Raw genomic sequence first — 72,089 nt, forward strand, 5'->3', positions numbered from 1 at the left:
TGCCCTCTCTAATACCCACCACCTGGTTGCCCCAACCGCCCACACCCCCACCCCTTCAAACCCTCAGATTGATTTTCAAAGTTCATAGTCTCTCATGATTCACCTCACCTTCCAATTTCCCTCAACTCGCTTCTCCTCTCTAACTCCCCTTGTCCTCCATGATATTTGTTATGCTCCACACATAAGTGAAACCATATGATAATTGACCCTCTCTACTTGACTTATTTCACTCAGCAACATCTCTTCCAGCCCCGTCCATGTTGCTACAAAAGTTGGGGATTTATCCTTTCTGATGGAGGCATAATACTCCATAGTGTATATGGACCATATCTTCCTTATCCATTCATCCATTGAAGGGAACCTTGGTTCTTTCCACAGTTTGGTGACCGTGGCCATTGCTGCTATAAACATTGGGGTACAGAAGGCCCTTCTTTTCATGACATCTGTATCTTTAGGGTAAATACCCAGGAGTGCATTGGCAGGGTCATAGGGAAGTTCTATTTTTAATTTCTTGAGGAATCTCCACACTGTTCTCCAAAGAGACTTGACCAACTTGCATTCCCACCAACAGTGTAGGAGGGTTCCCCTTTCCCCACATACCCTCCAACACATGTTGTTTCATGTTTTGCTAATTTTGGCCATACTAACTGGTGTAAGGTAGTATCTCAATGTGGTTTTAATTTGAATCTCCCTGATGGCTAGTGATGATGAACATTTTTTCATGTGTCTGATAGCCATTTGTATGTCTCCACTGGAGAAGTGTCTGTTCATATCTTCTGCCCATTTTTTGATATGATTTTCTCTTTTGTGTGTGTTGAGTTTGATGTACAAAAATCAGTGGCTTTCTTATATACTAACAATGAAAATACATAAAGGGAAATTAGAGAATCGATTCCATTTACTTAGCACCAAGAACCATAAGATACCTGGGAATAAACCTAACCAAACAGGTAAATGATTTGTACTCGAGGAACTACAGAACACTCATAAAAGAAACTGAAGAAGACACAAAAAGTTTGAAGACCATTCCATGCTCTTGGATCGGAAGAATAAACATTGTTAAAATGTCTATATTGCCTAGAGCAATCTATACATTTAATGGCATTCTGATCAAAATTCCACCAGTATTTTTCAAAAACCTGGAGCAAATAATCTTAAATTTGTATGGAATCAGAAGAGACCCCGAAACAATAAGGAAATATTGAAAAACAAAAATAAAACTGGGGGCATCACATTACATGATTTCAAGCTTTACAAAAAAAAATGTGATCGCCAAGACAGCATGGTACTGGCATAAAACAGGCATAAAATAGGCACATAGACCAGTGGAACATGGTAGAGAGCCCAAATATGGACTCTCAACTCTAAGGGCAAATAATCTTCGACAAAACAGGAAAAAATATACAGTGGAAAAAAGACAGTCTCTTCAATAAATGGTGATGGGAAAACTGGACAGCTATATGTACAAGAATGAAACAAGACGATTCTCTTATACCATACACAAAGATAAACTCAAAATGGATAAAAGACCTCAAAATGAGACAGAAATCCATCAAAATCCTAGAGGAGAATATAGGCAGGAACCTCTTCGATATCAGCCACAGCAACTTCCTTCAAGATATGTCTCCAAAGGCAAAGGAAACAAAAGCAAAAATGCACTTTTGGGAATTCATCAAGATCAAAATCTTCTGCACAGCAAAGGAAACAGTCAAGAAAACAAAGAGGCAATCCACGAATTGGGAGAAGATATTTGCAAATGACAGTACAGACAAAAGGTTGATATCCAGGATCAATAATGAACTCCTCAAACTCAACACACACAAAACAGAAAATCATATCAAAAAATGGGCAGAAGATATGTACAGACACTTCTCCAATCAAGACATACAAATAGCTATCAGACACATGAAAAAATGTTCATCATCACTAGCCATCAGGGAGATTCAAATTAAAACCACACTGAGATATCACCTTATAACAGTTAGAATGGCCAAAATTAACAAGACAGGAAACAACATGGGTTGGAGAGGATGTGGAGAAAGGGGAACCCTCTTCCACTGTTGGTGGGAATGAAAGTTGGTGCAGCCTCTTTGGAGAACAGTGTGGAGATTCCTCAAGAAAATAAAAATAGAACTTTCCGATGACCCTGCCATTGCACTACTCAGTATTTACCCCAAGGATACAGATGTAATGAAAAGAAGGGCCATCTGTATCTCAATGTTTAGAGCACCAATGGCCCCGGTTGCCAAACTATGGAAAGAACCAAGATGCCCTTCAACGGACGAATGGATAAGGAAGATGTGGTCCATATACACTACGGAGTATTATGCCTCCATCAGATAGGATGAATCCCCAACTTTTGTAGCAACATAGACGGGACTGGAAGAGATTATGCTGAGTGAAATAAGTCAAGCATAGAGAATCAAATATCATATGGTTTCACTTATTCGTGGAGGATAAAAAATAGCATGGAGGAGAAGGGGTGTTAGAGAGGAGAAGGGATTTGGGGTAAATTGTAAGGGGAGGTGAATAATGAGAGACTAAGGACTCTGAAATACAATCTGAGGGGTCTGAAGTAGCGAGGGTGGGAGCTTGGGGTATCAGGTGGTAGGTACTATAGAGGGCACGGATTGCATGGAACACTGGGTGTGGTGAGAAAATAATCAATACTGTTTTTCTGAAAGTAAATAAATTAAAAAAAATTTAAAAAAAGAATGCTTGGATCAACTAGGAGATCAAAGATGAACTGAAACAACTCATGGAAACCAATGAGAATGAAGACACTTCGGTCCAAAGCCTATGGGATACAGCAAAGGCGGTCCTAAGGGGGAAATACATAGCCATCAAAGCCTCCCTCAAAAAAATTGAAAAATCCAAAACACACCAGCTGTCTCTACAACTTAAAGAAGTGGAGAATCAACAACAAATCAAACCAACTCCACACATAAGAAAGGAAATCATCAAGATTAGAGCTGAGATCAATGAGGTAGAAAGCAGAGATACAGTAGAACGTATCAATGAAACTGAAGCTGGTTTTTGAAAGAATCAATAAGATCTATAAATCATTGGCCACACTAATCTTAAAGAAAAGAGAGAAAACCCTAATTCATAAAATTATGAATGAAAAGGGAGAGATCAATGTGAACACCAAGGAAGTAGAAACAATAATCAGAAGTTATTATCAACTTATATGCCAATAAGCTTAGCAACCTAGATGAAATGGATGCATTCCTGGAAAACTATAATCTCCCAAAATTGAACCAGGAAGAAATCGACAATCTGAATAGACCTATATCTAGTAACGAGATTGAAGCCGTGATCAAAAACCTCCCAAAAAACAAGAGCCCAGGACCTGATGGATTCCCTGGGGAATTCTACCAAACCTTCAAAGAAGAAATAACACCTATTCTCCTGAAGCTGTTCAAAAAAAATTGAAGCAGAAGGAAAACTTCCAGACTCTTTCTATGAAGCCAACATTACCCTGATCCCCAAAACAGGCAAAGACCATACCAAAAAGGAGAATTTTAGACCAATACCACTGATGAATATGGATGCTAAGATTCTCAACAAGACGCTAACAAACAGGATCCAACAGCACATTAAAAAGATTATTCCCCATGACCAGGTCGGATTCATCTCTGGGCTACAAGGATGATTCAACATTCGCAAATCAATGTGATACAACAAATTAATATGAGAAGAGAGAAGAACTTCATCATCCTCTCAATCGATGCAGAAAAAGCATTTGACAAAATCCATCATCCATTCCTGATTAAAATGCTTCAAAGTATAGGGATAGAGGGGACATTCCTGAACTTCATCAAATCTATCTATGAAAGACCCACAGCAAATATCATCTTCAATGGGAAAAAGCTTGCAGCCTTCCCTTTGAGATCAGGAACACGACAAGGATGCCCACTCCCACCGCTCTTGTTCAACATAGTATTAGAAGACCTAGCAACAGCAATCAGACAACAAAAAGAAATAAAAGGTATCCAAATTGGTAATGAAGAAGTCAAACTCCCTCTATTTGCAGATGGCATGATTCTTTATATGGAAAATCCAAAACACTCTACCCACAAACTACTAAAACTCATATACCAATTCAGCAACGTGGCAGGATACAAAGTCAATGTGCAGAAATCAGTGGCTTTCTATACACTAACAATGAAAATACAGAAAGGCACATTAGAGAATCTATTCCATTTGCTATAGTACCAAGAACCATAGGATACCTGGGAATGAACCTAACCAAAGTGGTAAAGGATCTGTACTTGAAAAATTACAGAACACTCATGAAAGAAATTGAAGAAGACACAAAAACATGGAAGACCATTCCATGCCCTTGGATCGGAAGAATAATCATTGTTAAAATGTCTATACTGCCTAGAGAAATCAATACTTTTAATACCATTCCGATCAAAATTCCACCAGTATTCTTCAAAGAGCTGGAGCAAAGAATCCAAAAATTTGTATGGAATCAGAAGAGACCCCGAATCACTAAGGAAATATTGAAAAACAAAAATAAAACTAAGGGCATCATGTTATCTGATTTCAAGCTTTATTACAAACCTGTGATCCCCAAAGCACATGATACTGGCATAAAAACAGACACATAGACCTGTGGAACAGAGTAGAGAGCCTAGATATGGACGCTCAACTCTGTGGTCAAATATTCGTTGACAAAACAAAAGTATAGAGTGGAAAAAAAGAGAGTCTCTTCAATAAATGGTGCTGGGAAAACTGGACAGCTATATGTAGAAGAATGAAACTCAACCATTCTCTTACACCCTACACTAAGATAAACTCAAAATGGATAAAGGACCTCAATGTGAGACAGGATTCCATCAGAATCCTAGAGGAGAACATAGGCAGTAATCTCTTCGATATCAGCCACAGCAACTTCTTTCAAGATATGTCTCCAAAGGCAAAGGAAACAAAAGCGAAGATGAACTTTTGGGACTTCATCAAAATCAAAAGCTTCTGCACAGCAAAGGAAACAGTCAAGAAAACAAAGAGGCTGCACCAACTTGCATTACCACCAACAGTGTAAGAGGGTTCCCCTTTCTCCACATCCACTCCAACACCTTCCTCAAGAAATTAAAAATAGAACTTCCCTACCACTCTGCCATTGTACTCCTGGGTATTTACCCCAAAGATACAGATGTCGTGAAAAGAAGAGCCATCTGTAGCCCCATGTTTATAGCAGCAATGGCCACGGTCACCAAACTATGGAAAGAAACAAGATGCCCTTCAACGGATGAATGGATAAGGAAGATGTGGTCCATATACACTATGGAGTTATGCCTCCATCAGAAAGGATGAATACCCAACTTTTGTAGCAACATAGACGGGACTGGAAGAGATTATGCTGAGTGAAATAAGTTAAGCAGAGAGAGTCAGTTATCATATGGTTTCACTTATTTGTGGAGCATAACAAATAGCATGGAGGACATGGGGAGTGAGAGAGGAGAAGGGAGTTGGGGTAATTTGGAAGAGGGGGTGAGTCATGAGAGACTATGGACTCTGATAAACAATCTGAAGGTTTTGAAACAGCACGGTGGGTGGGAGGCTGGGGTACCAGGTGGTGGGTATAATGGAGGGCACGGATTGCATGGAGAACTGGGTGTGGTGAAAAAATAATATATACTGTTATGCTGAAAATAAATAAATTTAATTTTAAAACAAATCTTCTGCACAGCAAAGGTAACAGTCAACAAAACAAAAAGGCAACCCACAGAATGGGAGAAGATATTCGCAAATGACAGTACAGACAAAAGGCTGATACCCAGGATCTATAAAGATCTTTTCAAACTCAATACACATAAAACAGATAATCATGTCAAAAAACGGGCAGAAGACATGAACAGACACTTCTCCAATGAAGACATACAAATGGCTACCAGACACATGAAAAAATGTTCATCATCACTAGCCATCAGGGAGATTAAAATAAAAAGCACATTGAGATATCACCTTTCACCAATTAGAATGGCCAAAATTAGCAAGACAGAAAACAACATGTGTTGGAGGGGATGTGGAGAAAGGGGAACCCTCTTACACCGTTGGTGGGCATGCAAGTTGGTGCAGCCTCTTTGGAGAACAGTGTGGAGATTCCTTAAGAAATTAAAAATAGAACTTCTCTATGACCCTGCCATTGCACTCCTGGGTATTTTCCCCAAAGATACAGAAGTCGTGAAAAGAAGGGCCATCTGTACCCCCAATGTTTATAGCAGCAATGGCCACGGTCGCCAAACTATGGAAAGAACCAAGATGCCCTTCAACGGACGAATGGATAAGGAACATGTGGTCCATATACACTATGGAGTATTATGCCTCCAACAGAAAGGACGAATACCCAACTTTTGTAGCAGCATGGACAGGACTGGAAGAGATTATGCTGAGTGAAATCAGTCAAGCAGAGAGAGTCAATTATATGGTTTCACTTATTTGTGGAGCATAACAAAAAGCATGGAGGACATGGGGAGTTAGAGAGAATGGGGTTGGGGTAAATTGGAAGGGGAGTTGAATCATGAGAGACTATGGACTCTGAAAAACAATCTGAGGGGTTTGAAGTGGCGGGGGGTGAGGGGTGGGAGGTTGGGGTACCAGGTGGTGGGTATTATAGAGGGCATGGATTGCATGGAGCACTGGGTGTGGTGAAAAAATAATGATACTGTTGTGCTTAAAATAAATAAAAGAAAAAAAATTGGTTTACCTTTAGGGGTTGTATTGATGGGGGAAAGGGGATTAATTTGAAGTTTAACTCTATATGAATATTAGAAAATAAAAATAAAAAGGAATAAACTAGACTAAACTAAACTAAAACTAAAATAAATAAATTCAAGAAATAGAAATGCAAAAGAAAAACATAAATGTATGTATCAAAAAGTTCAGGTTAGAAGGTTATTATGGAATTTGATGTACTGTACAGCTCGCTGTGATGGTAAATAGGTTAAAAAATTATCTATATATTTTTTTAAAAATGAGCTAGAATAGTGGGAACGAATTAAAAATAAAAGTTGTCCTATGAAGTAGTGGTGGTGGTTCTCTTGTAGTCTTTTTTTTTTTTTTTCTTTCCTGGTTGGTTTTCTGGGGGAGGGGCCTGCCACGTGGGTTTTCAGTCATTGATTTTCTCTGAGTTAAGTCCTCCTGCCCCCCTCAAGGGGGGCGGGCTCTGAGGAAACCGGTTTTTTCAGGCTTTTGTTCTCCAGAGGTTTTTATGTTTGTTCACTCTTTTTTTTCTCTCTCTCTTTCCTTGACCGCTTTTGATGGTTTTTGTAGGTTTAGAGGAAAGCAAACTGCACCCTGACCTCCCTCTCAGAGAGAAGCCTCAGTCTGGCTGCAGAGCCCAAATAAATTCCCCCTTGGCCACTGGCAGAGCAGGTTCTGAGTCACAGTCCCTGGGGATGCGGGATTTTTTGCTTGTACCCAAAACCCGGCGGCTGACTGGGCAGCTCCAGACTGCCAGAGAGGTTCCAAGCAGTGATTGCTTGGAGATTTTCCCGCTGGTCCAGGGTGGGAGTGCCTGGTCTTTCCGGGTCCCAGAGCACTGGGCTGGCACTGATGTGCACCTCTCTCAAGGGAGGGCGCGGGTTGGGATTTGGACTCTGATAGCACAGCACAGTACTCACGTGGGGACTGCAAAAAGGCTGTGCTTCTGCCGGCCAGCGATGCTCCCAGCCTCTCATGGGAGCAGGACCCCACGTGCTCTCAGGCATGCTAGTGGCTCAGGGACCAAGACCTGGTTTCTCCACAGCACTCTCTCTGGCTGTCCTGGGTCAGGGGACTTAAGCCCCTATCCCTAATTGCCCTGATTCCCACAATCCCCCCCCCCACCGTGATCCTTTACTCTTTTGGAGTGCTTTCTACCAAACTCCAAGTTAATGCTGGTCCCCAGAAGCAGGGCACTCTCGTATTGGGATATTACTTTCCAATGGGTCACCTCTGGTGGCTCCCTCTCCCTTTTGTTTATCTTCCAATATCATTCTGACGTTCCCACTCTGCTTTACCTGCCCACTGGCGTCTTCTGCTCCTGCAGGGATCCAGACGTGTATAATTCTGATCTCGGGCTGATTTCGTGGGTGATCGGAGTTCTTTGGAAGGTAACCAGCTCACTTTAGGGTACAGGTTGAAAGGGCGCCTCCTCCTACTTCCCTGCCATCTTGTCTCTCCCCCTTGCACACAAATTTTTTTTAAAGATTTTATTTATATTTGACAGAGATCACAAGTAGGCAGAGAGGCAGGCAGATAGAGAGAGAAGTGGAAGCAGGCTCCCTGCTGAGCAGAAAGCCTGATGCGGAGCTGATCCCAGGACCCTGGGACCATGACCTGAGCCAAAAGCAGAGGCTTTAACCCACTGAGCCACCCAGGTGCCCCTTGTACATAAATTTTCATAAAGATTTATTTACAGTTATTTACAGTTTGTTCATCCACACCCTTGATGGACATCAGGCTTGTTTCCACATTGTAGCCAAAATGTGGAAACAAGCCTGATGTCCATCAAGGGTGTGGATGAACAAACTGTGGTGAACACATACAATGAAAGATCCTTCAGCCCCTAAAACCAATGAACTCTGGCACAGGATACATGGATGAACCTTGCCAAAATTAAACTAAGTGAAAGAAGCTAAACACAAAAGGACTAGTATTATATTATTACATCTATATGAGTTACCTACAGTACTCTGTTTTAGAGAGAGAAAGTAGGATGGTGGGATCCAGGATCTGGGCAGAGGAGCAATGGGGAGTTTGTGTTTCATGGGGACAAAGGTTCAATTTGAGATGTTGAGAAAGTTCTGGAGATAGATATAGACAGTGGTTGTGTAATGGGGAGAAAGTCCTTAATGCCACAAAACTGAATACATTACTTTGTTTTAAAGATTTTATTTATTTATTTATTTATTTATTTGACAGAGAGATCACAAGTTGGCAGAGAGGCAGGTGGCGGGGGGGGGCAGGTTTCCCACTGAGCAGAGAGCCTGATGCAGGGCTTGATTCCAGGACCCTGAGATCATGAACTGAGCTGAAGGCAGAAGCTTAACCCACTGAACCACCCAGACAACTGATACTTTAAAATTTTAAAATAATACATTTAATATATATCTTACCATGACCAAAAATGATGAAAAAATTCTCTAGAAGATTATCAGTGCCATAAATAACCTCATATGATATAGAAGAGGGAACCCACAGTTCAGGAGATAAGGCAAATGTAATGGTTTATCTTTTGGGGTTTATCAACCCCAAAGCATACCTAAAATAAGATTTCAGAGGACATAAAACTCAACATAAGGTCATTGAGAAATAACCTGGTGAGGCTGTAATATCTTCCTTGACAAGCTCTACAAAGTCATACAATCTTGTAAGACATGGTTACCATGAACAAGCTCAAACTGAAATGGATTTGTCCTAAGGTCAATGCATTTTGAACCAGCAGACAGACCATTTCAGCAGTTCACAACCATCTGAGATATTGGGTCCATAGTTCATGTAAAACTTCACCATTCTTATATAAACTGGGTGAACCACAGGATTTCTAAAAATGGAAAATTCTTCATGGCATCCCCATGAAACAAATGGATGGGCAGCTTACTAAGGACCCATTCAGTCTGAGTAACCAACAGAATAAAAATAAATAAATAAATAAAAACTCTGTAAGGATCGGTACTCCAGGAACTACAGAACACGTGTGAAAGAAATTGAAAAAGACACAAAAAGATCGAAGTCCATTCCATGCTCATGGATCAGAAGAATAAACATTGCTAAAATGTCTATACTGCCTAGAGCAACCTATACTTCCAATGCCATTCTGATCAAACTTCCACCAGCATTTTTCAAAGAGCTGGAGCAAACAATTCTAAAACTTGTATGGAATCAGAAGAGACCCCAAATGGCTAAGGAAATGTTCAAAAAGAAAAGCAAAACTGGGGGCATCATGTTGCCTGATTTCAAGTTTTACTACAGAGCTGTGATCACCAAGACAGCATGGTACTGGCATAAAAACAGACACATAGCCCACTGGAAGAGAGTAGAGAGCACAGATAGAGACCCTCAACTCTATGGTCAAATAATGTTGGACAGAGCAGGAAATAATATACAGTGGAAAAAAGACAGTCTCTTCAATAAATGGTGCTGGGAAAATTGGACAGATATATGTAGAAGAATGAAACTCGACCATTTTCTTACACCATACACAAAGATCAGCTCAAAATGGATAAAAGACCTCAACGTGAGACAGGAATCCATCAGAATCATAGAGAAGAACATAGGCAGTAACCTCTTCGATTTCAGCCACAGCAACTTCTTTTAAGATATGTCTCCAAAGGCAGAGGAAACGAAAGCGAAGATGAACATTTGGGACTTCATCAACATCAAAAGCTTCAGCACAGCAAAGGAAACAGTCAACAAAACAAAGAGGCCACCCACAGAATGGGAGAAGATATTCACAAATGACACTAAAAAAATATTTTAAAAAAATGAAAGAACAACTGTTGGAAATGATTTGGTGAAAAAGAAACTCTCTTTCAGTGTTGTTGGGAATGCAAACAGGTGAAGCCAATATGGAAAAAAGTATGAAAGTGTCTCAAAAGTTAAAAATAGAACTACTTTACGATCCAGTAAACACACTTCTGGGTGGGTAACTACCCACAAAATTCAAAAAAAATAATAATAATACAAAGGATTATATTTTTACAGCAGCATTATTTACAGTAGCTAAGACATAGAAGCAAACCAAGAATGCATAAATAGATGAATGTCTAAAGAAGATGTCATATAATTATTCATATAATAGAATATTACTCAGCCATAAAAATGAATGAAATCTTCCCATTTGCAATGCATGGACAGAGCTACAGAATGCAATGTTGCGTGAAATAATTCAGCCACAGAAAGACAAATACCACATGATTTCACTCATATGAAGAACTTAAGAAACCAAAAAATGAGCAAAGGAAAAAGAGAGAGAAAAACAAACCAGAAACAATCTCTTTACTCTAGAGAACAAACTGATGGATACTAAGGGGAAATGGTGGGCATGGGTGAAGTAGGTGGATGGGGATAAAGGAGTGCACTTCCCCTGACCAAAACTGGGTGACCTATGGAAGTATTGAAACACTATATTTTACACCTGAAACTAACAGAACACCATATGTTAACTACACCGGAATCAAAACTTAAAATAATTTAAAAAATAAAATTAATGGTGAAAAAAAAAAACAGGCAATGGACTCAAATAGATATTTCTCCAAAAAAATATGGAATTGATATTTAACACAAAAATGATGTGCAACATCATTAATTATTGGGGAAATGTAAACCAAAACCATAATGTAATACCACTTCACACACACAAAGAAATACTTCTACAAAGAAGATATAAGAGTCAGTACTTAGTACCTGAAAGATGGGTAATGTGACTATATTAAGGGAAATGCAAACCAAAACCATAACATAACACCACTTCACACACACTAGGATGGTTATTTTTCAAAGATAAACAGAAAATAAGAGTTGGTCAGGATGTGGGGAAACTTGAACCTGGTGATGTTTTGCTGATGAGAATTTTTAAAATGGCACAGCTTCCGTGGGAACCCATGTGCCTGTTCCTCAAAAACTGAAACACGAAATTATCATATGATCCAGTAGTTTCACCAGTGGGTATATGCCTACGTATATGCCCCCTAAGAATTTGTAGCAGTGACTAGAACAGATATTTGGACACACTTGTCATAAAGCTTTAGTTACAGTAGCCAAAATGTGGACACAACCCCAATCTCCATCAACAAAATCACAGATGAATAAAGCATGGTGACCACAGACAGTGGAATACCATTTGTCATTCATTCTATTCTGTAAAAAGAATAGAATTCTGGCACAGGCTATGACATGGATGAACCTCACCAAAGTTATGCTAAGTGAAAGCAGCCAAACACAAAAGGACAAATAGTATACAGTTCGATCTATATGAGGCACCTACAGGACCCACTTTTAGAGAGATAAGGTAAGATGGTGGGAGCCAGGGGCTGGTCAGAGGGGCAATGGAGAGTTAGTGTTCCATGGGAACAGAAGGTTCAGTTTGAGATGATGAGAAAGTTCTGGGGATGGATAGGGACTTTGGTTGCTCAATGGGGAGAAAATCTTTGATGCCACATAACTGAATGCTTCAAAATGTTCAAAATAATAAATTTTACATATTTTTTACCATGACAAAAAAGGAATGAAAAAATTGGCATACTCTAAGAATGTCAATGCCATAAATAGCTTTATATGACATAGAGGAAGACAAGGGTGTTGTGTTGTGATGAACTTATGTTATGTGATTCAACACCTCAATCCCAAAGTAGACCCAAAATAAGGGTTCAGAGGTCAGAAAATAAGGCCACTGAGAAATGACTTGGTGAGGCTGTAATGGCCTCTTTGACAAGCTCTCCAGAACTTCTCCCCTGCAGCATAGGTGCCATGAACATGCTCAAATTGAAATGGATTTGTCCTGTGGTCAGCCCATCCTGAACTGGGGGATGTCAACAGAAAATGTCAACAGCCCACAACCATCTGAGGTTTGATATTCATAGTTCATATAAGAATTCATCATTTTCATCTAAACTGTGAGAGCCACAGGGATTTCTCAAAATGGAATTTATTCATGATGTCTCCATAAAACAAAAACGATGGGCAGCTTACTAAGGGCTCATCCAATTTGTGTAACTAAGGAAAACAAAACAAAACAAAACAAAATCTCTTTAAAAATCATGAATAAAAGAGTGACCATATCACTGCTCTGATAGGTCATAATCTCTATTTCACTCTCCGACCTGAGACCAAACACTGACCCAGATCTTCTATTGATGCAACCAGTTTCCCCTGAGTGAAGATTGTAAAATAGCAATAAATGCAATTCTTTTACCTCCAAACCAGACCCAAAGGCTCTAAGGTGATGTTGCTGGCCAGGTTACTATGGCCCATTATGACTGTGATTGGAATTAAAATTGGTAGCTTAAATTGCTCAAGATAAGGAGCACCTGGAAGGCACAGTCTGATAGGCAACTGACTCTTGATTTTGGCCTAGGTCATCATCTGCAGGTGGTAACATCAAGCTCCACAACTGGCTCCACATTCAACCTGGAGTCTGGTTGAGATTTTCTCCCTCTCCCTCTACCCCACCCCCAACTCATGCTATTTCTATCTCTCTCTGAAATAAATAAATAAATAAATAAATCTTCTAAGAAAACTTATTTTAAAAAACAGCCCCCAATCAGACTCTAAAATACAGAGAACAAACTAAGGGTTGCTGAAGAGGATATGGGGCATGGATGTGCTAAATGGGAGATTAGGATGAGAAGGGCATTTGTTGTGATGAGCACTGGATGTTGTAAGTAAGTATTAAATTACTGAATTCTATTCCTGAACCTAATATTACACAATTTGTTAACTAACTGGATTTTTTAAAATCTTTTTTTTTTCAGCATAACAGTATTCATGATTTTTGCAACACACCCAGTGCTCCATGCTATCTGTGCCCTCTCCAATACCCACCACCTGGATCCCTCAACCTCCCACCCCCCGCCCTTTCAAAACCCTCAGATTCTTTTTCAGAGACCATAGTCTCTCATGGTTCACCTCCCCTTCCAATTTCCCTCAATTCCCCCTCTCCTCTCCATCTCCCCTTGTCCTCCATGCAATTTGTTTTGCTCCACAAATAAGTGAAACCATATGATAATTGACTTTCTCTGCTTGACTTATTTCACTCAGCATAATCTCTTCCTAACTGGAATTTTTTTTAAACTTCGAACTGAAAGAAAAATAAACAGATAGTTTCTTGTTATGTATGAAAAAATTAAAGACTGACTAGTGTAGAAAGATAAATTGTAGATCATCTTTTACGAACTGATACAAAAATTATGATCTGGGTCATCGAGGGTCTTGAGCCCTTTTACTCACATCTTTATTGTGAAACAAAGGACCTTTCTGTGCAGAGAATGTCTTCCTGCTCAAGAGCTTTCTTAGCGCCATCTTTATATCTCTGTTCCGCAGACCATAGATGAAGGGGTTCAGCATGGGTGTGACCACTGTGTACATCACTGAAGCTATGGAAGTTGTCCTCGAGTTTTGCAAAATAGCAGAACTAAGATACACCCCAAAGCCTGTACCATAGAATAAAGAGACAACCAGGAGGTGAGACCCACACGTGGAAAATGCTTTATACTTGCCCCCAGAAGACGGAATTTTCAAAATAGAGGTTACAATTCTAGAGTAAGAGAAAAGGATACCAATGAGTGAAACAAAAGCCAGTGGTATATTTGTAAGATAAATTGCCAGGCTATTGAAGAAGGTGTTAGAACAAGCAAGGTGGATCACTTGATTAAGTTCACAAAAAAAGTGAGGGATTTCTAACTGCGTACAAAAGGACAATTGCAAAACCAGTAAGTCATGTAATAGAGAGTCCAGAACACTCAACACCCAGCACGCCAGAAGAAGGCTAGCACAGAACATGGGGTTCATGATAACCACGTAGTGCAGTGGGTGACAGATGGCCGCAAACCGGTCATAGGCCATCACTGTCAAGAGAAAGTTGTCTAATCCAGCAAAAACCATGAAAAAGTATATCTGGCTGAGGCAGCCTGCATAGGTGATCACTTTGCTCTGTGTCTGGAGGTTCAGCAGCATCTTGGGGATGGTGGTGGAGGTGAAACAGATGTCTACAAAGGACAGGTTGGAGAGGAAGAAGTACATGGGTGTGTGGAGGCGGGAGTCTGTGACAATGGCCAGGATGATGAGCAGGTTCCCACTGAAGGTGAGCAGGTACATGGACAGGAACTGCCACAGGAGCAGTGGCTGCAGTTCTCCCTCCTCTGAAAGTCCCAGGAGGATAAATTCTGAAACAGCAGTTTGATTCCTTTGTTCCATGTAACTGCTGAAAACAGCTGGAACAGAGACAAGAGCATAACAAAGTCACAAACAGTGAGCACAGAATTAAAAGAAATGCTGTGACTGGTGTTCCTGGGGGGCTCAGTCATTTCAGCAACCAACTCCTGATTTCAGCTTAGGTCATGATCTCCTGGTGGTGAATTCAACCCCCACACTGGACTCTGCTGGGAGCAGAGGCTATGTCAGATGCTCTTCCTCCCCTTCTCCTCCTCTGCCCATTTGTGTTCTCTCTCTCTCTCTCTCTCTCACACACACACATCTATCTTGTCTATCTCTCTCTCTCTCTATCTCTCAGGATGGCTGAGAGATAGAGAGAGAGAGAGAGAGAAATGCTGAGATTTGTGAAATTTTTGTTTTCAAATTGCTTCACTCATTAATTCTCATACATTACCTATCCATCTAGAATAATAAGCTAAAAATTTCAAGGACCTCAAAAGCCCATGTTTTCCATGTTACTGAAAAAATTAGCAGTCCTGAATTGAAATATTTACCCAAAGTACTGCTGTCCTCTATAAATTTCCTGAGATGTTTTTTGTTCACTTGACAAATATTTTAACCAATTATCTTGTGGCAAGCACTGTTGAGAACATTATAAATTAGTGATGTGTGTTTGACCTTAACAAGATTGAGTCTGATATGTGTGTGTCAGAGGGAGCAATAAAATATTAATGAGTGAGCAAATGACATTTCAAGTGGTGGTTTTCACTAATAAGTAAAATAATGCAAGACAGGGTAGTACAACATGGATGAGAAAACTTTCCAGTGTCTCTTCTCTGATAAGGGGATTTTGAGCAGGAAAGCTGAGGATAGTGGATTCTTGAACCATGCACATAATTTTGAGAAAAACACATAAGGCAGAGAAAGAGCCTGTGCAAAGAGCCTTAGACAAGAGCTCACTGAAACCGTAGGGCAACATCAAAGAGAAAGCTGTGAGCAGGGTAGGTAACACCAAAAGAACAGGTGCTGGATGTAGAAGAGAGAGGATGTCAAAGTCTCCTACATCTTTGGAAATGTTCTAAGGCAATGGACATTGTCATTCTGTGTGTGTGTGTGTGTGTGTGTACATATATATGTACGTCTGTGTGTATATATGCGTGTATATACATATATGTACATATATATATTATATATTTTCTGTAATATATACAAATGGAAATATATATACAAATGGAAAAAAATTCATTCCTCTATAATTCTTTCTCCTTCTCTCTCTATCCTTAGTCTATAGTTGTTCTACAGTCTGCATTTTTTATTCCCTAAGAGAGTTTCAGCTTGCTCTAAATGTTTAACCAGTGTGTACTATAATGATAACTTCTCTATTCCCTACATACAGACACAGACACACACACACACACACACACACACACAACAAACACACACGCACACACACACATGCACACACACACATGCAAGCACGGAAGCACAGAGTGCAGAGAAGGAAAAATACAGTGTTTTCCAGTATTGTAGTACTATGTACCCCTTGTAGCTGAAGCAGAACTGTATTAGAAAGCAGAGGAAAGGCTATACCATGAGCCACAGAGCTTCTTTCTCCTAGGAGGATTGCATTTTATAATTTCAACATTTTAATGGAGTAGTCATGATTAAAGATCATGAGATCCACACAGAATTAGAAGGATGAACACCAATCCTTCTCAAACTCTTCCCAAAAATTTCAAAGGGCAAACACTTCCTACTTTATTCCAAGAGGACAGTACTGCACTTACACTGAAGCCAAAGACGTTGCAAAAAAAGAGGAGTACAGATCAACATTCCATGGGAATCTTTGACTAAATATTACAACTGAATATAGCAGCCTTTTGTTCATGCTGTATAAAAGGATTATGCATTACGACCAAGTGGGATGCATTCCTGGAAGGCAAGGATGGTTTAATTTATTAAAACCCCTCCCTGTAATACACCACAGTAACAGAATGAAGGATAAAAGGCAGGATTATCTCAACTGACGTAGAAAAAAATGACAAAATTCTGCATTATTTCATAATAGCAACATTGGAAAAATTAAGAACAAGAGGAAACTTCCTCAATGTGATATAGGTCACATATGAAAACCCACCTTCAATGTTATTCTTAATAGTGAAAGTGAAACAACCCTAAGATAAGAACAAGGCAAGAATGCCTGCTTTTATAACTTCTTTACACACAGCTTTCCAAATTACAAACAAAGCAATGAACCAGTGAAGAAGAAAGAAAGAAAGAAAGAAAGAAAGAAAGAAAGAAAGAAAGAAAGAAAGAAAGAGAGAGGAAAAGGAGAAGATGACAGAGAAAAGGAGGGAGGGAGGAAGGAAGGTGAGAAAAGAGAAAGAAAAGGGAAGGAAAGGAAAGGAAAGGAAAGGGAAAGGAAGGAAAGGGAAGGCATGAAAATTAGAAAGGAAGAAGGTATACGATTTCTGTTCCTAAAGAAGGTTATTGTATTTTATAAAATAAAACATAATTAAAAACAAGAAAGACCAATAGACTAATACATGGTTCAACAATGTTACAAATACAAATCAAACTCAACACACACAAAACAGATAATCATGTCCAAAAAATGGAGAGAAGACATGAACAGACACTTCTCCAATGAAGACACATAAAAAACATTCATCATCACTAGCCATTAGGGAGATTCAAATAAAAACCACTCTGAAAACAATCTGAGGGGTATGAAGTGGCGGGGGTGGTGGGAGGTTGGGGTACCAGGTGGTGGGTATTATAGAGGGCACGGATTGCATGGAGCACTGGGTGTGGTGAAAAAATACTGAATACTGTTTTTCTGAAAATAAAGAAATTGAAAAAATTTAAAAAGGGGGAGAGGACAAGATGGCGGGTGAGAAGGAGGAGGCGCCTTTTCAGCCAGTACCCCAAAGTGAGCTGATTACATACCCAAGAACTCCAATCACCCATGAAATCAGCCTGAGATCAGAAATATACACCTCTGGATCTCTACAGGGGCAGAAGACACCAGTGGGCAGGTAAAGCGGAATGGGAAAGGTGGACTGATATCAGAAGATAAACAAAAGGGGGAGGGAGGCACCAGAGGCGACAGGTTGGACAGTAATACCCCAATACAAGCGAGAGTGCCCTGCGTCTGGGGACCAGCATTAACTTGGAAATTGGTTGAAAGCACTCCAAAAGAGCAAAGGATCGTGGGGGGGGGGGGGTGGAAATTGTGGGAATCGGGGTGGCTAAGGACAGGGGCTTAAGTCCCCAGCCCAGGACAGCCTCGCCAGAGCTGAGGCAGAGAGAGTGCGGCGGAGAAACCAGCTCTTGGTCCCTAAGCCAACAGCGCACTGGAGAATGTGTGGGTTCTAGTTCCTGTGAGGGGGTGGGAGCCACGCCTGTCAGCAGAACGTGTGAGCCCTACCACAAAGCTTGAGATACGCGCTCATGTCTCTCATGCTCCCCTGAGTTACAAAGGCCCGGCTGGAGCTCTTTGACCCGCGCCATTGTTTCAAAGCCTAAGCCTCGCTCCCCAAACTCTCCCCTGACAGAGGTGCGCAAAAGCCCAGCCTGGTGCTTATGGAGCACCTTTCTCAGTGCCCAAGATGCGCGCCCCACCCATAGCCGCCTCTGAAAAAAGTGCACGCAAGCCGGGCACTCCCAGCCCAGGCCAGTGCCAAAATCTCAGTGTGCCATTGCTGCTTGGAACCTCTGTGGTGGTCGGGAGCTCCCAGACAGCTACCACTGCCTTGGCTTTGGGTACAAGCAAAATATCTGCGCCCCCAGGGTCTGCAACTTGGAACCTGCTCTGCCAGCGGCCAAGGGGGAACTTATTTAGGCTCAGCACCCAGACTGAGGCATCTCTCTGAGAGGGAGATCAGGGTGCGGTTTGTTTTCCTCTAAAACTACAAAAACCATCCAAGGCGGTCAAGGTGAGAGAAAAAAAAAAGTGAACAAGCATAAAAACCGCCAGAGAACAAAAGCCTGAAAAAGAAAACCAGTTTCCTCAGAGCCCACCCCCTTGAGGGGGGGCAGGAGGACTTAACTCAGGAAACATCATTGACTGACAACCCACGTGGCAAGCCCCTCCCCCAGAAAACAAACCAAGAAAGAAAAAAAAAAAAAAGGACTACAAGAGAACAACCACTACTTCATAGGAAAACTTGTATTGTTCACTTGTTCCCACTATTCCAGTTCATTTTTTTTTACACATAGGTAATTTTTTTAACCTATTTACCATCACAGCTAGTTGTACAGTACATAAAATTCCATAATACCTTTCTAACCTGAACTTTTTGATACATACACCTATGTTTTTCTTTTGCATTTTTATTTTTTGAATTCCTTTTTTAAAAATTTAGGTTAGTTTAGTCTAGTTTATTCCTTTTTATTTTTATCCTCTAATATTCATATAGAGTTAAACTTCAAAGTAATCCCCTTTCCCCAATCAATACTACCCCTATAGGTAAGCCAATTTTTAATCCCCTTTCTCTTAGGAAAGTTGAGTCCTTTAACAAAGATATCAAGATACATCCAGGAAGAATCAAAACAACCTTCCTCGCATACACTGAGAATTTATAAGAACTCTCCCATCTTCTTCCACCAGTGTTTCTGTGTTTTTTGTGTTTGTCCTGATAGCATATAAATTTTACACTTGTGGTTCTTTTTGACGAGGTTCTTTCTTTATTTGCATATATTTTTTTCTCTTGTCATATACTTGTATCAGTCTTTTTATCTCTTTTTGTTTGTCTACTTCATAAATCTTACCTTGGGGCCCATCTGGGATGAACCGTCTTTTTCATCTTCCCTGTCTTTCCTGTCTCTCTCTCTTTCTCTCTCTCTCTCTCTCTCTTTTTCTTCTGTTCTTTTTCTTTTTCTTTTCTTTTGTCTCTGGTTTGGGTGGGGAATACTGATTGCTCAGAAGTGTTCCAGGGTGCACCTTGACTGCACCACAGTTGATACATCCAGCTTCATCTGTTCAGTCATCTCCCACCAAAATGACTAGGAGGAGGAATGCCCAACAGAAGAAAAATACAGAGGATGGACTTCTGCAACAGATCTAACGGCTATCAACATAGACAATATGTCAGAAAGAGAATTCAGGCTAACAATTATCCAGGCAATAGCTAGGTTGGAGAAAGCCATGGATGACCAAACAGAATTGATTAGGGCTGAACTGAAAGCGACCAGACAGGATGTTCACAATGTTAGGGCGGAGCTTAAAGCTACCAGGGAGGAGGTTCACAATGCTCTCAATGAGTTCCAATCTAATCTAAACTCTCTCAAAGCTAGGGTTACTGAGACAGAAGATAGAATTAGTGATCTGGAGGAAAACAGATAGAGAGAAAGAATCGGGACGAAGCCTGGAACAAACAGCTTAGAAACCACGAAAACAGAATCAGGGAAATAAATGATGCCATGAAGCGTTCCAACATCAGAATTATTGGAATCCCTGAAGGGGAGGAGAAAGAAAGAAGGCTAGAAGATAGTGTGGAAAAAGCCCTTCATGAAAATTTTCCCAATCTCGCAAATGGAACCAGCATTCATGTACTAGAGGCTGAACGGTCTCCACCCAAGATTATACATTCCAAAAAAAGATCACGACTCCTGATAGTCAAATTGAGGAATTATAATTGTAGGTATAATCTCTTGAAAGCCGCCAGGGCAAAGAGGCTCCTTACTTATTGAGGGAAACCCATCAGAATAATGTCAGACCTGTCCACAGAGACGTGGCAAGCCAGAAGAGGCTGGCAAGATATATTCAGGTCACTAAATGAAAAGAACATGCACCCAAGAATACTTTATCCAGCAGGACTGACATTCAAAATGGATGGAGAGATAAAGAGTTTTCAAGACAGGCAAGGCTTAAAAGACTATGCAACCACCAAGCCGACACTGCTTGAAATATTAAGGGAGTTCTATAAAAGAGGAAAAATCCTAAGAATAGCATTGAACAGAAATACAGACACAGTCTACAGAAAGAAAGACTTCAAAGGTAACTCGATGTCAATAAAAACGTATCTATCAATAATCACTCTCAATGTGAATGGCCTAAATGCACCGATAAAACAGCACAGGGATGCAGATTGGATAAAACGACAGAACCCATCAATATGTTGTCTACAAGAGACCCATTTTGAACCTAAAGATACACCCAGACTGAAAGTGAAGGAATGGAGAAGCATCTTTCATGCCATTGGGCCTCAAAAGAAGGCTGGGGTAGCAATTCTCATATCAGATAAATTAGACATCAAACTAAAGACCATAGTCAGAGATACAGAAGGACACTACAAAATCCTTAAAGGGACTATCCACCAAGATGATCTAACAATTGTAAATATCTATGCTCCCAATATGGGAGCAGCCAATTACTTAAGAAAACTGTTAATCAAGATAAAGAGTCATATTGATATGAATACACTAATCTTAGGAGATCTTCACACACCTCTCTTAGAAATGAACAGATCATCGAAGCAGAAAATCAATAAAGAAACAAGAGCATTGAATGACACACTGGACCAGATGGACCTCATAGATATATACAGAAGATGCCACCCTAAAACAACAGAATACTCATTCTTCTCAAGTGCACACGGAACCTTCTCCAGAATAGACCACATACTGGGTCAGAAATCAGGACTCAACTGATACTAAAAGACTGAGATGATTCCCTGCATATTCTCAGAAAACAATGCTTTGAAACTGGAGGTCAATCACAAGGAAAAGTTCCAAAGGAACTCAAACACCTGGAAGCTAAAGACCACCTTGCTTAAGAATGCTTGGATCTTTTTAATGTACTGTTGAATCCTATTGGCTAGTATTTTGTTGAGTATTTTCGCATCTGTGTTCATCAAGGATATCGGTCTATAGCTCTCTTTTTTGGTGGGATCCTTGTCTGGTTTTGGGATCAAGGTGATGCTGGCCTCATAAAATGAGTTTGGAAGTTTTCCTTCCATTTCTATTTTTTGGAACAGTTTCAGGAGAATAGGAATTAGTTCTTCTTTAAATGTTTGGTAAAATTCCCCCGGGAAGCCGTCTGGCCCTGGGCTTTTGATTGTTTGGAGATTTTTAATGACTGTTTCAATCTCCTTACTGGTTATGGGTCTGTTCAGGCTTTCTATTTCATCCTGGTTCAGTTGTGGTAGTTTATATGTTTCTAGGAATGCATCCATTTCTTCCAGATTGTCAAATTTATTGCCGTAGAGTTGCTCATAGTATGTACTTATAATAGTTTGTATTTCTTTGGTGTTAGTTGTGATCTCTCCTCTTTCATTCATAATTTTATTTATTTGGGTCCTTTCTCTTTTCTTTTTGATAAGTCGGGCCAGGGGTTTATCAATTTTATTAATTCTTTCAAAGAACCAGCTCCTAGTGCCGCAGCAACATCTTCCTAGGAACAACGCAAAAGGCAAGGGAAGCAAGGGAAAAAATGAACTATTGGGATTTCATCAAGATCAAAAGCTTTTGCACAGCAAAGGAAACAGTTAACAAAATCAAAAGACAACTGACAGAATGGGAGAAGATATTTGCAAACGACATATCAGATAAAGGACTAGTGTCCAGAATCTATAAAGAACTTAGCAAACTCAACACCCAAAGAACAAATAATCCAATCAAGAAATGGGCAGAGGACATGAACAGACATTTCTGCAAAGAAGACATCCAGATGGCCAACAGACACATGAAAAAGTGCTCCATATCACTCGGCATCAGGGAAATACAAATCAAAACCACAATGAGATATCACCTCACACCAGTCAGAATGGCTAAAATCAACAAGTCAGGAAATAACAGATGCTGGCGAGGATGTGGAGAAAGGGGAACCCTCCTACACTGTTGGTGGGAATGCAAGCTGGTGCAACCTCTCTGGAAAACAGCATGGAGGTTCCTCAGAATGTTGAAAATAGAACTGCCCTATGACCCAGCAATTGCACTATTGGGTATTTACCCTAAAGATACAAATGTAGTGATCCAAATGGGCACATGCACCCGAATGTTTATAGCAGCAATGTCCACAATAGCCTAACTATGGAAAGAACCTAGATATCCATCAACAGATGAATGGATCAAGAAGATGTGGTATATATACACAATGGAATACTATGCAGCCATCAAAAGAAATGAAATCTTGCCATTTGCGACTACATGGATGGAACTAGAGCGTATCATGCTTAGCGAAATAAGTCAAGCAGAGAAAGACAACTATCATATGATCTCCCTGATATGAGGAAGTGGTGATGCAACATGGGGGCTTAAGTGGGTAGGGGAAGAATAAAAGAAACAAGATGGGATTGGGAGGGAGACAAACCATAAGTGACTCTTAATCTCACAAAACAAACTGAGGGTTGCTGGGGGGAGGGGGTTTGGGAGAAGGGGGTGGGATTATGGACATTGGGGAGGGTATGTGCTTTGGTGAGTGCTGTGAAGTGTGTAAACCTGGTGATTCACAGACCTGTACCCCTGGGGATAAAAATATATGTTTATAAAAATGGTGGCAATAAAATGTATTAAAAAAAAAAAGAATGCTTGATCAACCAGGAAATCAAGGAAGAACTGAAACAATTCATGGAAACCAATGAGAATGAAGACAATGCGGTCCAAAACCTATGGGATACAGCAAAGGCGGTCCTAAGGGGAAAATACATAGCCATCCAAGCCTCCCTCAAAAAATTGAAAAATCCAGAACACACCAGCTGTTTCTACACCTTAAAGAACTGGAGAATCAAAAACAAATCAAACCAACTCCACACATAAGAAAGGAAATCATCAAGATTAGAGCTGAGATCAAACCAGAGATACAGTAGAACGTATCAATCAAACTAGAAGCTGGTTTTTTGAAAGAATCAATAAGATCGAAAAACCATTGGCCATACTAATCCAAAATAAAAGAGAGAAAGCCCAAATTCATAAAATTATGAATGAAAAGGGAGAGATCACAATGAACACCAAGGAAGTAGAAACAATCATCAGAAGTTATTATCAACAGTGATATGCCAATAAGCTTAGCAACCTAGATGAAATGGATGCATTCCTGGAAAAATATAAACTACCAAAATTGAACCAGGAAGAAATAGACAACCTGAATAGACGGATATCTAATAACGAGATTGAAGCAGATCAAAATATTCCCAAAAAACAAGAGCCCAGGACCTGACAGATTCCCTGGGGAATTCTACCAAACATTCAAAGAAGAAATAACACCTACATTGAAGCAGAGGGAAAACTTCCAGACTCTTTCTATGAATCCAGCATTACCCTGATCCCCAAACCAGGCAAAGACCGTACCAAAAAGGAGAATCTTAGACCAATATCACTGAAGAATACGGATGCTAGATTCTCAACAAGATCCTAGCCAACAGGATCCAACAGCACATTAAAAAGATTATCCACCATGATCAGGGGGGATTCATCACTGGGCTACAAGGATGATTCAACATTCCCAAATCAATCAATGCGATACAACAAATTAATATGGTCCTCTCAATTGATGCAGAAAAAGCATTTGACAAAATCCAGCATCCATTCCTGATTAAAATGCTTCAAAGTATAGGGATAGAGGGAACATTCCTGAACTTCATCAAGTCTATGAAAGACCCACAGGAAATATCACCCTCAATGGGAAAAAGCTTGCAGCCTTCCCATTGAGATCAGGAACAAGACAAAGATGCCCACTTCCACCACTCTTGTTCAACATGGAATTAGAAGTCCTAGCAACAGCAATCAGACAACAAAGAGAAATAAAAGCTATCCAAATTGGTAATGAAGAAGTCAAACTCTCTTTCTTTGCAGATGTCATGATTCTTTATATGGAAAACCCAAAAGACTCCACCGCCAAACTACTAGAAGTCATACAGCAATTCAGCAACGTGGGGGATACAAAGTCAATGTGCAGAAATCAGTGGCTTTCTTATACACTAACAATGAAAATACAGAAAGGGAAATTAGAGAATCAATTCCATTTACTATAGCACCATGAACCATAAGATACCTGAGAAGAAAACTAAGCAAAGAGGTAAAGGATCTATACTTGAGGAACTACACTCATGAAAGAAATTGAAGACGACACAAATAGATGGAAGACCATTCCATGCTCTTGGATCGGAAGAATAAACATTGTTTAAATGTCTATACTGCCTAGAGAAATCTATACTTTTCATGCCTTTCCGATCAAAATTCCACCGGTATTCTTCACAGAGCTGAAGAAAATAATCCTAAAATTTGTATGAAATCAGAAGAGATCCCAAATCACTAAGGAAATGTTGAAAAACAAAAATAAAGCTGGGGGCATCACATTACTTGATTTCAAGCTTTATTAAAAAGCTGTGATCACCAGGACAGCATGGTACTGGCATAAAAAAAGCCACATAGACCAGTAGAACAGAGTAGAGAGCCTCTACTGTGGACCCTCAACTCTATTGTCAATTAATCTTCGACAAAACAGGAAAAAATATACAGTGTAAAAAAGACAGTCTCTTCAATAAATGGTGCTGGGAAAACTGGGCAGCTATATGTAGAAGAATGAAACTGGACCATTCTCTTACACCATACACAAAGATAAACTCAAAATGGATAAAAGACCTCAGCATGAGACAGGAATCCATCAGAATCCTAGAGGAAAAATAGGCAGTAATCTCTTCGATATCAGCCAGAGCAACTTCTTTCAAGATATGTCTCCAAAGACAAAGGAAACAAAAGCGAAAATAAACTTTTGGGACTTCATCAAAATCAAAAGCTTCGGGACACCTGGGTGGCTCAGTTGGTTGGACGACTGCTTTCGGGTCAGGTCATGATCCTGGAGTCCCGGGATCGAGTCCCGAATCGGGCTCCCAGCTCCATGGGGAGTCTGCTTCTCCCTCTGACCTTCTCCTCATTCATGCTTTCTCTCACTGTCTCTCTCTCAAGTAAATAAATAAAATCTTAAAAAAAAAAATCAAAAGCTTCTGCACAGCAAAGAAAACAGCCAAAAAAACAAAGAGGCGACCCACGGAATGGGAGAAGATATTTGCACATGAAAGTACAGACAAAGGGTTGATATCAGGGATCTATAATGAACTCCTCAAACTCAACACACACGAAACAGACAAACATATCAAACAATGGGCAGAAGATATGAACAGACACTTCTCCAATCAAGACATACAAATGGCTATCAGACACATGAAAAATGTTCATCATCATTAGCCCTCAGGGAGATTCAAATTAAAACCACATTGAGAAATTAAAAATAGAACTTCCCAATGACCCTGCCATTGCACTACTGGGTATTTACCCCAAAGATACAGATGGAGTGAAAAGAAGGGTCATCTGTTCCCCAATGTTTATAGCAGCAATGGTCATGGTCGCCAAACTGTTGAAAGAACCAAGATGACCTTCAACGGAGGAATGGATAAGGAAGATGTGGTCCATATACACTATGGAGTATTATGCCTCCCTCAGAAAGCATGAATACCCAACTTTTGTAGCAACATGGACCGGACTGGAATAGATTATGCTGAGTAAAATGAGTCAAGCAGAGAAAGTCAATAATCATATGGTTTCACTTATTTATGGAGCATAACAAATAGCATGGAGGACATGGGGATATAGAGAGGAGAAGGTAGTTGGGGAAAATGGAAGGAGAGGTGAACCATGAGAAACTATGGACTTTGAAAAACAATCTGAGACTTTTGAAGGGGCCGGGGTTGGGAAGTCAGGGTACCAGGTGGTGGGTATTATAGAGGGCACGGATTGCATGGAGCACTGGATGTGGTGCCATATTATGAATACTGTTATGCTGAAAATAAAAAATAAATTTAAAAAAATAAAGATAAGAAAAACCACATTGAGATATCACCTTACACCAGTGGAATGGCCAAAATTAGCAAGTCGGGAAACATCATGTGTAGGAGAGGATGTGGAGAGAGGGGAACCCTCTTCCACTTTTGGTGGGAATGCAAGTTGGTGCAGCCTCTTTGGAAAACAGTGTGGAGATTCCTCAAGAAATTAAAAATAGAACTTCCCTATGACCCTGCCATTGCACTCCTGGGTATTTACCCCAAAGTTACAGATGTCGTGAAAAGAAGGGCCATCAGTACCCCAGTGTTTATAGCAGCAATGGTCACGGTCGCCAAACTATGGAAAGAACCAAGATGCCCTTCCACGGTTGAATAGATAAGGAAAATGTGGTCCATATCCACTACGGAGTATTATGCCTCCATCAGAAAGGGCGAATACCCAACTTTTGTAGCAACATGGACAGGACTGGAAGAGTTTATGCTGAGTGAAATAATTTAAGCAGAGAGAGTCAATTATCATATGGTTTCACTTGTTTTTGGAGCAAAACATAAGCATGGAGGACATGGGGAGTTAGAGTGGAGAGGGGAGTTCGGGTAAATTGGAAGAGGAGGTGAATTATTAGAGGCTATGGACTCTGAAAAACAATCTGAGGGGTTTGAAGTGGCAGGGGGTGGGAGGTTGGGGTACCAGGTGATGGGTATTATACAGGGCACGGATTGCATGGAGCACTGGGTGTGGTGAAAAAATAATGAATATTGTTATGCTAAAAATAAATTAATTTTTTAAAAAACACCAAAAAAATAAAAAAGATCAAAAGCTTCTGCGCAGCAAAGGAAACAGTCCAAAAAACAAAGAGGCAACCCACGGAATGGGAGAAGGTATTTGCAAATGACAGTACAGACAAAAGGTTGATATCCAGGATCTATAAAGAACTCCTCAAACTCAACACTCACAAAACAGACAATCATATCAAAAAATGGGCAGAAGATATGAACAGAGACTTCTCCAAAGAAGACATACAAATGGCTATCAGACACATGAAAAAATGTTCATCATTACTAGCCATCACGGAGATTCAAATTAAAACCACATTGAGATACCACCTTACACCAGTTAGAATGGCCAAATTAACAAGACAGGAAACAACATGTGTTGCAGGGGCTGTGGAAAAGGGGAACCCTCTTCCACTGTTGGTGGGAATGCAAGTTGGTGCAGCCTCTTTGGAGGACAGTGTAGAGATTCCTCAAGAAATTAAAAATAGAGCTTCCCTATGACCCTGCTATTGCACTCCTGTATATTTACCCCAAAGATACAGATGGAGTGAAAATAAGGTCCATTGTACCCCAATGTTTATAACAGCAATGGTCATGGTCGCCAAACTGTGGAAAGAACCAAGATGCCCTTTAACAGACGAATGGATAAGGAAGATGTGGTCCATATACAGTATGGAGTATTATGCCTCCATCAGAAAGCATGAATACCCAACTTTTGGACGGGACTGGAAGACATTATGCTGAGTGAAATAAGTCAAGCAGAGAGAGTCAATTATAATATGGTTTCACTCATTTGTGGAGCATAACAAATAGCATGGAGAATATGGGGAGTTAGAGAGAAGGGAGTTGGGAGAAATTGGAAGGGGAGGTGAACATGAGAGACTATGGACTCTAAAAAACAATCTGAGGGGTTTGAACTGGGGGGGGGAGGTTGGGGTACAAGTTGGTGGTTATTATAGAGGGCACGATTTGCACTAGGTGTGGGGAAAAATAATCAATACTGTTATGGTGAAAATAAATAAAAAATAAATTTAAAATAATTCCTCAAGTATTTGTAATAGAACTGGAGGAAATAATCTTAAAATTTGTATGGAATCAGAAGAGACCCCAAATCGCTAAGGAAATATTGAAAAACAAAAATAAAACTGGGGGCATCACGTTACCTGATTTCAAGCTTTACTACAAAGCTGTGATCACCAAGACAGCATGGTACTGGATTAAAAACAGGCACATAGTCCAGTGGAACAGAGTAGAGAGCCCAGATATGGACCCTCTACTCTATTGCCAATTAATCTTCGACAAAACAGGAAAAAATATACAGTGGAAAAAAGACAGTCTCTTCAGTAAATGGTGCTGGGAAAACTGGGCAGCTAATGTAGAAGAATGAAACACGACCATTTTCTTACACCGTACACAAAGATAAACTCAAAATGGATAAAAGACCTCAACATGAGACAGGAATCCATCAGAATTCTAGAGGAGAATATAGGCAGTAACCTCTTCGATATCAGCCATAGCAACTTCTTTCAAGATAGGTCTCCAAAGGCAAAGGAAACAAAGCGAACATGAACTTTGGGGACTTCATCAAGATCAAAAGCTTCAGCACAGCAAATGAAACAGTCAACAAACAAAGAGGCAACCCATGGAATGGGAGAAGATATTTGCAAATGACAGTACAGACAAAGGTTGATATCCAGGATCCATAAAGAACTCCTCAAATTCAACACGCACAAAACAGACAATCATATCAAAAATTGGGCAGAAGATATGAACACAGACTTCTCCAATGAAGACATACAAATGGCTATCAGACACATTAAAAAATGTTCATCATCACTAGCCATCAAGGAGGTTCAAATTAAAACCACATTGAGATCCACCTTACACCAGTTGGAATGGCCAAAATTAGCAAGACAGGAAACAACATGTGTTGGAGAGGATGTGGAGAAAGGGGAACCCTCTTACACTGCTGTTGGGCATGCAAGTTGGTGTGGCCATTTTGGAGAACAGTGTGGAGATTCCTCAAGAAATTAAAAATAGTACTTCCCTATGACCCTGCCATCGCACTACTGGGTATTTACCCCAAAGTTACATATGGAGTGAAAAGAAAGGCCATATGTACCCCAATGTTTATAACAGCAATGGCCACGGTCGCCAAACTGTGGAAAGAACCAAGATGCCCTTCAACAGAGGAATGGATAAGGAAGATGTGGTCCATATACACTATGGAGTATTATGCCTCCATCAGAAAAGATGAATACCCAACTTCTGTAGCAACATGGACGGGACTGGAAGAGATTCTGCTGAGTGAAATCAGTCAAGCAGAGAGAGTCAATTATCATATGGTTTTACTTATTTGTGGAGCATAACAAATAGCATGGAAAACATGTGGAGTTAGAGAGAAGGGGATTGGGGTAAATTGGAAGGGGAGATGAATCATGAGAGACTATGGACTCTGAAAAATAATCTTGGGGTTTTGAAGGGGTGGGGGGGTGAGAGGTTGGTGTACCAGGTGGTGGGTATTATAGAGGGCATGGATTGCATGGAGCACTGGGTGTGGGGAAAAAATAGTGAATACTGTTATGCTGAAAATAAATAAAATATAATTTTTTAAAAATGTTCAAAGATAAAGTCAGTGTTTTGGGATACTTCCACAGATTTCAATGCAATCTCGTGGTAGCACATTTACTTATCTTTACATCTCTCAATTTGTTTACACAGTAAGTACCTTGAGAGAAGAAACATCTTTTTTATTCCCAAATTAAATGGTAGTGTTTACCGTATGTTAAATACTGAAAAAATATTTGTTGAAAGACTACAATAACAAATGGCTGAATAGTGATAAACAGTCACTCTCAAAAATGAAAGAACAAGCAATGAAACAGAGGAAAGACTGTTGAGGAATGGAGTCTCTATGATTAAACATTACTACAGAGAAGACATTTCAGAGAGAGGTGGCTTAGTGCAGCCAGTTTCTCTCCAGAATCAAAGTCTGAACAGGCAGGCCTTAGCTTTATTAAACTCTCCTTAACTTGTCCCTGTCAATCCCCCAACAATAATCACCAACAAAAGGGGTCCTTCCCACCACACAACAGGTCCCCAGCACTTGTGACTCACCCAGATGTTATCACAGAACAGTATGAGATCCCTGACCCATTTTCTCCCATGGATGATTGATGAGGTTGGAAGTTATGCCCCCAGAAAAGGAAGAGACATGGTCCCATTCATGAAGGCTTTGGAAGGCACAGTTATGTGTTTGTATCATCTGAGATTAGAAAAGATGAAGTCAGTGGGTTCAGCAAAGACATTTTCAATTTCTGTGGCTACAGAGGCTGAATTCCCAGGAGTCTCATTAATGAAATAGTCTTTTGTCTCACTTCCCATTGAAAGACTTGGTCAGAAACACACAATGCAAACTAGTCCCAGTGTTGGTATTAGGACACCACCTGGGCATTCCATGATCATCTCTTATCCCATTAAACTCTTTGATCCCACAAGGAGGTCCTCTCCCTGTAGAGGGTCTCACTAAGCCAGAGTACCCCATAATGAATATGCAACTCTTTATTTGGAAGAGAGATTCCATTTTCCCTAAATCTCTTCTTTCTCCCATCTGGACCCTCTCCTGTTGGCTCATGATCATGGATTCCCCAGCCCCCACAATGCTTTTCCTGTTTTGCACCTCTTTCTCCTTCATTGTACACGGTGTCTGTTTAACATGGCGCAACCATTAGCCTCTTCAGGCATCTTGCAAACACTTGGACAGCAGGGGTGGATACAGAGGTACTAATGTACATCCTGGGGATTAAGAAAAGTGTAAGACATGGATCAGAGTTAAAACAGAGCAAGAGACTGAACAACAAATGAATGTACTAACCTGAAGTGGCCCTGACACCTGATGAAGAGAACACCAACATGATCGACTCTTCCAGGGGAGATAAAGGAAGGCTTCCCAAACAAGCTTACAATTGTCCTGAGTCTTGATGTCAGGGAAAGGGGTAAGAGCACTCCAAGAAGGGGTATCAGGGCAGTCCATGTGACAGTTAGACTGTTAGGGTACAGTCAAGGTATTTCCTGTACTTCATTCTTGCTGACCAGGAATAAGGGGCTAAGGATGATAATTGAAACCTGCCCCTGGGCAGTGAGACAGCGTTCAGATAGCAGAGATGCTTATATTTTGGCTACAGGCTGACATGTTTTTTTTATGAAAATAGTTGAGTGTCAGTGCAGATTTCATGATGGCATATCCAGGAACAAGCTCACCCTGTGGAAAAGTCATCCTGTGACAATGTTATATGTACACTCTTGCTACTATACTCAAAGGAAACTGATAATGTATAGACTGAAAAATAGAGAATGAATGGACACTTTTACAGGGGAAAAAAACATAAAATAGTATGCAAGTTTGCCACATAGATGGAGCTAAAGGTTTAGTGCTGTATGAAATAAGTCAGTCTGAAAAAGACCAATACCAGTTGATGCCAATCATATATGGAATTGAAGAAACAAAACATATGAACAAACCAGGAAAAAAGAGACAAGAAAACACAGACTCTTAAATACAGAAAGAAAATGGTGATTGCCAAAGTGGAGGTGGGTGAGGAGATGGGTGAGATAAAAAAAGAGGATTAAGACTACACTTATCTTCATGAACACTGAACAGTATACACAAATGTTGGATCATTGTGTTGTACACTTGAAGCTAATATAACAATGCATGTTATTATACTTTCATAAAAAATAATCCCAGGGAGAGGGGGAAACCTGATTTACAGAGTTACCACATTTTACTTTTAAAGCAATATGTTTTTTAAAACAGTAACACAAACAGAAACAGAAATCACTGGGCTAGGAGAAAGCCCATATATATAAACTCTCATGTATATTATTGAATGATTTTTTATATTTCCAGGACAGTTCAATGGTAACCGGACAGCCATTCCAAGAAATAGTGGTGGGTAACCAAGACTTCCATCTGCAAAATCTTGAAGGTGACCTTTCTGCCCATGATCTACAAACATGACTCCAAATGGATCACAGATCTAACCACAAGAAATAACACTGTAAGTACATCGAAGGAAACACAAAAGTACATCTTTATGATATTGGATTTGACCAAGATTTCCAGTATATAATACCAAGGACACGGGCAACCAGAGAAAAAAGTACTTCCATAAGTTCAAACTATGTGTGCATTGAAAGGCACTATTTCCCAGGTGAAAAGGCAAGCCACAAAGAAAAAATTGGCAAACCGCATACTTGATTACAAATTAATATCCAAAACATGTACAAAAATTCAATAACAAAAGACCCAAAAAATACATTTTTTAACTTTATTTTATTCTTTTTTTATTACAGCAAAACAGATATCATAAAATTTAGATCTTATCCATCTTTAACTGTACAGCCCAGCAGTATTAACAACAGAGCTCCAGAACTTTTCCTTCTTGCAGAGCTGAAATTCTGTACACATTGAACAATTCCCATTCCCCCTTCCCTTGGTTTCAGGCAACAACTGTTCTAGTTTCTATTTCGAAAAGTGGTGACTTTAGAGATTTCATATACATGAAATCATGTAATTATGTGTCTTGTCTGCTTTTCTTAATTTTTTATTTTCTTTCAGTGTACCAGAATTCACTGTTTATATACCACAACCAGTGTTCCATGCAATACCTGCCCTCCATAATACCCACCACCAGGATCACCCAACCTCACACTCTCTGCCCCCTCAAAAGAAAAGCAAAAATGAACTTTCGGCACTTAATCAAGATCAAAAGCTTCTGCACAGCAAAGAAAACAGTCAACAAAACAAAGAAGCAACCCATGGATTGGGAGAAGATATTCAGAAATGACACTAAAAAAAGTATTTTTAAAAAATGAAAGAACAACTGTTGGCAATGATATGGTAAAAAAGAAACTCTCTTGCACTGCTGGTGGGAATGCAAACAGGTGAAGCCAATATGGAAAACAGTATGGAGGTTCCTCAAAAGTTAAAAATAGAACTTTCTGGTGATCGCAGCTTTGTTTTTTTTTTGTTTTGTTTTGTTTTGTTTTTGTTTTTGTTTTTGTTTTTTTGTGGTATCAAGGACTTTTTTCTTTATCAATTTTTGGAGGAATAATTAACATAAAGTATATCCACCTAACAGCATACAATTCTGAGCGTTTGGGCTCTCACATACACTCGTGAAAACACCACAACAATCAAGAAACTGTGTGTGATCGCAGCTTTGTAATAAAGCTTGAAGTCAGGTAACGTGATGCCCCCAGCTTTATTTTTGTTTTTCAACATTTCCTTAGCGATTCAGGGTCTCTTCTGATTCCATAAAAACTTTTGGATCATTTGCTCCAGCTCTTTCAAGAATACCGGTGGGATTTTGATAGGAATGGCATTAAAAGTATAGATTGCTCTAGGCAGTATAGACATTTTAAGAATGTTTTTTCTTCCGATCCAAGAGCATGGAATGGTCTTCCATCTTTTTGTGTCTTCTTTGATTTCTTTCATGAGTATTCTGTAGTTCCTCAAGTACAGATACTTTACCTCTTTGGTAAGGTTTATTCCCAGGTGTCTTATGGTTCTTGGTGCTATAGTAAATGGAATCGATTCTCTAATGTGCCTTTGTGTATTTTCATTGATAGTGTATAAGAAAGCCACTGATTTCTGCACATTGACATTGTATTCTGCCACGTTGCTGAATTCCTGTATGAGTTCTAATAGTTTGGGGGTGGAGTCGTTTGGGTTTTCCACATAAAAAATCGTGTCATTTGTGAAGAGAGAGAGTTTGACTTCTTCTTTGCCAAGTTGGATACCTTTTATTTCTCTTTCTTGTCTGGTTGCTGTTGCTAGGACTTCTAATACTATGTTGAACAAGAGTGGTGAAAGTGGGCATCCTTGTCGTGTTCCTGATCTCAATGGGAAGGCTGCAAGCTTTTTCCCATTGAGGATGATATTTGCTGTGGGTCCTTCATAGATAGATTTGATGAGGTTCAGGAATACATAAAAACATAGACCAGTGGAACAGAGTAGAGAGCCCAGATATGGACCCTCAACTCTATGGTCAATTAATCTTCGACAAAACAGGAAAAAATATACAGTGGAAAAAAAACAGTCTCTTCAATAAATGGTGCTGGGAAAACTGGACAGCTATATGTAGAAGAATGAAACTCAACCATTCTCTTACACCGTACACTAAGATAAACTCAAAATGTTTAAAAGACCTCAATGTGAGACAGGAATCCATCAGAATCCTAGAGAACATAGGCAGTAATCTCTTCGATATCAGCCACAGCAACTTCTTTCAAGATATGTCTCCAAAGGCAAAGGAAACAAAAGCGAAAATAAGCTTTTGGGACTTCATCAAAATCAAAAGTTTCTGCACAGCAAAGGAAACAATCAAGAAAACAAAGAGGCAACCCACGGAATGGGAGAAGATATTTGCAAATGACAATACAGACAAAGGGTTGATATCCAAGATCTATAATGAATTCCTCAAACTCAACACACACAAAACAGACAATCATATCAAAAATGGGCAGAAGATATGAACAGACACTTCTCCAATGAAGACATACAAATGGCTAACAGACGCATGAATAAATGTTCATCATCACTAGCCATCAGGGAGATTCAAATTAAAACCACATTGAGATATCACCTTACACCAGTTAGAATGGCCAAAATTAGCAAGACAGGAAAAAACAATGTGTTGGAGAAGATGTGGAGAAAGGGGAACCCTCTTGCACTGTTGGTGGGAATGCAAGTTGGTGCAGCCTCTTTAAAGAACAGTGTGGAGACTCCTCAAAAAATTAAAAATAGAACTTCCCTATGACCCTGCCATAGCACTCCTGGGTATTTACCCCAAAGATACAGATGTCGTGAAAAGAAGGGCCATCTGTACCCCAGTATCTATAGCAGCAATGGCCAAGGTCTCCAACCTATGGAAAGAACCAAGATGTCCTTCAATGGACGAATGAATAAGGAAGATATGGTCCATATACACTATGGAGTATTATGCCTCCATCAGAAAGGATGAATACCCAACTTTTGTAGCAATATAGACAGGACTGGAAAAGATTATGCTGAATTAAATAAGTCAAGCAGAGAGAGTCAATTATCATATGGTTTCACTTATTTGTGGAGCATAACAAATATTATGGAGGATAAGGGGTGTTAGAGAGGAGAAGGGAGTTGGGGTAAGTTGGAAGGGGAGGTGAATCATGAGAGACTATGGACTCGGAGAAACAATCTGAGGGGTTTGAAGTAGCGGGGGGGGTGGGAGATTGGAGTACCAGGTGGTGGGTTTTATAGAGGGCACAGATTGCATGAAGGACTGGGTGTGGTGAAAAAATAAGGAATAGTGTTATGTGAAATAAGTAAATTAATTTAAAAAATAGGATTTTTTTATGATCCAGTAAACTCACTTCTAGGTTGGTAACTACCCCCAAAATTCAAAATTCAAAGGAGTACATTTTTACAGCAGCATTATTTACAGTAGCTAAGCCATAGAAGCCAACCAATTATCCATGAACAGATGAATGGTTAAAGAAGATGCTATATAATTATACTTATAATAAAATATTACTCAACCATAAAAAGAATGAAATCTTCCTATTTGCAATTCATGGACAGAGCTACAGAATGCAAAGCTACGTGAAATAAGTCAGCCATAGAAAGACAAATACCACATGATTTCACTCATTTGAAGAACTTAAGAAACAAAACAAATGAGCAAAGGTAAAAGAGAGAGAAACAAACTTGAAACAGACTCTTTAGAGAACAAACTGATGGTTACCAGAGGGGAAATAGGGGTCATGGGTGAAGTAGGTGATGGGGATTATGGAGTGCACTGCCCCTGATCAACACTGGGTGATCTATGGAGGTAATAAATCACTATATTGTACACCTGAATCTAACATTACGCTATATGTTAACTACACCAGAATCAAAATTTAAAATAATTTAAAAAATAAAATTAACAGTAAAAAAAAAAAAAAAACAAGCAATGGACTCAAATAGATATTTCTCCAAAGGAGATATGGAACTAATATTTAACACAAAAACGATGTGTAACATCATTAATTATTGGGGTAATGTAAACCAAAACTGTAATGTAATACCACTTCACAAAGAGACACTTCTCCAAAGCAGATATAGGAATCAATACTTAGTACATGAAAGATGGGTAACATAAATATCTTTAGGGAAATGCAAACCAAAACCATAATAGAACACCACTTCACACACACTAGGATGGTTATTTTCAAAGATAAACAGAAAATAGCGTTGGTGAGGACGTGGGGAAACTTGAACCTGGTGATGTTTTCCTGATGAGAATTTTAAAAGTGGCACAGCCTCCATGGGAACCCGTGTGCCCGTTCCTCAAAAACTGAAACACGGAATTATCATATGATCCAGCAGTTTCACCAGTGGGTATATGCCTACTTATATGCCCCCTAAGAATTTGTAGCAGTGACTAGAACAGATATTTGGACACCACTTGTCATAAAACTTTAGTTACAGTGGCCAAAGTGTGGACACAACCTCAATCTCCATCAACAAAATGACAGATGAATAAAGCGTGGTGACCACAGACCGTGGAAAACCATTTGTCGTTCATTCTGTTTTGTAAAAAAAATAGAATTCTGGCACAGGATATGACATGGATGAACCTCACCAACGTTATGCTAAGTGAAAGCAGCCAAACACAAAAGGACAAATAGTATACAATTCCATCTATATGAGGACCCACTTTTAGAGAGAGAAGGTAAGATGGTGGGAGCCAGGGGCTGGTCAGAGGGGCAATGGAGAGTTAGTGTTCCAATGGGAACAAAAGGTTCAGTTTGAGATGATGAGAAAGTTCTGGAGATGGATAGAGGCTGTGATTGCTCAATGGGGAGAAAATCTTTGATGCCACATAACTGAATGCTTCAAAATGTTCAAAATAATAAATTTTACATATTTTACCATGACAAAAAAGGGATGAAAAAATTGGCATACTCTAAGAATGTCAATGCCATAAATAGCTTTATATGACATAGAGGAAGACAAGGGTGTTGTGATGTGATGAGCCTATGTTATGTGATTCAACACCTCAATCCCAAAGTATACCCAAAATAAGGGTTCAGAGGTCATAAAATAAGGTCACTGATAAATGACTTGGTGAGGCTGTAATGGACTCCTTGACAAGCTCTCCAGAACTTCTCCCCTGCAGCATAGGTGCCATGAACATGCTCAAATTGAAATGGATTTGTCCTGTGGTCAGCCCATCCTGAACTGGGGGATTTCAACAGAAAATGTCAACAGCCCACAACCATCTGAGGCTTGATATTCATAGTTCATATAAGAATTCATCATTCTCATCTAAACTGTGAGAGCCACGGGGATTTCTCAAAATGGAAAATTATTCATGGTGTCTCCATAAAACAAAAATGATGGGCAGCTTACTAAGGGCTCATCCAATATGTGTAACTAAGGAAAACAAAACAAAACAAAACAAAATCCCTTTAAAAATCATGAATAAAAGAGTGACCGTATCACTGCTCTGATAGGTCATAATCTCTATTTCACTCTCCGACCTGAGATCAATCACTGACCCAGATCTTCTATTGATGCAACCAGTTTCCCCTGAGTGAATATTGTAAAATAGCAATAAATGCAATTCTTTTACCTCCAAACCAAACCCAAAGACTCTAAGGTGTTGTTGCTGGCCAGGTTACTATGGCCCATTAGGACTGTGATTGGAATTAAAATTGGAAGCTTAAAATTGGGCAAGATAAGGGGCACCTGGAAGGCACAGTCTGATAGGCAACTGACTCTTGATTTTGGCCTAGGTCATCATCTGCCTGTGGTGAGATCAAGCTCCACAACTGGCTCCACATTCAACCTGGAGTCTGGTTGAGATTCTCTCCCTCTCCCTCTGCCCACCACACTTATGCTATCTCTCTCTGAAATAAATAAATCAATAAATCTTCTAAGAAAACTTTTTTAAAAAATAGACCACAATCAGACTCTAAAATACAGAGAACAAACTAAGGGTTGCTGGAGAGTATATGGGGATGGGGGGTGCATGCACTAAATGGGTGATTGAGTTTGAGGAGGGCATTTGTTGCGTTGAGCACTGGATGTTGAAAATAAGTGATGAATTATAGAATTCTATTCCTGAACCTAATATTACACTATCTGTTAACCAACTGGAATTTTTTTTTAAACTTTGAACTGAAAAAAATAAACAGATAGTTGGTTGTTATGTATGAAAAAATTAAAGACTGAATAGTGAACAAAGTTAAACTGTAGATCATCTTTCATGAACTGATACAAAAATCATGATCTGGGTCATCTAGGGTCTTGATACCTGTTATTCACTTCTTTTTCTTGAAACAAAAGATCCTTCTATGCAGAGACTGTCTTTCTGATCAAGAGATTTCTTAGTGCCAGTTTTATGTCTCTGTTCCTCAGACCATAGATGAAGGGGTTCAGCATGGGTGTGACCACTGTGTACATCACTGAAGCTATGGCAGTTGTCCTCGAGTTTTGAGAAGCTGCAGAACTAAAATATACCCCAAAGCCTGTACCAAAGAATAAAGAGACAACCAAGAGGTGAGACCCACACGTGGAAAATGCTTTATACTTGCCCCCAGAAGACGGAATTTTCAAAATAGAGGTTACAATTCTAGAGTAAGAGTAAAGGATACCAATGAGAGGAATAAAACCCCGAATTCCACTTGTAACATAAATTGCCAGGTTATTGAAGAAGGTGTCAGAACAAGCAAGGTGGATCACTTGATTAAGTTCACAAAAAAAGTGAGGGATTTCTAACTGCGTACAAAAAGACAATTGCAAAACCAGTAAGTCATGTAATAGAGAGTCCAGAACACTCAACACCCAGCATGCCAAAAGAAGGCTGGCACAGAACTTGGAGTTCATGATAACCATGTAGTGCAGTGGGTGACAGATGGCCGCAAACCGGTCATAGGCCATCACTGTCAAGAGAAAGTTGTCTACTCCCACAAAAACCATGAAAAAGTATATCTGGCTGAGGCAGCCTGCATAGGTGATCACTTTGCTCTGTGTCTGGAGGTTCAGCAGCATCTTGGGGATGGTGGTGGAGGTGAAACAGATGTCTACAAAGGACAGGTTGGAGAGGAAGAAGTACATGGGTGTGTGGAGGCGGGAGTCTGTGACAATGGCCAGGATGATGAGCAGGTTCCCACTGAAGGTGAGCAGGTACATGGACAGGAACTGCCACAGGAGCAGTGGCTGCAGTTCTCCCTCCTCTGAAAGTCCCAGGAGGATAAATTCTGAAACAGCAGTTTGATTCCTTTGTTCCATGTAACTGCTGAAAACAGCTGGAACAGAGACAAGAGCATAACAAAGTCACAAACAGTGAGCACAGAATTAAAAGAAATGCGTGACTGGTGTTCCTGGGGGGCTCAGCTGTTTCAGCAACCAACTCCTGATTTCAGCTTAGGTCATGATCTCCTGGTGGTGAATTCAACCCCCACACTGGACTCTGCTGGGAGCAGAGGCTATGTCAGATGCTCTTCCTCCCCTTCTCCTCCTCTGCCCATTTGTGTTCTCTCTCTCTCTCTCTCTCTCTCTCACACATCTATCTTGTCTATCTCTCTCTCTCTCTTTCTCTCAGTCATCCTGAGAGAAAGAGAGAGAGAGAGAGAGAAATGCTGAGATTTGTGAAATTTTTGTTTTCAAATTGCTTCACTCATTAATTCTCATACATTACCTATCCATCTAGAATAATAAGCTAAAAATTTCAAGGACCTCAAAAGCCCATGTTTTCCATGTTACTGAAAAAATTAGCAGTCCTGAATTGAAATATTTACCCAAAGTACTGCTGTCCTCTATAAATTTCCTGAGATGTTTTTTGTTCACTTGACAAATATTTTAACCAATTATCTTGTGGCAAGCACTGTTGAGAGCATTATAAATTAGTGATGTGTGTTTGACCTTAACAAGATTGAGTCTGGTATGTGTGTGTCAGAGGGAGCAATAAAATATTAATGAGTGAGCAAATGACATTTCAAGTGGTGGTTTTCACTAATAAGTAAAATAATGCAAGACAGGGTAGTACAACATGGATGAGAAAACTTTCCAGTGTCTCTTCTCTGATAAGGGGATTTTGAGCAGGAAAGCTGAGGATAGTGGATTCTTGAACCATGCACATAATTTTGAGAAAAACACATAAGGCAGAGAAAGAGCCTGTGCAAAGAGCCTTAGACAAGAGCTCACTGAAACTGTAGGGCAACATCAAAGAGAAAGCTGTGAGCAGGATAGGTAACACCAAAAGAACAGGTGCTGGATGTAGGAGAAGAGAGAGGATGTCAAAGTCTCCTACATCTTTGGAAACGTTCTAAGGCAATGGACATTGTCATTCTGTGTGTGTGTGTGTGTGTGTGTGTGTGTGTACATATATATGTACGTCTGTGTGTATATATGCGTGTATATACATATATGTACATATATATATTATATATTTTCTGTAATATATACAAATGGAAATATATATACAAATGGAAAAAATTTATTCCTCCACAATTCTTTCTCTTTCTCTCTCTATCCTCAGTAGTTGGTCTACACTCTGCATTTTTTTATTAACTAAACAGCTCAGCTTGCTCTAAATGTTTAACCAGTGTGTACTCTAATGTTAACTTCTCTATTCTCTACACACACACACGCACAGAAACACAGACAAACACACAGAAACACACACACATACACACACACATGCAAGGAGGCAAGCACAGAGTGCAGAGAAGGAGAAATACAGTGTTTTCCAGTATTGTAGTATTGTGTACCCCTTGTAGCTGAAGCACAACTGTATTAGAAAGCAGAGGAAAGGCTATACCATGAGCCACAGAGCTTCTTTCTCCTAGGAGGATTGCATTTTATAATTTCAACATTTTAATGGAGTAGTCATGATTAAAGATCACGAGATCCACACAGAATTAGAAGGATGAACACCAATCCTTCTCAAACTCTTCCAAAAAATTTCAAAGGGCAAACACTTCCTACTTTATTCCAAGAGGACAGTACTGCACTTACACTGAAGCCAAAGACGTTGCAAAAAAAGAGGAGTACAGATCAACATTCCATGGGAATCTTTGACTAAATATTACAACTGAATATAGCAGCCTTTTGTTCATGCTGTATAAAAGGATTATGCATCATGACCAAGTGGGATGCATTCTTGGAAGGCAAGGATGGTTTAATTTATGAAAACCCCTCCCTGTAATACACCACAGTAACAGAATGAAGGATAAAAGGCAGGATTATCTCAACTGATGTAGAAAAAAATGACAAAATTCTGCATTATTTCATAATAGCAACATTGGAAAAATTCAGAACAAGAGGAAACTACCTCAATGTGATATAGCTCACATATGAAAACCCACCTTCATTCTTAATAGTGAAAGTCTGAAACAACCCTAAGATAAGAACAAGGCAAGAATGCCTGCTTTTATAACTTCTTTACACACAGCTTTCCAAATTACATGCAAAGCAATGAACCAGTGAAGAAGAAAGAAAGAAAGAAAGAAAGAAAGAAAGAAAGAAAGAAAGAAAGAGGAAAAGGAGAAGATGACAGAGAAAGGAGGGAGGGAGGAAGGAAGGAAGGTGAGAAAAGAGAAAGGAAAGGGAAAGGAAGGAAAGGGAAGGCATGAAACTTAGAAAGGAAGAAAAAATACGATTTCTGTTCCTAAAGAAGGTGATTGTATTTTATAAAATAAAACATAATTAAAAACAGGAAAAACCAATAGACTAATACATGGTTCAACAATGTTACAAATACAAATCAAACTCAACACACACAAAACAGATAATCGTGTCAAAAAAATGGAGAGAAGACATGAATAGACACTTCTCCAATGAAGACAAATTAAAAAACGTTCAAAAACGTTCCCTAGCCATTAGGGAGATTCAAATCAAAACCACATTGAAATATTACCTTACACCAGTAAGAATGGCCAAGATTAATAAGACAGGAAACAACATGTGTTGGAGGGGATGTGGAGAAAGGGGAACCCTCTTCCACTGTTCGTGAGAATGTAATTTGGTGCAGCCACTTTGGAGAACAGTGTGGAGATTCCTTCAGAAATTAAAAATGGAGCTTCCCTATGACATGCAATTGCACTACTGGGTATTTACCCCAAAGATACAGATGTACTGAAAATAAAGGCCATCTGTACCCCAATGTTCATAGAAGCAATGGCCATGGGCGCCAAACTGTGGGAAGAACCAAGATACCCTTCAACCATGAATAAGTAAGGAATATGTGGTCCATATACACTATGGCATATTATGTCTCCATCAGAAAGGATGAATAACCAACATTTGTAGCAACATGGATGGACTGGAAGAGACATGCTGAGTGAAATAAGTCAAGCAGAGAGAGTCAATTATCATATGGTTTCACTTATTTGTGGAGCATAAGGAAAAACATGGAGGATATGGGGAAATGGAGAGGAAAAGGGAGTTGGGGAAAATTGGAGGGGGATATGAACCATGAGAGACTATGAACTCTAAAAAACAATCTGAGGGTCTTGACAGGGCGGGACATGGGAGGAAGGGTGAGCCTGGTGGGTATGTATTGCATGGAGCACTGGGGGTGGTGCATAAACAATGAATGCTGGTACATTGAAAAGAAATTTGAAAAATAAAAAAATTTTTAAAAAATACAAAATCCAGAATCCATTCCTGATTAAAACGCTTCAAATTATAGGGATGGAGGGAGCATTCCTGAACTTCATCAAATCTATCTATGAAAGACCCACGGCAAATATCATCCTCAATGGGAAAAAGCTTGCAGCCTTCCCGTTGAGATCAGGAACATGACAAGGATGCCCACTCTCACCACTCTTGTTCAGCATAGTATTAGAAGTCCTAGCAACAGCAATCAGACAACAAAGAAAAATAAAATGTATCCAAATTGGCAATGAAAAAGTAAAACTCTCTCTATTCGCAGATGACATGATTCTTTATATGGAAAACCCAAAAGACTCTACCCCCAAACTACTAGAACTCAAACAACAATTCAGCACCATGGCAGGATACAAAGTCAATGAACAGAAATCAGTGGCTTTGTTATGTATTAACAATGAAAATACAGAAAAGGATATTAGAGAATCAATTCCACTTACTACAGCACCAAGAACCAGAAGATACCTGGGAATAAACCTAACCAAAGAGGTAAAGGATCTATATTTGAGGAACTACAGAACACTCATGAAGAAATCGAAGAAGACACAAAAAGATGGAAGACCATTCCATGTTTTTGGATCGGAAGAATAAACACTCTTAAAATGTCTATACTGCCTAGAGCAATCAATACTTTTAATGCCATTCCAATCAAAATTCCACCGGTATTCTTCAAAGAGCTGGAGCAAATAATCCAAAAATTTGTATGGAATCAGAAGAGACCACAAATCACTAAGGAAATGTTGAAAAACAAAAATAAAACTGGGGGCATCACGTTACCTGATTTCAAGCTTTACTACAAAGCTGTGATCACCAAGACAGCATGGTACTGGCATAAAAACAGACACACAGACAAGTGGAACAGAGTAGAGAGCCCAGATATGGACCCTCAACTCTGTAGTCAATTAAACTTCGACAAAACAGGAAAAAATATACAGTAGAAAAAGACAGTCTCTTCAATAAATGGTTCTGGGAAAACTGGGCAGCTATATGTAGAAGAATGAAACTCGATCATTCTCTTACACCATACACAAAGATAAAGTCAAAATGGATAAAAGACCTCAGCGTGAGACAGGGATCCATCAGAATCCTAGAGGAGAACATAGACAGTCATCTCTTCGATATCAGCCACAGCAACTTTTTTCAAGATATGTCTCCAAAGGCAAAGGAAACAAAAGCGAAGATGAACCTTTGGGACTTCATCAAAATCAAAAGCTTCTGCACAGCAAAGGAAACAGTCAACAAAACAAAGAGGCAACCCATGGAATGGGAGAAGATATTTGCAAATGACAGTACAGACAAAAGGTTGATTTCCAGGATCTGTAAAGAAATCCTCAAACTCAACACACACAAAACAATCATATCAAAAAATGGGCAGAAGATATGAACAGAGACTTCTCCAATGAAGACATACAAATGGCTATCAGACACATTAAAAAAATGTTCATGATCAGTAGCCATCAGGGAGATTCAAAGTAAAACCACATTGAGATATGACCCTACACCAGTTAGAATGGCCAAAATTAGCAAGACAGGAAACAACATGTGTTGGAGGGGATGTGGAGAAAGGGTAACCCTCCTACACTGTTGGTGGGAATGCAAGTTGGTGCAGCCTCTTTGGAGAACAGTGTAGAGATTCCTCAAGAAATTAAAAATAGATCTTCCCTATGACCCTGCAATTGCACTCCTGGGTATTTACCCCAAAGATACAGATGTCGTGAAAGGAAGGGCCATCTGTACCCCAATGTTTATAGCAGCAATGGCCATGATGGCCAAACTGTGGAAAGAACCAAGTTGCCCTTCAACGGATGAATTGATAAGGAAGATGTGGTCCATATACACTATGGAGTATTATGCCTCCATCAGAAAGGAGGAATACCCAACTTTTGTAGCAACATGGACAGGATTGGAAGAGATTATGCTGAGTGAAATAAGTCAAGCAGAGAGAGTCAATTATCATATGGTTTCACTTATTTATGGAGCATAACAAATAGCATGAAAGACAAGGGGAGATGGAGAGGAGAAGGGAGTTGAGGGAAATTGGAATGGGAGGTGAACCATGAGAGACTATGGACTCTGAAAAACAATCTGAGGGTTTTGAAGGGACGGGGAGGTTGGGGAACCAGGTGGTGGGTATTAGAGAGGGTACATATTGTGTAGCACTCTGTGTGGTGCAAAAACAATGAATACTGTTATGCTGAAAAAAATTAATTAATTAAAAAAATACAAATCATACACAGAAAACACAGAGGAGTGAGAAAATCCCAGAATGTAATGTTCCATGTGACAAAATAAAAAACAATCTAACTATATATAATGGCATGAAGAAAATCTCAATGAAGCATGTGGGCAAAAATGCAGAAATATCAAAAGAAATGAAATCTTGCCATTTGCAACAACATGGATGGAACTAGAGAGTATCATGCTTAGCGAAATAAGTCAAGCAGAGAAAGACAACTATCATATGATCTCCCTGATATGAGGAAGTGGTGATGCAACATGGGGGCTTAAGTGGGTACGAGAAGAATAAATGAAACAAGATGAGATTGGGAGGGAGACAAACCATAAGTGACTCTTAATCTCACAAAACAAACTGAGGGTTGCTGGGGGGAGGGGGTTTGGGAGAAGGGGGTGGGATTATGGACATTGGGGAGGGTATGTGCTTTGGTGAGTGCTGTGAAGTGTGTAAACCTGGTGATTCACAGACCTGTACCCCTGGGGATAAAAATATATGTTTATAAAAAATAAAAAATTATATTTAAAAAAATATATAAAAAAAATAAATTAAAAAAATAAAAATAAAAATAAAAAATTAAATTAAAAAAAGGGGAAAAATGCAGAAATATGTGATCTGGAGACTGAGTGGTGCCAGTGAAACTGGAGATGAAAGTGTACAGAATGATTCTACTATAGTTAATAGAGGTGTATCCCAGAAAGAACTGCTAATGATGCTGATACGCTACACATGTGAACTGAAACTGAACATATAAAGAAATGGAAAGTAAATCGTGGGCCATTTGGTGTTGGGGTTTACATGTAAGCAAGGTGGAGAGGTTAGGGTGATCCATGTGGCAATAAATGGGAGCTGGAGCCATCAGTATGAACTTGTTTCAGCTTAACAAAGTTACAGAGAGTTGTATATATCTAGCCCTATCTCTATCCCTATCTCTATCGCTATCTCTATCTCTATCTATCTGTGTGTGTGTGTGTGTGTGTGTGTGTATGCACATATACACAGAGTATACATCAGGTGTGGGTGTATAGAGACCCTGGCAGCAGCAAGCACACCTGGCACCCAGATCCCGGTGCTGATCCAATGATCCAATAAAATGAAACAGATCAATAAAATGAGTCCTTGCAGGAATCACTGATTCTAGGGCTCGGGGGGTAAAATACAGGAAGCTGAAGCTGAAGCTGAAGTTTCTTTTACTGTAAGACAGTAATGAAATATTACCCTAAAAAGCCAAGAATAGAGACATGCTAAAGAGACATATTAGGTGACTGAAGGAGTTCTCTATTGCTAAAGCTGGAACAAATTGGGCGACAAAATGAAATACTACTGGGTTAAAACACAGACTATATTACCAATATCAAGGAGTGCACACCAGCGTAAATAAGTGGGAAAAAATGGAGAAGAGGCACACTAGAGGGCAGAAGAATACCAAGGATGTGCATAGATATTCCATTTTCTTTTTTTCTTCTTTTAAATTTATTTTCAGCATAACAATATTCATTGTTTTTGCACCACACCCCGTGCTTTATGCAATACGTGTCATTTTCAAGGAGGTGGAGGATAATTCCCACTACTTAGGAATAAGGCTACACTTAGAAAAGTCCCTACAAGAGTACAGTATGGAAAAAAAAAAAAGTGGGAGGGAAGTAACCACAGTAGAGAAATCTGGAAAACCCCAGGCACCCAGCGAATCAGCAGCAACACCAATGGGGGTCAGTCATGTTGATAGTGTGTACCCTTGATATCATGAGATGAATATGGCAATTTACCTCTCTGGTCTTCTTATCCCACACCCATAGTCCTAGCCTACTCAGAAAGAAAAGAACAAGGAGGCAAGTCCATGAAAGATAATTTTATAGGACACCCACCTAGTACTGCTCAAAACTATCAATTACTTCAAGAACAAAGGAGGCCTCAGAAAATTCACGTGTATGGAAGCTCAGCAGATAAGAGGATTACACATAACATGTATAACAGATACAATGTAATGATAAGACCAGAAACTGGGAAAGGAGCTTGTGAGAACTCTCCGAACTATCACAGCAATTTGTTGTGTGTGTAAATGTAAAACTGTTCAAAAACTAAAGTTGAATAAAACTTAAAATTATTAATGAAGAAAAAAAATTATTAATGAAATGCAAACCTTTGGAAACACGGAACACTGACAACATCTTGGGCTCTATTACATGTTTTCTGTAAGCAGTATCACTGTTGTCAGGGACACTTCCAACCATAAAATAAGACTGATAACAAATTGATACTTTTTGAAAGCTTTCAATAAAATGATGACTATGATATGATAAGTCTAGAACTGTTTGTACTATTAACTAATACATACAAATGATAAAGAAAAGATGTCTGGTACACTTTCTGGAAAAAAACATAATAATGAATGAAAAAAAATCATCTGATTTTTTTGTATCCATGATGTCTACCCCCTCTGAGACCCATCACGTGTCTCACATCTCAGGCTCATGGTGCTACTTCTATCCCTCAATGTCCCTCTCACACTCTGAACACAGTAACAGTTTGATCTTTACAGTAACCTATGTCAATTTTCCACAGAGCAGATCTATGCATAGATATCCCCTGACCTTTAAAACCTGCACTTATGCTTCACTACTTTCAGAATTATATTTCAACCCTGTAGCCAAAACACTTGATTTTTTCTTAACATACGATTTCCTACTAGGCCAGTTGCCTATTCACCCATTTTGCATATCCTGCTACTGATTGTTGGTCAGATCAGTAAGAAGTGTTTCTAATCATAGCAGCACAACTTCTAGTTCAATTAATTTCTAAATTTCCTCATCTGCTGTTTCTTGCTGGATGGATCATACCCAATGTGCCCCTGGAGGGACCAAAACACCTTCTTCAATGGTCAGTTCCATTATAATCTTGTCTGTGAAGCCTTCACTAAGTCCCATAAAAGAGTTAACTTTTGGGAAAAAAATATTCAAAGAATAAGTCAACTTTTTGAATACTTCTACAGATTTCAATGCAACCTCACGATACCATGTTTACTTATTTTTACATCTCTCACTTCGTTTATGCAGTGAGTACCTTGAGAGAAGAAACAACATCTTATTTGTTTCCACAATAAATGGTAGTGTTTATCATATGCTAAATACTGAAAAAATGTTTGTTGAAAGACTACAATAACAAATGGCTGAATAATGATAGTCACTCTCAAAAATGAAAGAACAAGGAATGAAACAGAGGAAAGACTGTTGAGGAATGGAGTCTATATGATTAAACATTACTCCAGAGAAGACAGCTCAGAGAGAGGTGGCTTAGTGTAGGCAGAGTTTCTCTTCAGAATCAAAGCCTGAACAGGCAGGCCTTAGCTTTATTAAACTCTCCTTTACATATTGTCCCTGTCAATCCCCCAACAATAATCACCAACAAAAGGGGTCCTTCCCACCACACAACAGGTCCCCAGCACTTGTGACTCACCCAGATGTTATCACAGAACAGTATGAGATCCCTGACCCATTTTCTCCCATGGATGATTGATGAGGTTGGAAGTTATGCCCCCAGAAAAGGAAAAGACAGTCCTATTCATGAAGGCTTTGGAAGGCACAGTTATGTGTTTGTATCACCTGAGATTAGAAAAGATGAAGGCAGGGGGTGCAGCAGAGACATTTTCAATTTCTGTGGCTACAGAGGCTGAATTCCCAGGAGTCTCATTAATGAAATAGTCTTTTGTCTCACTTCCCATTGAAAGACTTGGTCAGAAACACAGAATGCAAACTAGTCCCAGTGTTGGTATTAGGACACCGCCTGGGCATTCCATGATCGTCTCTCATCCCATTAAACTCTTTGATCTCACAAGGAGGTCCTCTCCCTGTAGAGGGTCTCACTAAGCCAGAGTACCCCATAATGAATATGCAACTCTTTATTTGGAAGAGAGATTCCATGTTCCCTAAATCTCTTCTTTCTCCCATCTGAACCCTCTCCTGTTGGCTCATGATCATGGATCCCCCAGCCCCCACAATGCTTTTCCTGTTCTGCACCTCTTTCTCCTTCATTGTACACGGTTTCTGTTTAACGTGGCTCGACCATTAGCCTCTTTGGGCATCTTGCAAACACTTGGATAGCAGGGGTAGATACAGAGGTACTAAGGTACATCCTGGGGATTAAGAAAAGTGTAAGATATGGCTCAGAGTTAAAACATGGCAAGAGACTGAACAACAAATGAATGTACTAACCTGAAATGGCCCTGACACCTGATGAAGAGAACACCAACATAATTGACTCTTTCAGGGGCAATGAATGAAGGCTTCCCAAATAAGCTTATAATGTCCTCAGTCTTGATGTCAGGGAAAGGGGTAAGAGCACTCCAAGAAGGGGTATCAGGGTAGTCAATGTGGCAGTTAGACTGTTAAGGTACAGTCAAGATATTTCCTGTACTTCATACTTGCTGACCAGTAATAAGGGGCTAAGGATGATAATTGAAACCTGCCCCTGGGCAGTGAGACAGCATTCAGATAGCAGAGATGCTTGCTTGTATTTTGGCTACAGGCTGACTTTTTTTATGAAAATAGTTGAGTGTCAGTGCAGATTTCGTGGTGGCATGTCCAGGATCAAGATCACCTTGTGGAAAAGTCATCCTGTAACAATGTTGTGCATACACTCTTGCTACTATAATACTGAAAGAAAACTGAAAACGTATAGACTGATAAAATAGAGAAAGAATGGACACTTTTACAAGGCCAAAAAAAAAAACATAATATAGTATGCAAGTTTTCCACATAGATGGAGCTAAAGGTATAGTACTGAGTGAAATAAGTCAGTCTGAAAAAGACCAATACCATTTGATGTCAATCATATATGGAATTGAGGAAACGAAATGTATGAACAAACCAGGAAAAGAGAGACAAGAAAACACAGACTCTTAAATACAGAAAAGAAAATGGTGATTGCCAAAGGTGAGGTGGGTGAGGAGATGGATGAGATAAATAAAGAGGGTTAAGACTACACCTATCTTCATGAACACTGAAAAGTATACACAATTGTTGGATCATTGTTATACACCTGAAGCTAATATAACAAAGTATGTTATTATACTTTCATAAAAAATAATCCCAGGGAGAGGGGGAAACCTGATTTTCAGAACTACCAAATTTTACTTTTAAACCAATCTGTTTTTAATAACAACAACAAAAACAGAAACAGAAATCACTGGGCTAGGAGAAAGCCCATATATATAAACTCTCATGTATATGATTGAATGAGTTTTTATATTGCCAGGACAGTTCAATGGTAACCAGACAGCCATTCCAAGAAATAGTGATGGGAAACCAAGATTTCCATCTGCAAAATCTTGAAGGTAACCTTTCTGCCCATGATCTACAAACATGACTCCAAATGGATCACAGATCTAACCACAAGAAATAACACTGTAAGTACATAGAAGGAAACACAAAAGTACATATTTATGATATTGGATTTGACCAAGATTTCCAGTATATAATACCAAGGACATGGGCAACCAGAGAAAAAAGTACTTCCATAAGTTCAAACTATGTGTGCATTGAAAGGCACTATTTCCCAGGTGAAAAGGCAAGCCACAAAGAAAAAATTGGCAAACCACATACTTGATTACAAATTAATATCCAAAACATGTACAAAAATTCAATAACAAAAGACCCAAAAAATACATTTTTTAACTTTATTTTATTCTTTTTTTATTACAGTAAAACAGATATCATAAAATTTAGATCTTATCCATCTTTAACTGTACAGCCCAGCAGTATTAACAACAGAGCTCCAGAACTTTTCCTTCTTGCAGAGCTGAAATTCTGTACACATTGAACAATTCCCATTCCCCCTTCCCTTGGTTTCAGGCAACAACTGTTCTAGTTTCTATTTCGAAAAGTGGTGACTTTAGAGACTTCATATACATGAAATCATGTAATTATGTGTCTTGTCTGCTTTTCTTAATTTTTTATTTCCTTTCAGTGTACCAGAATTCATTGTTTATATACCACACCCAGTGTTCCATGCTATACCTGCCCTCCATAATACCCACCACCAGGCTCACCCAACCTCACACCCTCCGCCCCCTCAAAAGAAAGGTGAAAATGGAGGTGAACCATGAGAGACTATGGACTCTGAAAAACAATCTGAGGGTTTTGAAGGGGCGGGGTTGGGAGGTCGGGGTACCAGGTGGTGGTATTATAGAGGGCACAGATTGCATGGAGCACTGGGTGTGGTACAAAAATAATGAGTACTGTTATGCTGAAAATAAAAAATAAATTTAAAAAAATGGAAAAAAAAGAAAAGCAAAAATGAACTTTTGGCACTACATCAAGATCAAAACCTTCTGCACAGCAAAGAAAACAGTCAACAAAGCAAAGAGGCCGCCCATGGAATGGGAGAAGATATTCAGAAATGATGCTAAAAAAAGTATTAAAAAAAAAACCGAAAGAACAACTGTTGGCAATGATTTGGTGAAAAAGAAACTCTCTTGCACTGTTGGTGGGAATGCAAACAGGTGAAACCAATATGGAAAACAGTATGGAGGTTCCTCAAAAGTTAAAAATAGAACTATTTTATGATCCAGTAAACACACTTCTGGGTGAATAACTACCCCCAAAATTCAAAATTCAAAGGATTACATTTTTACAGCAGCATTATTTATAGTAGCTAAGCCATAGAAGCAAACCAAGAATCCATGAACAGATGAATGGTTAAAGAAGAGGGGAGGTGAATCACGAGAGACTATGGACTCTGAAAAACACTCTGAGGGGTTTGAAGTGGCAGGGGGGTGGGAGGTTGGGGTACCAGGTGGTGGGTATTATAGAGGGCACGGATTGCATGGAGCACTGGGTGTGGTGAAAAAATAATGAATACTGTTTTTCTGAAAATAAATAAATTGAAAAAAAATAAATAAAATAAAAACTTAAAAGAAGATATTATATAATTATACTTAGAATATTACTGTCATAAAAAAGAATGAAATCTTCCTATTTGCAATCCATGGACAGAGCTACAGAATGCAAAGCTACGTGAAATAAGTCAGCCATAGAAAGACAAATACCACATGATTTCACTCATAAGAAGAAGTTAAGAAAAAAAAACAAATGAGCAATGGAAAAAGAGAGAAAAACAAACTTGAAACAGACTCTTTAGAAAACAAACTGATGGTTACCTGAGGGGAAATAGGAGTCATGGGTGAAGTAGGTGATGGGGATTATGGAGTGCACTGCCCCTGACCAACACTGGATGATCTAAGGAGGTAGTGAATCACTATATTGTACAACTGAATCTAACATTACACTATATGTTAACTACACCAGAATCAAAATTTAAAATAATTTAAAATATAAAATTAATGGTGAAAAAAAAAACAGGCAATGGACTCAAATAAATATTTCTCCAAAGAAGATATGGAACTGATATTTAACACAAAAATGATGTGCAACACCATTAATTATTGGGGAAATGTAAACCAAAACCACTTCACACACACAAAGAGACACTTCTCCAAAGCAGATATAGGAATCAATACTTAGTACATGAAAGATGGGTAACATAAATATCTTTAGGGAAATGCAAACCAAAACCATACTATAGCCCCACTTCACACACACTAGGATGGCTATTTTCAAAGATAAAACAGAAAATAAGAGTTGGTGAGGACATGGGGAAATTGGAGCCTGGTGATGTTTTGCTGATGAGAATTTTAAAAATGGCACAGCTTCTGTGGGAAACTGTGTGCCAGTTCCTCAAAAACTGAAACACGGAATTATCATATGATCCAGTAGTTTCACCAGTGGGTATATGCCTACTTATATGCCCCCTAAGAATTTGTAGCAGTGACTAGAACAGATATTTGGACACCACTTGTCATAAAGCTTCAGTTACAGTAGCCAAAATGTGGATACAACCCCAATCTCCATCAACAAAATCACAGATGAATAAAACATGGTGACCACAGACAGTGGAATACCATTTGTCATTCATTCTATTCTGTAAAAAGAATAGAATTCTGGCACAGGCTATGACATGGATGAACCTCACCAACATTATGCTAAGTGAGAGCAGCCAAATACAAAAGGACAAATAATATACAGTTCCATCTATATGAGGCACCTACAAGACCCACTTTTAGAGAGATGAGGTAAGATGGTGGGAACCAGGGGCTGGCCAGAGGGGCAATGGAGAGTTAGTGTTCCATGGGAACAGAAGGTTCAGTTTGAGATGATGAGAAAGTTCTGGGGATGGATAGGGACTTTGGTTGCTCAATGGGGAGAAAATCTTTGATGCCACATAACTGAATGCTTCAAAATGTTCAAAATAATAAATTTTATATATTTTTTACCATGACAAAAAAAGGGATGAAAAAATTGGCATACTCTTAGAATGTCAATGCCATAAATAGCTTTATATGACATAGAGGAAGACAAGGGTGTTGTGATGTGATGAACCTATGTTATGTGATTCAATACCTCAACCCCAAAGTATACCCAAAATAAGAGTTCAGAGGTCATAAAATAAGGTCACTGATAAATGACTTGGTGAGGCTGTAATGGCCTCCTTGACAAGCTCTCCAGAACTTCTCCCCTGCAGCATAGGTGCCATGAACATGCTCAGATTGAAATGGATTTGTCCTGTGGTCAGCCCATCCTGAACTGGGGGATGTCAACAGAAAATGTCAACAGCCCACAACCATCTGAGGTTTGATATTCATAGTTCATATAAGAATTCATCATTCTCATCTAAACTGTGAGAGCCACGGGGATTTCTCAAAATGGAAAATTATTCATGGTGTCTCCATAAAACAAAAACGATGGGCAACTAAGGGCTCATCCAATTTGTGTAACTAAGGAAAACAAAAGAAAAAAAATCCCTTTAAAAATCATGAATAAAAGAGTGACCGTATCACTGCTCTGATAGGTCATAATCTCTATTTCACTCTCCGACCTGAGATCAATCACTGACCCATATCTTCAGTTGATGCAACCAGTTTCCCCTGAGTGAAGATTGTAAAATAGCAATGAATGCAATACTTTTTCCTCCAAACCAAACCCAAAGACTCTAAGGTGATGTTGCTGGCCAGGTTACTATGGCTCATTAGGACTGTGATTGGAATTTAAAATTGGTAACTTAAAATTGGGCAAAATACAGGGCACCTGGATGGCACAGTCTGTTAGGCAACTGACTCTTAATTTTGGCCGGGGTCATCATCTGCAGGTGGTGAGATCAAGCTCCGCAAGTGGCTCCTCATTCAACCTGGAGTCTGGTTGAGATTTTCTCCCTCTCTCTCTACTCCCCCCCGACTCATACTATTTCTCTCTCTCTCTGAAATATAAATAAATAAATAGATAGATGATAGATAGATGATAGATAGATAGATAGATAGATAGATGATAGATAGATATTTTAAGAAAACTTTTTTAAGAAAATAGACCACAATCAGACTCTTAAAGTCAGAAGACCAACTAAGGGTTGCTGAAGAGGATATGGGGGATGGATGTGCTAAATGGGTGATTGGGATTGAGGAGGGCATTTGTTGTTATGAGCACTGGACCTTGTCAGTAAGTGATAAATTACTGAATTCTATTCCTGAACCTAATATTACACTATCTATTAACTAACTGGAATTTTTTTAACTTCAAACTGAAAAAAATAAACAGATAGTTGATTGCTCTGTATAAAAAAATTAAAAGAAGGAATAGTGTAGAAAGATAAATTGTAGATCATGTTTCCATGAACTGATACAAAAATCATGATCTGGGTCATCTAAGGTCTTGAGACCTTTTACTCACATCTTTATCTTGAAACACAGGATCCTTCTATGAAGAGAAAGTCTTTCTGCTCAAGAGCTTTCTTAATGCCAGCTTTATGTCTCTGTTCCTCAGACCATAGATGAAGGGATTCAGCATAGGTGTGACCACTGTGTACATCACTGAAGCTATGGCAGTTGTCCTCGAGTTTTGAGAAGCTGCAGAACTAAGATACACCCCAAAGCCTGTACCATAGAATAAAGAGACAACCAAAAGGTGAGACCCACACGTGGAAAATGCTTTATACTTGCCCCCAGAAGACGGAATTTTCAAAATAGAGGTTACAATTCTAGAGTAAGAGTAAAGGATACTAATGAGTGGAATAAAACCCAGAAGTCCACTTGTAAGATAAATTGCCAGGTTATTGAAGAAGGTGTCAGAACAAGCAAGGTGGATCACTTGATTAAGTTCACAAAAAAAGTGAGGGATTTCTAACTGCGTACAAAAGGACAATTGCAAAACCAGTAAGTCATGTAATAGAGAGTCCAGAACACTCAACACCCAGCATGCCAGAAGAAGGCTGGCACAGAACTTGGGGTTCATGATAACCATGTAGTGCAGTGGGTGACAGATGGCCACAAACCGGTCATAAGCCATCACTGTCAAGAGAAAGTTGTCTACTCCCACAAAAAGCATGAAAAAATACATCTGGCTGAGGCAGCCTGCATAGGTGATCACTTTGCCCTGTGTCTGGATGTTCAGCAGCATCTTGGGGATGGTGGTTGAGGTGAAACAGATGTCTACAAAGGACAGGTTGGAGAGGAAGAAGTACATGGGTGTGTGGAGGTGGGAGTCTGTGACAATGGCCAGGATGATGAGCAGGTTCCCACTGAAGGTGAGCAGGTACATGGACAGGAACTGCCACAGGAGCAGTGGCTGCAGATCTCCCTCCTCTGAAAGCCCCAGTAGGATAAATTCTGAAACAGCAGTTTGATTCCTTTGTTTCATGTAACTGCTGAAAACAGCTGGAACAGAGACAAGAGCATAACAAAGTCACAAGCAGTGAGCACAGAATTAAAAGAAATGCTGTGACCGGTGTTCCTGGGGGGCTCAGTCGTTTCAGCAACCAACTCTTGATTTCAGCTCAGGTGGTGATTTCAAACCCCAAACTGGACTCTCTGCAGTGACAAGAGTCTGCCTCAAATTCTCTCATGTCCTCTTACCCTCCCGTGCTTGTCCTTTCCCTCTCTCTCTCTATCTCTCTCAAAATTAAATGAATAAATAAGAAAGAAAGAGAGAAAAAAGAAAGAAAGAAATCCAAGAAAGAAAGAAAGAGAAAAAAGAATAAATTCTGTTATTTGTGCAGTGAAATTGGCTTTTTCAACATGCTTAGTTCATTAATGCTTACACCTTACCTACAAATCTAGAAAAATTACCTAAGAATATCAAGGATCTCAAAAACTCCATATTTTTTATGATGCTGAAAATAATTGCAGTCCTAGTCCTGAATCAAAACATTTACCCAAAGCAATATTCTGCTTTATAAATTTCCTGAGATTTTTTTGTTTACTTAAGAAATATTTTAACCAATTATCTTGTGGCAAGCATTGTGAAAGCTTTATGAAGTAGTGATATGTGTTTGACCTTCACCAGATTGTGTCTAAGATATGTGTGTGCCAGAGAGAGCAATAAAATATTAATGAAAGAGCAAATGATGTTTCAAGAGGTGGTTTTCAACTGTAAAATAAAAGAGTGATACCAAATCCATAGTTTTTGAGAATTCAATAAAATAATGGCTATAATATGTCTGTCATTGTTTGTAGTATTAATTATCTCATAGATGTGATTAAAATAAGATGACTAACATAGTTTCTAATAAACACTTAATAATGAATAAAAATATTCATCTTATTTTTTAAATTTATTTATTTAAATTTTGTCAGTTAACATACAGTGCAATATTGGTTTCTGGAGTAGAATTCAGTGATTCATCACTTACATAAGACACTCAATGCTGATCTCACCAAGATCCTTCCTTACTACCCATCAGTAATCTAGCACATCCCCTCACCCCACCCACCCACCCACTTGCCTCCATTCATCAACCCTGTTTGTCCTCCACCATTAAGACTCTTTTATGGCTTGTTTTTTCTCTCCTTTTTTTCTTTTGTCCTTTCCCATTGTTCAGTGACTTTCTTTCTTAAATTCCACAAATGAGGAGATCATATATTATTTATTTTTCTCTGACTGATTTATTTCACTTAGCATAATACAGTCTAGTGCTACCCATATAATTGCAAATGGCAGCAATGACCAAACTGTAGTCCAGATGTCCATCTACTGATTAATGGATAAAGAGGATGTGTTATATACATATAATAAAATATTGTTCATCTGAATTTTTGTATCTACGATGTCCATCCCTCAGAGACCCATCACTTGCCTCCCATCTCATGCTCATGGTGCTACTTCTATCCCTCAATGTCCCCCTCACACTCTGAACACAGCAATAGTTTATTCTTCACATTAACCTGTGCCATTTTCCATAGAGCAAACCTGTGCATAGCTACCCCCTGACATTTAAAACCTGCACTTATGCCCCACTAATTTCAGAATTAAATTTCAATCCTTTAGTCAAAATACCTGATTCTTAACATACTGTTTCCTACCAGGCCAGGTTCATGTTGGTTCATTTTGCATACCCTGCTACTGATCTACTGATTGTTGGTCAGATCACTAATAAGTGTTTCTTTTCTTTTCTTTTCTTTTTTGAATTATATACATCAGGATTTTATTTTTTAAATTTTATTTTATTTTATTTTATTTTATTTTATTCTTTCAGTGTTCCAAGATTCATTGTTTATGCACCACACCCAGTGCTCCATTCAACATGTGCCCTCCTTAATACCCACCACCAGGGAGAGTAAATTATCGTATGGTTTTACTGACTTGTGGAGCATAAGTAATAACATGAAGGACATTGGGAGAAGGAGGGGAGAAGTGAGTTGGGGGAAATAGGAGGGGGAGATGAACCATGAAAAACTGTAGACGCTGAGCTTGATGGTGAGTAAGAAGTGTTTTTAATCATAGCAGCACAACTTCTAGTTTAATTAGTCTCTAAATTTCCTCCTCTGCTTTTTCTTCCTGGACTGATCAAAACCATTATCCCCCTGGAAGAACTCCAACAGCTCCTTCAAGGCTCAGTTCCATTATAAGCTTGTCTGTGGATTTTACTAACTCTGCTGAATGAGTCAAATTTTTGAAGGCAGTTAAAAATAAATTAAAGAGGGTGCCTGGGTGGCTCAGTGGGTTAAGCCGCTGCCTTCCCAGGGTCCTGGGATCGAGCCCCGCATCGGGCTCTCTGCTCAGCAGGGAGCCTGCTTCCTCCTCTCTCTCTCTGCCTGCTTCTCTGCCTACTTGTGATGTCTCTCTGTCAAATAATTAATTAATTAATTAATTAATTAATTAAAGAGTCAACTTTTCTGGATACTTCTACAAATTTCCATGCAATATCATGATATCACATTTATTTATTTTTGCATCTCTCACTTCATTTACACAGTGAGTACCTTGAGAGAAGAAACAACTTCTTAGTCATTAGTTTACTCCCAGAATAAACCTTAGTGTCTACATTTATTAATTGCTGAAAAAAAGTTTTTTAAATAACTGCAATACAAATGGTTGAATAACAATAAACAGATGCTCTCAACAATGAAAGAACAATCCATGAAAAAAGAGGAAAGACTACTGAGGAACGACATCCCTGTCATTAAGCACTACTCTGGAGAAGACTGATCAGGGAAAGATGGCTTAGTGTATTAAGAGTTTTGTCACAGAATCAAAGTCTTAATAGGCAGGATCTGGCATCACTAAACCCTCCTTTACTTATTGTCCTCTTGGTGCCCCCAAAATAGCTATGGGTTGAAATGGTCCCTCCCACCATAAAACAGGTGGCTCACCCAGAGATATCACAGAACACTGTGAGATCACTGACCCAGTTTCTGCCATGGATGATTGCTGAGGTTGTAAGTTATGCCCCCAGGAAAGGAAGAGACATGGCCCCACTTATGAAGGCTCTGGAAGACACAGTTATGTGTTCATATCACCTGAGATTAGAAGAGACATATGAGCAGAGGTATTTTAAATTTTTGTGGCTGTAAGGGTGAATTCCCATGAGTCTCATTAATGAAATATTCTTTTGTCTCACTTCTCTTAAGAGACTTGGTGCTCTGGAGCTAGGAGAGAAACACAGAATGCAACTAGTCCCAGTGTTGGAACTGGGACACAGCCTGGGCATTCCATGATTGTCTCTTATCTCATTAAACTATTTTATCCCACAAGGAGTTCTCCTTTCAATAAGAATCACACTAATAAGGCAAACTACCCTGTAATTCTTATTTGAAGGAGAGATTCCTTGTGTCTTCAATATTTTCTTTCTCCCATCCAGACACTCTTCTGTTGCCTCGTGATCATAGATCCACCAGCCACTACAGTGCTTCTCCTGTTGTCTTGCTTCTCCTTCCTCCTTTGTCCACATCCCCTACAACACATGTTGTTTCCTGTATTGCTAATTTTGGCCATTCTAACTAGTGCAAGGTGATATCTCAATGTAGTTTTAATCTCAATCTCCCTGATGGCTAGTGATGACGAACATTTTTTCACGTGTCTAATAGCCATTTGTATGTCTTGATTGGAGAAGTGTCTGTCCATATATTCTGCCCATTTTTTTAATTAAATTTATTTATTTTCAGCATAACAGTATTCATTATTTTTTCACCACACCTAGTGCTCCATGCAATCCATGCCCTCCATAATACCCACCACCTGGTACCCCAAACTCCCACCCCCCTGCCACTTCAAACCCCTCAGATTGTTTTTCAGAGTCCATAGTCTCTCATGATTCACCTCCCCTTCCAATTTCCCACAACTCCCTTCTCCTCTCTAACTCCCCATGTCCTCCATGCTATTTGATATGCTCCACAAATAAATGAAACCATATGATAATTGACTCTCTCTGCATGACTTATTTCACTCAGCATAATCTCTTCCAGTCCTGTCCATGTTGCTACAAAAGTTGGGTATTCATCCTTTCTGATGGAGGCATTACACTCCATAGTGTATATGGACCACGTTTTCCTTATCCACTTGTCCATTGAAGGGCATCTTGGTTCTTTCCATAGTTTGGCAACCGTGGCCCTTGCTGCTATAAACATTGGGGTACAGATGGCCCTTCTTTTCTGTATCTTGGGGTAAATACCCAGGGGTGCTATGGCAGGGTCATAGGGAAGTTCTATTTTTAATTTCTTGAGGAATCTCCACATTGTTCTCCAAAGAGGCTGCACCAACCTGCATTCCCACCAACAGTGTAAGAGGGTTCCCCTTTCTCCACATCCCCTCCAACACATGTTGTTTCCTGTCTTGTTAATTTTCGCCATTCTAGCTGGTGTAAGGTGTTATCTCAATGTAGTTTTAATTTGAATCTCCCTGATGGCTAGTGATGATGAACATTTTTTCATGTGTCTGATAGCCATTTGTATGTCTTCATTGGAGAAGTCTCTGTTCATATCTTCTGCCCATTTTTTTATATGATTGCCTGTTTTGTGTGTGTTGAGTTTGAGGAATTCATTATAGATCCTGGATATCAACCTTTTGTCTGTACTGTCATTTGCAAATATCTTCTCCCATTCCGTGGGTTGCCTCTTTGTTTTCTTAACTGTTTCCTTTGCTGTGCAGAAGCTTTTGATTTTAATGAAGTCCCAAAATTTCATTTTCGCTTTTGTTTCCTTTGCCTTTGGAGACATATCTTGAAAGAACTTGCTGTGGCTGGTATCGAAGAGATTACTGCCTATGTTCTCCTCTAGGATTTTGATGGACTCCTGTCTCACATTGAGGTCTTTTATCCATTTTGAGTTTATCTTTGTGTACAGTGTAAGAGAATGGTCGAGTTTCATTCTTCTACATATAGCTGCCCAGTTTTCCCAGAACCAAGATGCCCTTCAACGGACGAATGGATAAGGAAGATGTAGTCACTATACACTATGGAGTATTATGCCTCCATCAGAAAGGACGAATACCCAACTTTTGTAGCAACATGGATGTGACTGGAAGAGATTTTGCTGAGTGAAATAAGTCAAGCAGAAAGAGTCAATTATCATATGATTTCACTTTTTTGTGGAGCATAACAAATAGCATGAGGACATGGAGAGATAGAGAGGAGAAGGAAGTTGGGGCAAATTGGAAGGGGAGGTGAACCATGAGAGACTATGGACTCTGAAAAACAATCCGAGGATTTTAAAGGGGCAGGGGGTGGGAGGTTGGGGTACCAGGTGGTGGGTATTATAGAGGGCACAGATTGCATGGAGCACTAGGTGTGGTGAAAAAATAATGAATACTGTTATGCTGGAAATAAAAAATAAATTAAAAAAAGAAATACAAATCATTGAAACAGGAGGAAGCTCAGAAATAAACTTGGTTTATAAGTTGAGTTATATTTGACAATAGTGCCAGGACAATTCAAATGTAAATGGACAGCCTTTTCAAGAAATGGTGCTGGGAAACCAGAATATCCACATGCAAAAAATGAGAGGGATCCTTCTATCCACCATATACAAACGTGACTCCAAATGGATCACAGACCTAACCACAAGAAATAAAACTTTAAGCACTTAGAAGAAAACACTGATGTACATATCCATGACTGGATTTCTGACCAAGATTTCCTGGATAAAATGCCAAAGGCACAGTCAACTAGAGAAGAAAATTACTTCAGCAAAATTAAAAATATTTGTGCATAGAAGGGCAATATTACTCAAGTGAAAGGCAGCCAACAAGTGGAGAAAAGATTGGCAAAACATGTATCTGATAATAGATTAACAACCAAATATTCAACAGCCAAAAAAAAAAAAAAAAAAAAAAAAAAAACCTCAACTTTTAAAATACAATGCTTTTGTTTAAATTCCAGTTAGTTAAAGTACAATGTAATATTAGTTTCAGTTGAACAATAGAGTGATTCAACATTTCTTTAATTAAACATTAAAAAGACAAGGGGGAGGCAAGATGGCAACAGAACGGGGATCTCATTTTATTTGGTCCCTAAAATTAAACTAGGTGTGTGTGAAACCATTCTGAACACACAAAAATTCATCTTGAGATGTAAGAAAATATATCTGGAGGTTGGGTGAGCCTGGTGGTGGGTATTATGGAGGGCACATACTGCATGGAGCACTGGGTGTGGCGCATAAACAATGAATTCTGGAACACTGAAAAGAAATTTAAAAAATAAAGAAAAAAATTTTAAAAAGAAAAAGAAAATATATCTGGAATTCTACAAGCAGAAGAATGACTGCTTTTTGAAAGGTAGAAGGTGCTAAATGATGAAACTATGGGGAAATATCAGAAAATAAATGGAGGGAGGAAGGAGCCTCCATAAGCTGGCTACCAGAAAGTGATATAACACTGGAGTGCAAAATTGGAACCCTTAGAAATCTGCTCCAGTGAGAGACATCCCTTTCTGAAACGGACCAAGGGAATGAATAGAGAAGAATTCTAGGTGGTTCGTGTGGTCTCAGGATCCCAGGAGACAAAGAAAGAATGGGGATTCCTGAGCTGATAGAGTACACAAGCAGTGAAGTGGGAAAATTAGTTATGGTTATTGAGCCCAGAAGTGACTCTCAGCACCGGTCACCATAAACTGTGAGCCAGGCCAATAGGGAGACTGGTCCTTGCTTGAGCACCCTGAAGAGGACTGGAACATGTGGACCACTTGACATCCCCTGGAGATACAAAATGGCTGCCTGCATGCCTGGGCAACAGCTCTTGGTGTGGCAGTGGCCCTGGAAAGAACAGTGGAGTGGCATGTAGCTGTGACCTGAGTGTAATAGTGGAGAGAGGTGCACATAGGAGCTCACAACTGTGTGCAGTCAAAAAGACTGAAGTGTCGCTCATGGACCCCCAGGTATTTCTGCCTGGAGAGAATTGCAGTGGGAGCGAATCACAGGGGTCTGTGGGTTTGGGGCACACAGAAGTGGGAAGTTTAACCTGGAGGGCTTAATGAAGAAGGGAGGACCACAATCTTGGGGCTCTGGGACAGAGATCCCTGCACATCCATTTTTTGCTCTGAACCTCTGAAGAGACACGGAAAGTCACAAGGAAACAAAACCCACACAGAAGAACAGAAAAAATAAAAATAAATTTTAAAAAAATAGAATTAGGGGAAAAGATGGCGGGGAAGTCGGAGGAGGTGCCTTTTCAACCTGTACCCCAAAGTGAGCTGATTACCTACCAGAACTCCGATCACCCATGAAATCAGCCTGAGATCATAATTATACACATCTGGATCTCTACAGGGGCAGAAGACACCAATGGGTAGGTAAAGCGGAGTGGGAACAGAGGACTGATATCAGAAGATAAACAAAAGAGGGAGGGAGCCACCAGAGGCAACCAGTTGGAAAGTAATACCCCAATACAAGCGAGAGTGTCCTTTGTCTGGGGACCAGCATTAACCTGGAGACTAGTTGAAAGCACTCCAAAAGAGCAAAGGATCTGGGGGGGGGGGGTATCGCGACTTAAGTCCCCCATCCCAGGAAAGCCTCCCCTGGCACAGAGGCAGAGTGTGGTGGAGAAACCAGTTCTCTATCCCTAAGCCGCCAGTACGCCCAAGAACACATGAGGTCCATTTCCTGTGAGGGGATGGGAGCCACACCAGGCAACAGAACACAAGAGCCCTGCTATACAGCCTGAGATACTCCCCTGAGAGAGGTATAAAGGCCCAGCCAGTGCCCTTTGATACGCGCCATTGTTTCAGAGCCTGCACCAAACTCTCTACCCAGAGAGGTGCATGAAGGCCCAACCTGGTGCTCCCTCGGACCTGTGCCCCCATTCTCAGAGCCTGAGACCCGCGCGTGAACCTCAGCCTCCTCTGAAATTGGTGCGCACAAGCTGGGCACTCTTAGACCCAGAAAGACCAGGCACTCCCAGCCCAGGCCAGCGGGAAAATCTCAGTGTGCAATTGCTGCTTAGACCCTCTCTGGTGGTCTGGAACTGCCCAACCAGCCACCACTGCCTTGGCTTTCGGTACAAGCAAAAGATCCTGTGTCCCAGAGATCGCGACTTGGAACCTGCTCTGCCAGTGGCCAGGGGGGAACTTATTTAGGCTCTGCACCCAGACTGAGGCTTTTCTCTGAGAAGGAGATCAGGGTGCGCTTTGTTTTCCTCTAAAACTACAAAAACCATCAAAAGCGGTCAAAGTGAGAAATAAAAGTGAACAAACATAAAAACCGCCAGAGAACAAAAGCCTGAAAAAAACCAGTTTCCTCAGAGCCTACCCCCCTGAGGGGGACGGGAGGACTTAACTCAGGGAACATCATTGACTGAAAACCCATGTGGCAGGTCCCTCCCCCAGAAAACAAACCAAGAAAGAAAAAAAAAAGAGGGGGGAAAAAAAGGACTACAAGAAAACAACCACTACTTCACAGGAAAACTTTTATTTTTTATTCATTGGCACTATTTTGGTTATATATATATATATATATATATATATATATATATATATATATAATATCTTAACCTATTTACCATCACAGCGAGCTGTCCAGTACATCAAATTCCATAAGAAACTTCTAACCTGAAATTTTTGATACAACACCTATGTTTTTCTTTTGCATTTCTATTTTTTAAATTCCTCCTTTTTTTTTAAATTTAGTTTAGTCTAGTTTATTCCTTTTTATTTTTATCTGCTAATATTCATATAGAGTTAAACTTCAAAGTAATCCCCTTTCCCCAATCAATAATACCCCTATAGGTAAACTAATTTTTAATCCCATTTATCTTAGGAAAGTTGAGTCCTTAAACAAAGATATCAAGATACATCCAGGAGAATCAAAACAACCTTTCTCACACACACTGAGAATTTATAACCACTCTCCCATCTTTTTCTTCCATCAGTGTTCTGTGTTTTTGTGTTTGTCCTGATAGCATATAAATCTTCCACTTGGGGTTCTTTTGGACGAGGTTCTTCCTTTATTTGCGTATTTTTTTTTCTCTTTTCATATACTTTTATCAGTCTTTTTGTTTGTCGGGCTTTGTTTGTCTACAAAAAAGGTTTGGGCTAAACCTTCTCTTTCATCTTCCCTTTCTTTCCTGTCTCTCTCTCTCTCTCTCTCTCTCTCTCTCTTTTCTTCTTTTTCCTTTCTTTTGTCTCTCCTTTGGGTGGGGAATCCTGATTGCTCAGTGTTCCAGGGTGCACCTTGACTGCAGCACAGTTGACACATCCAGCTACATCTGTTCGGTCATCTCCCACCAAAATGACTAGGAGGAGGAATGCCCAACAGAAGAAAACTATAGAGGATGACCTTCTGCAACAGAGCTACATAGACAATATGTCAAAAAGAGAATTCAGGCTAACAATTATCCAGGCAATAGCGAGGTTGGAGAAAGTCAAGGATGACCAAACAGAATTGATTGGGCCGAACTGAAAGCGACCAGACAAGATGTTCACAATGTTAGGGCGGAGCTTAAAGCTACCAGGGAGGAGGTTCACAATGCTCTCAATGAGTTCCATTCTAATTTAAACACTCTCAAAGCTAGAGTAACTGAGAAAGAAGATAGAATTGGTGATCAGGAGGACAAACAGATAGAGAGAAAGGATCAGGACAAAGCCTGGAACAAACAGCTTAGAAACCACGAAAACAGAATCAGGGAAATAAATGATGCCATGAAGCATTCCAACATCAGAATTATTGGAATCCCTGAAGGGGAGGAGAAAGAAAGAAGTCTAGAAGATATAGTGAAAAAAGTCCTTCATGGAAATTTTCCCAATCTCGCGAATGGAACTAGCGTTCATGTACTAGAGGCTGAACGGTCTCCACCCAAGATTATACACTCCAAAAAAACATCACAAATAAGTGACACCATATGATAATTGACTCTCTCTGCTTGACATATTTCACTCAGCATAATCATTTCCATTCCCGTCATTGTTGCTACAAAAGTGGGGTATTCATCCTTTTTGATGGAGGCATAATACTCCATAGTGTATAAGGACCACATTTTCCTTATACATTCATCCATTGAAGGGCATGTTGGTTCTTTCCACAGTTTGGCGACCGTGGCCATTGCTGCTATAAACATTGGGGTACAGATGGCCATTCTTTTCACGACATCTGTATCTTTGGGGTAAATACCCAGGACTGCAATTGCAGGGTCATAGGGAAGTTCTATTTTTAATTTCTTGAGGAATCTCCACACTGTTCTCCAAAGAGGCTGCACCAACCAGCATATCCACCAACAGTGTAAGAAGGTTCCCCTTTCTCCATATCCCCTCCAACACATGTTGTTTCCTGTCTTGTTAATTTTGGCCATTCTAACTGGCGTAAGGAGATATATCAATGTGGTTTTAATTTGAATCTCCCTGAGGGATAGTGATGATGAACATTTTTTCATGTGTCTGATAGCCATTTGTATATCTTCATTGGAGAAGTCTCTGTTAAAAGAAAAAAAAAAATCACAACACCTGATAGTCAAATTGAGGAATGATACATGTAGGTAAAATCTCTTGAAAGCCACTAGGGCACAGAGGCTCCTTACTTACAGAGGAAAGCCTATCAGAATAACATCAGACCTGTCCACAGAGACCTGGCAAGCCAGAAAACGCTGGCAAGATATATTCAGGGTACTAAATGAGAAGAACATGAGGCCAAGAATACTTTATCCAGCAAGACTGACATTCAAAATGGATGGAGAAGTAAAGAGTTTCCAAGACTGGCAAGGCTTAAAAGACTATGCAACCACCAAGCCGACACTGCAGTAAATATTAAGGGGTGGGGGGTCTATAAAAGAGGAAAAATCCTAAAAGAGCACTGAACAGAAATAAGGGGACAATCTACACAAAGACTTCAAAGGTAACTCGATGTCAATAAAAACGTATCTATCAATAATCACTCTCAATGTGAATGGCCTAAATGAGCCCAAAAATGGCACAGGGTTGCAGATTGGAAAAAACGACAGGACCCATCCATATGTTGCTACAAGAGACACATTTTTTTTTCATTTATTTATTTTCAGAATAACAGTACCATTATTTTTACACCACACCTAGTGCTCCATGAAATCCGTGCCCTCTATAATACCCACCACCTGGTACCCGACCTCCCACCCCCGCTGCCACTACAAACCCCTCAGATTGTTTTTCAGAGTTCATAGTCTCTCATGATTCACCTCCCCTTCCAATTTACCCCAACCCCCTTCTCTCTAACTCCCCATGTCCTCCATGCTTTTTGTTATGCTCCACGAATAAGTGAAACCATATGATAACTGACTCTCTCTGCTTGACTTATTTCACTCATCATAATCTCTTCCAGTCCTGTCCATGTTGCTACAAAAGTTGGGTATTCGTCCTTTCTAATGGAGGCATAATACTCCATACTGTATATAGACCACATCTTTCTTATCCATTCATCCGTTGAAGGGCATCTTGGTTCTTTCCACAGTTTGGTGACCATGGCCATTGCTGCTATAAACATTGGGGTACATATGGCCCTTCTTTTCACGACATCTATATCTTTGGGTTAAATACCCAGGAGTGCAATTACAGGGTCATAGGGAAGATCTATTTTTAATTTCTTGAGGAATCTCCAACTGTTCTCCAAAGAGGCTGCACCAACTTGCATTCCCACCAACAGTGAAAGAGGGTTCGCCTTCCTCCACATCCTCTCCAACACATGTTGTTTCCTGTCTTGCTAATTTTGGCCACTCTAACTGGTGTAAGGAGATATCTCAATGTAGTTTTAATTTGAATCTCCCTGATGGCTAGTGATGGTGAACATTTTTTCATGTGTCTGATAGCCATTTGTATGTCTTTATTGGAGAAGTGTCTGTCCATGTCTTCTGCCCATTTTTTGATATGATTGTCTGTTTTGTGTGTGTTGAGTTTGAGGAGTACATTATAGATCCTGGATATCAACCTATTCTCTGTACTGTCATTTGCAAATAACTTCTCCCGTTCCGTGGGTTGCCTCCTTGTTTTCGTGACTGTTTCCTTTGCAGTACAGAAGCTTTTAATTTTGATGAAGTCCCAAAAGTTCATCTTCGCTTTTGTTTCCTTTGCCTTTGGAGATATATCTTGAAAGTTGTTGTTGTGGCTGATATCGAAGAGATGACTGCTTATGTTATCTTTTAGGATTCTGATGGATTCCTGTCTCACATTGAGGTCTTTTATCCATTTTCAGTTTATCTTTGTGTATGGTGAAAGAGAATGCTCGAGTTTCGTTCTTCTACATTAGCTGCCCAGTTTTTCCAGCACCATTTATTGAAGAGACTGTCTTTTTTCCACTGTATATTTTTTCCTGTTTTGTCAAAGATTATTTGACCATAGAGTTGAGGGTCCATATCTTGGCTCTCTACTCTGTTCCACTGGCCTATGTGCCTGTTTTTATGCCAGTACCATGCTGTCTTGGTGATCACAGCTTTGTAGTAAAGCTTGAAATCAGGTAACGTGATGCCTCTAGTTTTATTTTTGTTTTTCAACATCTCCTTAGTGATTCGGGGTCTTTTCTGATTCCATACAAATGACATGATTCTTTATATGGAAAACCCAAATACTCCACCCCCAAACTACTAGATCTCAAACAGCAATTCAGCAACGTGGCAGGACACAAAGTCAATGTGCAGAAATCCGTGGCTTTCTGATACACTAACAATGAAAATACAGAAAGGCACATTACAGAATCGATTTCATTTACTATAGCACCAAGAACCATAAGATACCTGGAAAGAAACCTAACCAAAAAGGGAAAGGATCTGTACTCGAGGAACTACAGAACACTCATGAAACTAATTGAAGAAGACACAAAAAGATGGAAGACCATTCCATGCTCTTGAATCGGCAGAATAAACATTGTTAAAATGTCTATATTGCCTAGAGCAATCTATACTTTTAATGCTATCCAGATCAAAATTCCACCAGTATTATTCAAAGAGCTGGAGCAAATAATCCTAAAAGTTGTATGGAATCAGAAGAGACCCCGAATCACTAAGGAAATGTTGAAAAGACCCATTTTGAACCTAAAGATATACCCAGCGATTCTCATATCAGATAAATTGGATTTTAAACTAAAGACTGTAGTCAGAGATACAGAAGGACACTACATAATTTTTAGAGGGACTATCCACCAAGATGATCTAACAATTATAAATGTCTATGCTCCCAACATGAGAGCAGCCAACAACATAATAAAACTGTTAATGAAGATAAAGAGTCATATTGATATGAATACATTAATAGTAGGAGATCTTAACATGCTTCAGTCAGAAATAGACATATCATCGAAGTAGAAAATCAATAAAGAAACAAGAGCATTGAATAACACATTGGAACAGATGGACCTCATAGATATATACAGAATATTCCATCCTAAAACAACAAAATACTCATATTTCTCAAGTGCACATAGAACCTTCTCAAGAATAGACCAAATACTGGGTCACAAATCAGGACTAAACCAATACCAAAAGACTAAGATGATTCCCTGCATATTCTAAGATCACAATGCTTTGAAACTGGAGCTCAATCACAAAGAAAAGTTCAGACGGAACTCAAACACCTGGAAGCTAAAGGCCACCTTGCTTAAGAATGCTTGGATCAATTAATAACAAAATCAAAGAAACACATCAACAATAATACAATAATAATAGGGGACTTTAACACTCACCTCACTGAAATGGACAGATCATCCAAGCAAAAGATCAGCAAGGAAATAAAGGCCTTAAACGACAGACTGGAACAGATGGACATCAAAGATATATTCAGGACATTTCATCCCAAAGCAACAGAATACACATTCTTCTCTAATACACATGAAACATTCTCCAGAATAGATCACATCCTCGGTCCTAAATCAGGACTCAACCGGTATCACAAGATTGGGATCATTCCCTGCATATTTTCAGACCACAATGCTCTAAAGCTAGAACTCAACCACAAGAGGAAGTTTGGAAAGAACCCAAATACATGGAGACTAAACAGTATCCTTCTAAAGAATGAATGGGTCAACTGGGAAATTAAAGAAGAATTGAAAAAATTCATGGAAACAAATGATAATGAAAATACAACAGTTCAAAATCTTTGGGACACAACAAAGGCAGTCCTGAGAGGAAAATATATAGCAGTACTAGACTTTATCAAAAACAAGAAAGGTCTCATTACACAACCTAACCCTACACCTAAAGGAGCTGGAGAAAGAACAAGAAAGAAACCCTAAGCCCAGCAGAAGAAGGGAAATCATAAAGATCAGGGCAGAAATCAATGAAATAGAAACCAAAAAAACAATAGAACAAATCAACGAAACTAGGAGCTGGTTCTTTGAAAGAATTAATAAAATTGATAACCCCCTGGTTAAACTTATCAAAAAGAAAAGAGAAAGGACCCAAATAAATAAAATCATGAATGAAAGAGGAGAGATCACAACTAACACCAAAGAAATACAAACTATTATAAGAACATACTATGAGCAACTCTATGCCAACAAATTTGACAATCTGGAAGAAATGGATGCATTCCTAGAAACATATAAACTACCACAACTGAACCAGGAAGAAATAGAAAGCCTGAACAGACCCATAACCAGTAGGGAGATTGAAACAGTCATTAAAAATCTCCAAACAAACAAAAGCCCAGGGCCAGGCGGCTTCCAGGGGGAATTCTACCAAACATTTAAAGAAGAACTAATTAGTATTCTCCTGAAACTGTTCCAAAATTAGAAATGGAAGGAAAACTTCCAAACTCATTTTATGAGGCCAGCATCACCTTGATTCCAAAACCAGACAAGGATCCTATCAAAAAAGAGAGCTATAGACCAATATCCTTGATGAACACAGATGTGAAAATTCTCACCAAAATACTAGCCAATAGGATTCAACAGTACATTAAAAGGATTATTCACCACGACCAAGTGGGATTTATTCCAGGGCTGCAAGGTTGGTTCAACATCCGCAAATCAGTCAATGTGATACAACACATCAATAAAAGAAAGAACTAGAACCATATGATACTCTCAAAAGATATTGAAAAAGCATTTGACAAATTACAGCATCCCTTCCTGATCAAAACTCTTCAAAGTGTAGGGATAGAGGGCAGATACCTCAATATCATCAAAACCATCTATGAAAAACCCACCGCAAATATTATTCTCAATGGAGAAAAACAGAAAGATTTTCCTCTAAGGTCAGGAACACGGCAGGGATGTCCATTATCACCACTGCTATTCAACATAGTACTAGAAGTCCTAACCTCAGCAATCAGACAACAAAAGGAAATTAAAGGCATCCAAATCGGCAAAGGAGAAGTCAAATTATCACTCTTTGCAGATGACATGATACTATATATGGAAAACCCGAAAGACTCCACTCCAAAACTACTAGAACTTGTAAAGGAATTCAGTAAAGTGTCAGGATATAAAATCAGTGCACAGAAATCAGTTCCATTTCTCTACACCAACAACAAGACAGAAGAAAGAGAAATTAAGGAGTCCATCCCATTTACAATTGCACCCAAAACCATAAGATGCCTAGGAACAAACCCAACCAAAGAGGCACAGAATCTATACTCAGAAAACTATAAAGTACTCATGAAAGAAATTGAGGAAGACACAAAGAAATGGAAAAATGTCCCATGCTCCTGGATTGGAAGAACAAATATTGTGAAAATGTCTATGCTACCTAAAGCAATCTACACATTTAATGCAATTCCTATCAAAGTACCATCCATCTTTTTCAAAGAAATGGAACAAATAATTCTAAAATTTATATGGAACCATAAAAGACCTCGAATAGCCAGAGGAATATTGAAAAAGAAAGCCAAAGTTGGTGGCATCACAATTCCCCACTTCAAGCTCTATTACAAAGCTGTCATCATCAAGACAGCATGGTAATGACACAAAAACAGACACATAGATCAACGGAACAGAATAGAGAGCCAAAAAATAGACCCTCAACTCTATGGTCAACTAATC

At 39.4% G+C, this 72,089-nt stretch overlaps 3 protein-coding genes across 3 annotated transcripts; all 3 read right to left on the bottom strand.

The window, feature by feature from the left end:
- Window positions 1-13,911: 13,911 nt before the first annotated feature.
- On the bottom strand, window positions 13,912-30,701 carry LOC309842424 (olfactory receptor 7A17-like; the record flags this gene model as incomplete). The annotated part of the gene is made up of 2 exons (XM_082686564.1): window positions 30,537-30,701; window positions 13,912-14,924 (listed from the first exon to the last, which is right to left on the bottom strand). The coding sequence occupies exon 2, from the start codon at window positions 14,905-14,907 to the stop codon at window positions 13,912-13,914; it is 996 nt and encodes a 331-aa protein (XP_082542690.1). The 5' UTR covers window positions 14,908-14,924; window positions 30,537-30,701.
- An 8,101-nt stretch (window positions 30,702-38,802) lies between these two features.
- Window positions 38,803-39,741, bottom strand: LOC309842434 (olfactory receptor 7A10-like; the record flags this gene model as incomplete). The annotated part of the gene is made up of 1 exon (XM_082686592.1): window positions 38,803-39,741. One exon carries the CDS (start codon window positions 39,739-39,741, stop codon window positions 38,803-38,805), a length of 939 nt encoding a protein of 312 aa, XP_082542718.1.
- A 15,414-nt stretch (window positions 39,742-55,155) lies between these two features.
- Window positions 55,156-56,094, bottom strand: LOC309842442 (olfactory receptor 7A10-like; the record flags this gene model as incomplete). Its single annotated transcript, XM_082686616.1, has 1 exon — window positions 55,156-56,094. The coding sequence occupies one exon, from the start codon at window positions 56,092-56,094 to the stop codon at window positions 55,156-55,158; it is 939 nt and encodes a 312-aa protein (XP_082542742.1).
- Between the last annotated feature and the right edge of the window lie 15,995 nt (window positions 56,095-72,089).

The sequence above is a fragment of the Mustela nivalis genome (genome assembly GCF_964662115.1).
Source record: "Mustela nivalis genome assembly, chromosome: 1".
In the NCBI taxonomy this organism is placed as follows: Eukaryota; Metazoa; Chordata; class Mammalia; order Carnivora; family Mustelidae; genus Mustela; species Mustela nivalis.